This window comes from Pseudorasbora parva, chromosome 12, assembly GCF_024679245.1.
Source record: "Pseudorasbora parva isolate DD20220531a chromosome 12, ASM2467924v1, whole genome shotgun sequence".
Lineage (NCBI taxonomy): Eukaryota > Metazoa > Chordata > Actinopteri > Cypriniformes > Gobionidae > Pseudorasbora > Pseudorasbora parva.
In genome coordinates this window covers 8,010,792-8,082,880 of record NC_090183.1, presented here as the reverse complement: position 1 = coordinate 8,082,880, position 72,089 = coordinate 8,010,792, and the positions used below count along the sequence as shown (strand labels likewise).

Below are 72,089 nucleotides of genomic sequence, written 5' to 3'. Positions count from 1 at the left end.
AATGAACAAAAAGTCCAAACAAAGGGAAATTGTGGGAGTATGCCCCCTCCTGGAGTGCACTGCCTCACGCCATAATAGAAAGGATGAGGGGAAAGTTGGCACTCTTGGGCGGATGAGAAGACAGCAATGGGCTGGATAAGGTGGGTGAAGGGATATTGAGAACAGGCTAGCTGGAGAAAGCTTTGGTGGAAGGTGAAGATCTGGGAGTAGGTATAAGATAACGAAAAGTTCTAGGCTGTCGTGACAGAGCTGCACCGATGACCCCCTGAGGTGGAAGCGGGTATCTGGCGAGCAGAATTGGAGTTGAGTACTCAGTGCAGTGAGTCAAGTTGGAGTGGAGTGCTCAGAGGCTGGAGGTGGAGCCACAGGCTTCTCTCATACAGGAGTTGATGCCTCTCAGTGGGTCTGAGGGGTAGTTGTGCCTCTGAAGGGAGGCCGAGAATCCGCTTATGTCACACACGTGCTATAAAAGGAGACCCACAACGAAGAAGATGAAGATCCAGACATGCTTCAATAGTATTGTATCCACAGGTAAATCCTAACATAAGCAGGCAAGCAAACATAACTATAATATTGACGAAACCCAACATTACTGATCTGAAAAAGAGAACTTAAATAAACACACACACACACACAATTTTCTTTAACAGGGTTGGAACTTGAAATATGGTCGTTTTCTACCTCATCCAAGCTGGTCATGAGCTCTAGACCATTTTAGACTTAATGAGATAAAACTGGATTTTGGAACACGGTTCAACTGATTAACGGGCTAATAGCAAGATTGAAAACCAGGTACCGTGTTTCAAAACAGTGGGATTTTCCTGCTTAGAGGTAGAGGACAGCTGCAATGTATATAATAAAACTACATTTGCATGTAAATTACTATATTTTTCAGTGTCTAATATAAGCAACGAGGATGATGAATGGCTTTTTGTGTATGAATATGCGTGTGTGTAAAATACTGTATATGTAGGATGGTAACCACCATAGATAGTTACAAGGACATGTCTCACTCAATTTTTAGACTAGTGGTCTATCAACATCGGATGTGAAATAAATAAATTGCAAATTCTTAATTTACCACGCTTTCAAAAATGTATTTGGTTACACCTTTGAACATATGTGGATTGGAGAACCAATAAGGATTACGAGGGTCCCTTCAAGTGTTCTGAAGGGCCAAAACAATCAAATTCCTCACAAAGAGACAGAGCCCACAAAGGAAAAATCAAAAGGGAATTATCACAAGGTTAATAATCAGCAGGCACAGAGAGACATTTTAATTCATTCAAAACACTACGGCAGAAAATGGTGACTAGAATCACAATATCAGTTCCTGTTCTGTTCTGACAAAATAAATAAGTAAATAAGCTCTAGCAAGCTAAATAAATAAAAGTCGATTTCCTCCCTCCTTCACTGTGTGGATGAGCAGAAGTGAATGTGGTGCCAAGCAGACCATGAAAGGAGATTATCGGAGAGAGAGTGAGAGAAACGCTTCGCCTAGTGGAGAACACTTCCTCAAACAATGACGGTGAAGACTTAACCAAACAAACAGCGGAAGAACAATAGGAAATATGAAGTGAGGACACTCTTGAGACAGGGAAAGGTTTCCTCTGCACAGCATTATTTGCTGCTCGGCTGAGTCTGTGGCTCGCCTTTACACCAGTCAGGAGGTACCGTGCAATAGGCTTGTCTGTGATTATTCTGCTTCATAACTGAGATTTTTTTGAACCTCATACCACTCACTGGAATCTCACAAGCTCCCGTTTTGCTTGCTTCATCAGGTTCAGTCGGCTTCTATTACGTTAAAATCGATTTCTGTCGATCAGAGGTTTTTTGAGGATAACAATCAGAATAATCTTATCTATTTTAATATTTATAATTTTTTAATCTTATTTAATCTTAAGATTTGCATTTTGTTTATTACTGTTAGAACTTTCTGTTGTAGCTGGTGGTCCTTAACTTTTTCAACTAGATGTGTTAGGCTATACCTAAACTAGACCAAGGGCTAGATTTACTAACAGCTTTCAACCATTGTCATTAAAAAAATACCGTCAGGATTTACTAAAGACATGCAGTGAAAAAAGTTGTGTTGAAAAGGCATGGACACAGTCATTTTTGCAGTTGTGCTTATTGAAAATGCATTTGTAGGGGTTTCCTTTTCAGAAGCAACATTTCTGGGAGGAGAGTACACCAATCAGGCATTACATTTTATAGTACACTGTCCTAATATAGTGTTGGTCCCCCTTTTGCTGCCAAAACAGCCCTGGCATGTTGAGGCATGGACTCCACTAGACCCCTAAAGTTGTGGTGTGGTATCTGGCACAAATATGTTAGCAGCAGATCCTTTAAGTCCTGTAAGTTGCAAGGTGGGTCCTCCATGGATTGGACTCGTTTGTTCAGCACATCCCACAGATCCTTGAATGGATTGAGATCTGGGGAATTTGGAGACCAAGTCAACACCTCAAACTCGATGTTCTGTGCTGCTTAAACCATTCCTGAACCATTTTTGCTTTGTGGCTGGAGGCCACAGCCACAAGTGAATACTGTTTCCATGAAAAGGTGTACATGGTCTTTAACAATGTTTAGCTGGGTGGTATGTGTCAGAGTAACATCGACATGGATGGCAGAACCCAAGGTTTACCAGCAGAACATTGCCCAAAGCATCACACTGCCTCCACCGGCTGGACTTGTTCCCATAGTGCATCCTGGTGCCATGGGTTCCCCAGGTAAGTGACAACTAGCACCCGGCCATTCACGTGATATAAAAGAAAACACGATTCATCAGAACAGGATCCCACCTTCCTTTTCTCCATGGTCCAGTTCCAATGCTCACATACTCACTGTTGCCCCTTTTGGCAGTGGACAGGGGTCGGCATTTCCTGCTTCTAACACAGTAACTTTGATGACAAAATGTTCACTCATATATCCCATCCATTAGCACATACCCTGATGAAGAGGTAATCAATGTTATTCACTTCACCTGTCGTTATGCCTGATCTTTATTTAAAATAATTATGCAAGGGGATTAACTAATGTTTGCACTCATCAATTTACTGGTGTTTGCATCAATTATTGGTCTTAAACCAGACTAACTGGTGGATTGCGTTGGTCATTGTGTTAATGATAATGCAGTATTTGTGTTCTTTAATGTGTGTGTCATCAGTAGATCACATGCGGAACTTTACACTCCCATCAACTCTCATGCTAATTTGCCCTGTTTACGAAATTTGGCTCTAGACATGTGACGATTTTCAGCAACAAGATATATCACGGTAATGAATATGCATGATGTTGTTATCATGGACACTTCAAAATACTGTAAATAATGTATTAAATTACTACATTTTTTATAATGCACTTAATACTTTGCCCATCAACCATATAAAATGCTCAACACCGCTGTATTCTGCGTCCAAAGGACACTGACTCAGATGTAAACAAGCCCAAGGGACATTTGCACTTAATAGGCTATTTATTTTCAAACTTAATTTTTCATTTTTTAGACCACAACATGCCCTAATGATTAGAAATTCTGATTATTTGTTATTGTTCAGTAAAACTTTGAGACATGCAGCTTCAGTAGTTGTTAACATGCTAATTCATTACCAAACTGACAATGAAAAGTTCTTAAAGCTTTTATACTGTCAACCCTTTGTTTGCAACTTATTTCAATATCATGATAATACCGTATACTGTGATAAAAGCTTTAGCAATAAATCACGACATGAAAAATTGATATTGGCACATGCCTATTTGGTTCTAAATTTTTAAACTTGTTTTTATGTAAAAAAAAAATAAATAAATAAAAAACTCTAAAAGTATCACACAATCCTTAAAACAGGATCAATTTACTTCAGAAGCAACAAAGATGTTAAGGCTTGTTTTCATTCACTTCATTTTATTTTGTGATACTTCACTGGCAGATTTTTTTTAAACTGTGAAAAGATTCAGATGTGTTAGCTATGGCAAGCATCACTAATTGGTACAGCTCTGAACAAAGTTCTTTTCAAATTATTGTCATTGCTGTACTATTTCAAAAGGGACATTGACAGAACAGCCAACTCGTTGTTGTCCTGAGACCAATGTGCTTCAGTGATGACCCTGGGACAACAACTGCCTCAGCCAATCAGCGTTTGTGACATCATCACCATGAGTCCCACTCTGCCTGCAGAGTCCGCCAAATAAAAATAAATAAAAAAAACGCCTATGCAGTGCACTCTAATTTACGTATATCCCATCTGTCAAAAGCACACCAGTTACAAGGTAAATCCATTCATTAAAAAAAAAAAAAAAAAAAAAAATATATATATATATATATATATATATATATAATATTAGTGTACAGCAGTATGCTACTACGACATTAGTTTGCATTTGCGAGCTAACTGGAAGATTACCAGCCAAGATTAATCACCATTGCTACATTGAACAGGGCTAACATTACAGACTGCGTAAGTGATAACGCTACATATATGGGTGCCAGTGTCACAGCAAAGGTTCTGAAAAAGCGCACAAATCTGTTGCGTTAAGTTGCATCCTAACAGCACTACTTTGCGCGCAGCTCGGTCCAACAGACAGTGACATTACAGCGCGATGCGATTCACTCGCTTTGAGTGCCAGGTAGAAGTGTTTAAATTAGCTAATTTATCAGTATTAGCTTATATCACCGATTGATTCTGTTACATGATGTTGTCTTCAGACCATCACATGCATATGTTGACCTCAGGTCATCACTTAATTGGTTCTGTTACATGATGTTGTCGGATTGATTCATCATTCTGAACTGCTGAAATCACATGACATTAGTGATCCGAATCATGAATCAATCCGCTGATTCATTACCATTGGAATCTTTATTTGAGGTTTGAAAACAACAAACCTTGAGAAGACAATGCTGAATAAAGTTCAGGTTGTAGGACAGTAAAGTGTGCATACACTTGGATACGCACTCGGACTAAATATAAAATTTATATTAAACTGTGTTCCGAAGATGAACGGAGGTCTTAAGGGTGTGGAACAACATTAGGGTGATGACATAAACTTCATTTTTGGGTGAACTAACCTTTTAAACGACGTAAGCAATTTTGCCGTGAAGTGTAGATATGTACTTCTTTTGATTTGTAGTTTGCGATTTAAAATGTAAACCCAACACAGCCAACTATTGCAGTCAGATGTGTTGACACTATTTATTATAAGCCCTTTTGATGTTTAATGAGCCCTGACTGGCATATACAGTTTGGCTTTCAGCTCATGTCATTCTTTTCTCATTCTGTTGATATGGTTCTAAATATTCCAAAATGGTGCTAATATTCAACTTTGTCAAGCAAGGTAGTATGAATTTACATGAGGGTCATTATTTTATTGTAATTATATGACCCGGTCACTTTTGCTGCATAACCCTTCGGTCTGTTTTAATGAGACTTTAATTATGGTTATGCATGTGTTTAAATACCAATGTTCTATATTGTTGTTTCTCAGTTGAATAGTAAAAGGGTGATACATGTTGCTCAGTCATGTTTATATCGTACATTATTGCTTTTTTTTATCGTGGGTTATATTGCACTTTTTTCCCCCCTTGAGGAATATGTCTCATAATTACAGTGCATTATAGTGTAATTTGAGCTGTACAGATGTGCTTAACTGATGTTGTTAAAATGGCTGCTTTACCACAACACCACAATAAATAAAGCAGGCTGCATCTCTGTTACTGCACATATTGTTTTGTGGTTTGTGGAAACTAATCAAGGTTTGTTTCAGGACATATATTGATGCCTCAGAGTTTGGTCTTCAACAAAAGCGAAAAGATCAATCTTTCTAAATCGCCTTCTCGCTGCACATTGAGTGGAACAAATAGTACACATTACTGGTGATAAAATAGACAATGCCATGGCGGCCCACTTCTAAACGCTCCCAAGCCAGCTGTTTTTGCTTCCTGCCTTCAAATGCAACCTTGAACTTGATCTTTTTTTCTCCTGTTCATAGCTACTTATTTATTTCAATGCAGAAACCGTGCGCCTTTATACATGATTTAGGGTCACAGTGTCAATCCCATACATTTACTACAAATATTACGCCATTGTATCACCGTGTATGGGCCGTGACCTTTGCCTCTCTGTTTTTCTGAACACCAGCCAGTTCCTCGTCCAGAGTTGCAGCCTGGAGCCCGAGAGACAATCCTGCAAGACGCCAGATCGCCTGGAACTGCTTTAGTCCAACGCTTCCAATGAACCGCTAGAGGAACAAAGGCAAGCATCCCGCCTTCGTGTTTGCCTCAGAGAATGCAGCACATGTGGCACATTGATAACTGCTTGCTTGAGTGTTCGTTTTATTCCAGCGTGTCCTCATGTGCATTTAGCGGCATGCAAGTGCTGGCGGAAGAGGTTGAAAAGGTTTCAATTTAATTAAGGTATGCTGATTTGTAATTGTACACTGCACAAATAACATTATTGTTTAATCCAAATAAGATGGATCCTGTTCAGGAAACTCAGTTAGGGTAATTGAGTGCTGCAGGGATGATCAATTTTATGTAGGCCAAAAGTTAGCAATTTAGTACTTCCAATTCCATCGTCTTTTCCAAATGTGCTTTTGGTTAAAAGTATGAAATAATGTCTGTGGTTAAACAAGATCAAAATATGTCCATGTTTTATTCTACGACATAAAAAGATCAGTAATGGTTGTGATTGTTTTAAAGCTTTCAGTTGTCTTGCAAAAACAAGTTGCTAACAAGTTGCTAAATGGGACTTTAGAGACTGTTGGACATTATACATCATCACGCAAAAAAGATAAACTCATTTAATTGCTAGTCAACTTTCACAACCTCACCGTGTTTACACTTCAGCTCTCGCAAACTATTCTTACACAGACTTCAAAGGAAAATGTAAAACGGAAAAAAATGTCCGTTTTGGTCTAATGGATGATACATGGAGAAGATGGAAACAAAAACACGTAGAGCTGCAGCTTTCGCTTTTGCTCTGACAGCCGCCAGCCTGCGGCAAACGCTATGAGCGTGAGTTAGAAATCAGCCGAAATAGTGTAAAGGTGTCATGATATGACTTTTTTTTTTTTTTTTTTTTATACTGTTGTCTGAGGTCAAATAATGACGTTTGTGTATTTTTTACATGACAAAACATCATAACTAATAAGTAATATGATATTTTCTACACTGGTTTTGAGGCTCTCTCTTGAACACTGGGTTTTGATGGGTGTCCCGCACTGGAGACTTGGAAGTAAACGCCCACAGCTCCCCTGTCAGCTCCCCTGTCAGTTCAGTTCACATGAGGGAGGGATTGTTTTAAAACGCGGCAACTGGAATGATTCTCTCAATCACAGATACAGGTGAAGGTATTTATCAAACAAACACAATTATTTATTTCTCATCCACTCGTGATTAATTGGAATATTATTTTTGTATTACTTGGCCCGCCCCATAGGTGGATATAAGCGCGAACCGCCCAGATCAAGAAAGCAATATTATTTAACTATTTGAGATTCACCCGCCTGACGACAGGCGTAAGTTTAGGAAGCCCATCTGGAAAACACACAGCCCCAGGACTACTATTACATAGAAATTTACTCACATAAGTGTGTTGCACCATTCCTGTCGAATTACCCTGTCCTAATTATTATGATCCGAAGGAAGCTTATGCAGCAACTATGTTCTTTCACAACCAGGAAAAGCGCAATATCTTGCTATCTTCTTTAACATCTTCGTTTATTTCAGCTGGCTAGCGTGATCCGAACAGCTCCATGAGTCTGTAGGCGGGGCTAATTAATTCGACGTGCTTATTATACTGTAGAGGCGGTGTTTCACAACATGATTACGTAAAGTTGTGCACACGATAGTTTTGAGGGCCTGGTGTCTATAAAAGCTTTTCTTTGACTGAAAATGAAGTTTTCAGCTCTAAAACTTACAGGATATTTTTATATTACCATGATGTTTTATATATCAAAAGCTCAATTGAAAGTTGATTTCTCAATTCCTCACCCCTTTAAATTGTGTTCTACTAGTGAGCTTCTCATACTGTGTATACATTAAGTCAATAGGCCGACAGTAGGCGTCTTTTGTGCTGTTTGAACACATTCGACTACATTTTCGAGTGTTTAAACTACAAAAGCAATCCAATCTAATGTGTTTTCAACTACCTCTAGACATGGCCAAAAGTGGGCAAGCTCAAAACGTTTTAGACCCTGTTTACACTTGTGTTTATCGTCGTCCACTTGTGATACGATCGACCAAAGCACAACTTAAAAACCGGTGTAAACAGGGCCAAAGATTTGTCAAAAGCTTAGTGATGCTGATGTAGAAGTCATGCAATCGTGGTGTAGTCAGTTTATAGCCTACATTTAGCTTATCACTCCTGATTGTATTTCGGCTGAAAAATTCATAAAGTTGTTCTATTCTGAAGATTTTCATGAAAAACATGATATAAAGTGTCTCAAACTTCTCTCGGTCCATATTGTATGCGATAATCCATAGATAAAGGAAAATTGACCCAAGGTAAATGGCCTACCAAAATGTGTAATCCGATTCAATTAGCTTATACCAGATAAATGTGTGCCATCTTTTCCCTTCTCTTTTTTTCAGACAGGCCACAATAATGCATGCAACAACTTCCAAACACCTTCCCATCAAATTATCAAACGCAGGCAACTTTCATGTCGCAGCAAACGACATTTATCAGAACTCATGTTTTGTGTTTTAGCGCAGTCTCAGGAATGCAAATGAGACTCGTCCCCAGATAACTGCGTCTAGTGCGGGCACACCTTCTCTCCCACACATCACAAGAAGTGCTGCAAAGCACGACGCTTTCATTTATTAATTATGCAAGGTGGGCTCCGCATTTGTCAACGCCACCATCAATTACTCCCTGCAAATGATGCCTACGGATGAGGCGACGGCAAAATCAAGGTGCCTGAGTCCTCTGCTGAGGATCATGGGAGGCGACAGGCAGTTCTGCTTTACACTCGTGCAACTTGAAACAGTTGCCAAAGGCGATATGTTCCTCATCACTCCAGTCTTGTCCACATTGGTGGAGGTGTCGGGCGAGCGTGTTGAATCGGGCATGTTGTGCCGGCTGAGCTGTGATTGAGACGATGAAATTTGGCTTTCAGTGTTACAATCACTTTACGTAGCCTTAAGTGCATTTTTGCGTTGTTTGCGACCTGTTGAAAATCTTGATTAATGGAGACTTGAGTTGGATTTAGCATTGCTTTCTGCGCTTCGTCTGCCCTGGTTTGTTCCTGGGCATAATGTAATAACAACTAAACATAAACCAAATCATGATGAGGTAAACATCTTTGTCATTACACAGTGCTTTTTAAAAGTTACATGGTTTGCTTTTGCTGATGAATATTAAAAAAAAAAAAATGTCCTGAAAGTAAATGCTGTTCACAACCTCTTTTAGTTCCGAATCATTGTGTGTCTGAGTGAAACGGGATGTGTGGAAGGGTTTTATAAATCTGAACTTGAAAAGTGACCATGTGACCATGAAATGGCTGTTCACATCCCATTTGGCTTTTGTTGTCATCACTGAAACTGGATGTTATATTACAATCTTAAAAATGCGGGACAGGGATTTATTTTACACATTGCAATTTTATTGGATCGACATTGCCAACAGTGTCATGAGATTTGTTTGCGATTTGGGGAACTTTTTAACATTTTGGCTCACTGGTGGCAAATTTCTGCACAGTGATGGTTTGGTTTAATGGCAGACCTTCATGCTTGCATTTTTCTAAAATAAACCAAACAAACAAAAAAAATAGTTATGGATTTTACTCTGACCCATTTTACTTACACAAAAAGTATTGCAAAGGGTGTGACTTTGTTGTTGTTGTTTTTTTCCCATTGGGGAATCGATTTGACTTCATTTGAAGAGAGTAGTAGATGTCAGCCTGAGAAGAAAAATCAAGCCATTTTGATGAAAGTCTACAAAGACAAACTAAGATATGAGTAAAGGAAGACCAGGGATATGTTTTTAAGAAAGGAAATAAAGCCAATTAATGTAATGATAGGAAGATCTATCTTGCTAGAGAAGCAGTTAATATATACAGAGAAAATGATTTTACACATTTGCGTCTTTCCTGAATAATTAAGTGTGCCTTGACGGGAAGGGGAATTAGACGGCATCGCTTAGGGAGAAACAATGATGGAGGCTAACAAGGTCAAGACCTAATCATGCTAATAAGACATGAAAGAATCTGTTTAACACACAGCACAGACAGGCTCTAATTTCTGGCTTCTTTCCTTAAAGACGCCGCAAATGTCTTAAAAATGTCATCCTTGCCACCTCATTAGTGCTTTGGCCATGCAGGCTGAATTCCTACATTACGTCCAAATGCTCCGGGTGCGATGGAGCTTTTGGTGATTATTTATGCGTGACAAGTTGAAATGTGAAGGCGTGTGGACACGCTCGCACAGAAAGAGGGAGAAAGAGAAGGACAGGAAAAGAAGCTGCAAGGAGAACACACTGTGTCTTTAGATGGGCATGTCAGCATCGGGCTGTGGAACTATAACTCAAACTTACTGATTATTCAGAGGATGTTGCTCAGCAGTGTCCAAGGACGGAGTCCTGCCGGGTGCCTCAGGAAGAGCGGGAGGAGTGAGGCGGTGACTTAATGAAGGAATCAAAGGCCTCTATTACTTTAGGCCTCTCCAAAGAGTGAATACTGGGGGAAACTGGGCCACTCTGATCACAATAAGCACTTTCTGCTTTCAGTCTGCCTCTGCGTAACGTATTCTCATCACTTCTCTCGGTTTGAAAAGCAGGCATGTAACAGACAGAAAAGTGTGTGAGGAAACTAAATATGAGATTAAAGATGCTTTCATACTAGTGCTTTTTGGTGCGGACCAGAATCTTTTTGCAGAACTCTGCAAAACATATAAAAATGTATAAAATGCCCTTAGAAAAAGAAATTAATTAAAAAAAACTAAATAGAATTTTCTGAGAATATATCTTGTTGATCTTATTCCATAAGTTTGCAGAAACCTAACACTTGCAACACAATGCAGGTGGAAGCAAATATGGAAGCAACAACTTACATTGTTCTTTCTCTTTGCAAACTTTCTGTCACATTTGTAGTATAATGCAGTATCTATTTCTGCAGTGGTGGACACAGATATTAGAACACCTGACAGATCTAAAAATATTGACAATTTGTTTGCCTCAAAATCATGATTTCATTCATAATGTTCATGAAACAGGCAGATGGTTTCTCTGACCATATCAGATGAAGTGAGTCATACTGTGTTTATTCATTCTTAATGTCAATATTTGATATGTCCACGTTTTGCAGCAATTACAACAGCACATCTCTCTGCCATAATGTCATTATATTTCCTCTAAACACTTTAACACATCATCCCATGCCTTCTGCATCTGAAGCCAAAGGCTTTCTTTTGAATGGACTCAAAAATATATAATACAACAGAATATTTGTACAACATATCTGTCCTGTTCATTTTCCAACTCGAGAAACTGCTCGATGGAGTTGAGGTCCGGACTTTGAGGGTGCCAGTCCATCAATGCTCCAGCAGATTTTTTCTGTCACAGGTAGTTCCGGCAATAGTTGGAAGAATGTTTTGGGTCATTGTCCTCTTGGAAAATAAAGATGAAAATACCCAATAAGATGAACCCAGATGCCAGATCTTTTTAGATGTGTTCTAATCATTTTGCCCACCACTGTACTTATAATGTAACAATGCATTTGTGACTCGAGTGTAATTCTGTGTATTTATAACATTTTGATAGTTAATCCAAAAGGTCAAATAGATTCAGTTATACATGGAATGTCTCGGTTGCGTATGTAACCCTCGTTCCCTGAGTAGGGAACAGAGATGTAACGTCAGTGACTGATGAATGGGGGTTTCGCTTAGAAGCCTATCATCTTCGAGATCTAGAAAACGCCCAATGGCAGTGCCAATGCCATTGGGCATGCGAGATTTGCATGCATTACTCCGCCTACCCATATGGGTATGTAAAGAAGTAGCTGGCATGATCCCATTATCTTTTACCAGCTGAGGAGCCAAGCTGAATTCCCGTTCCAGCGGTACAGCGGATGTGGCAGAGGGACGTTACATCTCCGATCCCTCCTCAGGAAACGAGGCTTACATACGTAACCGAGATGTTCCCTTTCATTCAGTCACTCCGAGTAACGTCAGTGACTGACGAATGGGGGTCCCAATATAATCACGCCACTCGGCTGTCTTCCAGTGCCCTGAAGTAAGACTAGTAAGGTCGAAGGCCTCCATTTAACACAAGAGATACCAAGGTACACTGGGAGGCATATCCCAGGTGGAGATATGCGCCATAGTGCCTACCCATGGGGAGGACTTAAAGGGATCCCCTGGTGTTGAGACTTGTATGGCTTAATATAACATAAATGATGTCTCTTACTGAATTATGTAGTAGAAAACCCATGAAAGATCTACGTTATTTTAAAAAATCGATTTTATATTTGGACCATGGGCGGCGCCATTTTGTTTGCGTTCTAGGTTGATGACGTAGAATGGTTGAACTCCTCAATCAGCTGGCGTTACCCGTAGCTATTTTTACCACAACGCAACTCGAAAATTGTTTCAGAGTTAAACAAAACCAATGAATTGCTTTGTAATTGTACTTAAAACACACTCAAACATACATGTGCAAACAAACTCACCTACACAATTCACAAACAGATCGGCGGGCGGGCACACACACTGACAGACTGCGCTGTCTCAATCGAGATGTTGGGCTGCTCAGTCTCCACGACAGGGGCTGAATCCGAAATCGACCCCCTATACCCTGAAATAGGGCATTATTTGAAGGGACGGCCATTTGTAGTGTTGTCCGACACCATAGTGGACATGTTCAAGTGCAGTCATTCAGTCTCACGTTCACGTGCTTAATAATGCTTAATTTATTTGATCAAAATACTGTAAAAAATTGTAAATCTAATTTATTCTTTTAATGCAAATTGCCATTTTCAGCATCATTTCTCCTGTCTTCAGTGTAACGTGATCCTTCAGAAACAATCTGTATTGTTATCAATGTTGTAAACAGTTGTGCTGCTTAATATTAGCATTTTTTAATAAAACAACATTTATCAAAAAGCTTTGTATCATACAACATAATTAAAGACGGAATTTTGTACAATGTTCGTAGAAAACAATGGGCATGCTCCTGCAGCGGATGTGTGTCGTGCTCCAATGGCACTAGTCATGTGAAAGTTTTCAGATCTCACACTTAAAAAAGAAGCTAAAGAGAAAAAATCTACACTGACACCTCTTCACTTTAAACTATAGTTGAAAAAAAAAAAAAAATCATGATCCAGAAGAAAATTCACATGGACTCATTCACCTGTTTTAGGAAACAAAATGTCACCATGAAGGTTATCTATTGAGAAATCAGCTCCTTTGAAGATATTTAAAGGTTGTTGAGGTCAGAACTTATGCGGGGGGTGGGAGTGGGGTGGGGGGTGAAAATAAAATAAAAGACACTGAAAAACTGTTCTTGTAGAGCTTTTCCTTTGCATTGCATACGTTTCTTCATATTGGTTCAAGGATTGTACACTGTTTATTTGCACAAGTCTGCTGTCAGGGCATTTAAACGGTAAAGTAGCCTGTCTTGGATATAATAACCTCTTATTAGAAGCTACACTGTCAATGTTCAATAGCTGGTCAGCGTGGGCACAGCATACTGTGTAATAAACTGCTGAGGACAAGCTCATTAAAGAAAGTTATACAAGTTATAGCCTTGGTGTCCCAACTTTTTTTTTCTGTTTTTGATATACTGTAACTCTTTAACTCTTCTGCTATGCTATTTTTATATGTTGTAAATTATCATTATTTAATTCTTTATTTATACAAAAATCTAAACGTGTGCACTTAAACTTTTTTTGCATGGCTTTTCATGCATATATTTTAAATAAATTGTATTAAAATATACAGTAGGTACACTCTAAAAAATACACTGAAAAATAAATAAATAATACTATCTCCAATTGAAAATGTTCTAGTGACTAATCATATATAAATTTTACAGTTGGAATTTCTGTGAATTGCATAAAAAAAAAATTAAAAAAAAATGGGTTGGCAATGGACAAACTCAGCGATTGGGTTGTTTTATATCCTGATTGGTTTCATCACTTTGTTCCCTCTCCACCAATCAGCTGGTGTGTGGTGGGCATTCTGGTGCAATGTGGCTTCCATCGCATCATCCATGTGGATGCTGCACATTGGTGGTGGTTGAGGAGATTCCCGCTGCATGTAAAGCGCTTTGAGTGCCTTGAAAAGCGCTACATAAATGTAACAATTTATTATTATTAATATATTATAATTATAATAATAATATTATTATTAATAACTGTTACTCAAAAAATGACTCAATGAGTTCTATGCATTTTGTTTACTCTAATTATGTAGTTTTACACAATAGTATGACTTAAATGTTATATATGCAATATAAAAGCTGTATAGAGTTACATTAGGGCTAACTGTGTTCCTAAAAGTTAAATTAAACTAATTTTGATAAAAGTAAACAAAAAATAGCACATTTCATTTCATATGTGATATTGCAACTGCTGAGACATACAGACACAAAAATCAAAGACTGTGCGGCTAATGGTGTTCACACTTTGGGTCAGTCTTCACAAGAACCAACCAACACTACAAGTTGCAATACAAATATTTATGTATTTTTCCCCACTCGTTCCAATCGTTCAACCATCAAGCTCTTATTTGGGCGGAATGTTGGTTGAAAAAATGTTGACGTAATATGTGAATTAAGTGAACATTGAGGAGTTCGTGAGAAGCTTTATTTACTGTGAACTGAGTCGCTCTGAAAACATGCTATTATAAGATCCACGCGTGTAAATGAACACAGCGCCGTTCTTCACTTGCAGCACAACAGACTACTTCAAGGGGGAGCATTTGTTTTGATCATCACAATTTGGCAATGTTTCACTTTTTCAGGATTTTATTTTGATGAATTGTTCAGCCCCATTTGTTTATTTTAATGTTACTTTAGATTTAATTAGCCATTAGGGTTTCACTTTATTTCAATGGTCCATTTAACACATTCGGTAATGTTGCACCTACATGTTTATTAACTCTCATTAAAGTGTAGAGTAGTAGACTGGTAGGGTTTGGGTTAGAATAAGTTGACATGTAGTTGCAAAGTTATTTATAGTCAGCAAAATGTCTTGAAGGACCATCACAGTAAAGAGCTAGCAGATATCAAGGAGACAGTCTACTAATACTCTAATGATATTTAGTTGCAAAGTTACTTTTAGTCAACAGAATGTTCAAAAGGGACCATCAAAATAAACCAACTCACAAACCTACGTTTGGGAAACCCTTCACTAACCAATCAGAAGCTAGGTCAGTGCAAATTAAATGAAAGCTCATGTTCTCTGTCTTACTGTGGCTTCTGAATTCAACGTGTGTGTAAATAACACCATGCTAATAATGCATTGACTTCTTAAGAAGAGATAAAATGTGTCCTGTATATTTGTCCTCGTCCCTATCTCTGGCTTGAGGTTTGTAATAGCGTGGATGTCTAATAATATTCTGCCTATTAAGCCTGACTGTGCTTTTGAAAGGCCTGTTTAATTAATGTGTCTCACTTAAATGCCTTGTTTCTTGTCCTGGCAATGACACCGATTTCAATGTGGCGAGATTGCATCATTTGCTGACCGTTCAAGGGGAAGAAACCTAAAGTTTGTCTTTTCCCGCAGTCACATGAGCACAAGTCCCACCCTTCATCATGGGAGGAATACAGCAGGCCAGGGTGACAAATGAAGAGAACCTGCTATGCTAAATGGGTTCAAGAGACTGCCACTGTCACCCATTACAAGGTCACAAATGCATTTAAATGCTCCGGAGACGAGAGGGAGGGAGAGAAAGAAAGAGAGTGAGAGTGAGAGAGGGAGGCAAAATTGATTGAACAGTTCCAATGTCCCGCTCTCCTCATTAGATTCATTTCTCAGCCGCCCGAGGTTAATCACCACACACACTCACCTCACGCTGTTGTTCCAGTTACATCATAATTAGTGCGGTGGGGAAAGCAATCTACGGCTTATGAAGCGATAGCCCCCTCCATTCCTCCCTCGACGCCATCAGCGTGCACATGCACGCATCCCCAATCGCTATCGTGCAACCTCTCCCCTGAGCTTGCTGCATTTTGGGGATTGATTTCATTTCTTAATGACAGCTCTGGTAATGACCCTACGTGCCAGAGCTTCTGGTGTCAGCCTCCAGACGGTGTCTCCGGAATTGAAGAGGAGGACACGAGAGGAGTGAGGGAGGGGTGCGCGGGAAAGATGAGAACGGGATGTGGAAAAGACCTCCACAGCCTTTGCCTTTCCCTACCAGCAAGGACGACCGGGTGGAAATTAATAACCTACCGTAGTGGACTAATTACGCAGTTCAAAGTTCGAACGTAAATGATCATATTTAATATTATTACTTCTTTTTTCAGTATGAATGGCATGTCTGCCCTGTGGATCGTTCCCGTCCCTCAAAGTATTGAGTTTTTTTGAACATTTCTTGCAAATGCATCTTAAACTTGATTTGCTGGTCTTAGTTTAGTAAAGGTCGATAAGATTATTTTTAAAATTTAAATAAAATGATATAAAAAAAATTTATTATTACAGTTTAATATAAAATATAAATGATTCCTGTGTTGGCAAATCTCGATTTTATTTACTCTCACTTTTGATCAATTTAATGCACCCTTGCTAAATTAAAGTATTAATTTCAGTATTAATAAGCATTTATACACTCTATAAAGTCAACATTTTTAAAATATATTTTAATTATCAACTTTGACTCCAGTACTATAACAGCTAAATATTTAAATTCATATAAATAGGTATTTCTTTATACGAATGCAAAATATGTGTGTATAATCTATATATATGTGTGTGTGTGTGTGTGTGTGTGTGTGTGTGTGTGTGTGTGTGTGTGTGTGTGTGTGTGTGTGTGTGTGTGTGTGTGTGTGTGTGTGTGTGTGTGTGTTTGTTTGTTTTCAGCATGAAGTGCATTATAAGACCTTGTAGAATTAGCATGTCTAGCATGCAGTATCATCTCATAATAATGTCCCTGTACCTTGTGCATAGATGTTATACTGAAATCCAGTTGGCTTAATCTTATAATGGCTCCTGAATACAACACAATAATTTCATTAATAATAAATGCAATGCAAGGTTTCTGCTTGGGTAACCTTACATGTTTAGTCAGTGGAAATACTTAATCGGAATGTAATCAGCCCAATGAACGCTTGCATAATCACTGGAGGTATATGAGTCCACCTGTAGCCCTTCGCTCTCAGGCCTTCTTCACCCTTGAAGGGATGAAGATTTATTTTTGCATTTTACCTGCACTTGAAAAGGAATCTCAATGCCGTAAAGTCAATTATTGTACATTTTCAGAAGCAGAATATCAAAAGAGGAGATCTCATTTGTTATGGATAGCTTGAAATTCAACATCATTTTTTGCTTTTATCTTTGTTATAACTGGTTTAGCCTTGAGTCGTGCCTGCGGCAGAAAGCACTTCACTACGCTGGTTTCATCAATAAATCAAAAAGCCTCTCATTTATAATTTCTGAGTTAAGACAGGGTATATACAGCAATCCTTAAGTTAAATTTACTACTTTTTAATACCTTTTTTACTACCTTCAGATTTTTTTTTAAAACCATCACGACACTGAATTGCAAGTGTTAATCAACGACCTTTCTATTATTCACAGATTTTGACATATATAACATACAAAAAAGAATAGATTTAGAATCGACACCAGGAGGAAATCTGTATTAAGTTATCATTCAGACACAGTAAAATAGATCTCAACATTCACAAAGGTTGGTTAAGGAGAAGCATTACTGCATACACATTTGATTTCAATTAATAATTGGTAATTCAGCAATTAAATTATTTAGTGTTTTTTTCCCAACAACAAAACCTGAGCCAAATATTACATTTCTATAACTGTGATAAGTTGTTGAATTAAACAAAATACTAAAAACTAGTCAATCGATTAAAAACTTTAACTAGATTAATCACACATTTTTTCTGTGATTAATCGCAATAAAAAAAAAGTTTTTGTACGTTTTTAATATAATAATTTCACAGTTAATCAAATTAATGTAGAAACAACATAAAGACAGTATATTTTAAATACTTGTTTAAATGGCATCTTTTTATGAATGAAGGCCAGTATTACTGATATCAATACAGTTACTGATTATTTTTTTTTACATTCATTATTAGGCTTCAAAAATATAAACTTAAAACAATGCTAACATAAATCCAGAATAAATGTCATGTTTATTCCTGCCCTTCCTGTCTGAACAGTTAGGAAATATACAGAAATTTAATACAGTTATCAAAGTTATATGTAATCTGCACTGCATAAACTATAAATTAAATAGTTAATCCTTATTAAAGCTACAAAAGTTATTTAGTCAAGCGCAGCGAGTCATTTTCTCTGTTCCCTTTGTTCTTTAACTTTACTGACAGGAAGCTTTATTGGCTGCTGTCCCTTTCAGACAGACACGCGGATCTCACTGTTTATACGGTCTATGTATCGCGCCACATTCTCTCACAACTCTTTGTTCATTTTAGACTATATATATACATCGTTTAAGATTGCTCTTATGAGGATAGTCGTTGAAGATATGCCTTGAAGCAAGTCTAAAATAAAACGTAAGCCAGCCACTTCTGTTGAGCGCGCTGTGCTCTGAGAGGATGCCGAACGACCACTGAATATGACGTCAGCATCAAACACACGCCGAGACGGAGACTTAAGATCTTTGATTATGTGCCCAGATATGCTAAAGCCCATATTTAAACGAACTAACGCGAACGCAGATAGAATTTCAATATAATAGGACACCTGATAGTCTGAAAAAATAATACCTAATTTGGAAAGAAATAATACCTCTGAGGCCAAATTTAACACTTTTAATGGCCTTAAATTTGACAATTTTGATTTATCACTTTTTAATACTTTTTAAAACCCCGCGGACACCCTGTAAGAGTTGCAGGGAGTAATGACAATACATGCATATTCTTTGTTCCTCGGTGGTGTACGCTGAGGTCTGATTAGTCTGGGAATCATCGCAATACATTAAGCATTATGTGTCCTTGTAATGCTATACAAGTATTGCTCTTGCTGCATTGTCTGAGTTCCACTTCCCCAAGATCCATGTATGCAGGCTTATGAAATAATGGTAAACAAGAGGAAAAAAATACATATAGTTGGATTAGGAAGTAAAAATTGCTCATTTTCTTAATGGAAATGGATTGATCAGCACTGCAGGGCCTTATCTTCGAGACTCTGGCATAGGGTCAATACTACACGTATTGAATTTGCATTGAGTTTGTAAGTGGAGTTGGCTCAAAGAGTGAATTACGCTGGATTGATGTGTGTCTCCGTTGGTTGGGTTTCTCATATTATGTTGCTGTTACTTCAGGAGGTGAAATGGTCAGTTAAACCCCCCACCTAAAACCTTAATGCACTTCCTCTCACTTTGCTGAAGTGGTGACCAGAGGTCAACACACTGCGGTTAACAGTGAGAGCTGTTTAAGAGAGCAACCCAGCCAGTCAAAGTTCAGTCTAAACAAGTTTGTGAGAAAAGTCATGTGGCGTGTGTTGAATTCATTTATTCCCAGGAACTCTGAATTCATGCTTTGAATTGTACTTACACCAGGGGTCAAGGTTTGACTTGTTAGCATTGGCAGCTAAATTATCTGCCCAATCAACCTAAATCAGGCCTGAATATAGGGTACAATGGGGCTAACGGCGCTCTAGGGTAAAATGGCCGTTTCATTTTATAATTTATTTTTAAACTATTAGAATAGCACAAAAAAAAAAAAAAAAGCTCAGCACTTTTCTTAGCAACCACTTTTAATGATGCACATGGAAATTTGGCCAATCCTTGACATGATTGCGAACAGCAAAGCAAAGTTGGTTATGTGCTTATTATAGTTTTTCAATAAAATAATAATATGAAAAAATTATGGTATATAGTGTAAACCAAATTTTTTTTTTTTATTATTATTTTTTTTTAAAGCACCTCTGCTCATGGGGCAAAAGAAGAAGATATAATAAATATAGCCGACCGGCTGACTTTTATGTTTGTTGACATGACATGGTTAGATTCAGATGATAGTATATATAGTATATATCAAATTGGGTGTCAAAGGATATAATCATAATCAATATAAAATGAAACCATCATATTTATAAAAAAATATATTAATCATATCATATAATTCAATATATGTATTGTTACTGTAATGCCTTATTAAATGATTTTGGAATCTTATTCATTAAAGGTGCACTATGTAGTATTTTTGCAGTAAAATATCCAAAAACTACTAAGCCAGTGTTGTATATTTTGTTCAGCTGAGTTCTTATAATATCCCAAATGTTTCCAGCTATTGATTCTGGAGAAAATTACTGCCCGAGTCCTATCCTGATTAATTTCCACCGGCTGTGAGGTGAAGACCACACGTCCCAAGATTCTGAGCTCAAACTTGGCATCATCAAATTACACCTTTGTTTTAAATAGGTGGCCTCTAGCGGATGAAAAAAAAAAAACCACATAGTGCAGATTTAAAAAATTAATTATCAAAATAAACCCAAAATAATACAAACTTTATTAAAGTGATTGTTTTGAACATTAGCATAGACATTATTAAAAGCATAGTATTTAAACAAAAAGTTTTTGTATCAATACCTTTAACCCATGCTGGTGAGCCTTTTACCCCATGCGTGGTGTAAAAGTCCCACCTTGCCACCATTTATTTGTCTGGCTATCACCAGACCAAGCTCAATCTTTGTCTGGGGAGTCTGCTCTGTATTTTCTACTGCACAAGAGGCGTGATCAATGAGCATAATTCAAATTACTCTGTACGCAATTGGATAATCCTTCAACCAATCAGATCACAAGAAGTGTGATCTTCTCCACATGTCATTGTGTTAAACCCGCCAATAACACTCCAGGTGGATAAGCCAGTCTGTGATTGGTGCCCGCAAATATGTCAAAGATGCAGGATAAATTAATGTGCAGGTTTCCAGACTGAGCTGCAGGGCAAAATCAAATCGTGGGCAGATCAAGCTGGGTTTTCCCATTTATCTTTACCATGTGTGTGATTTTTAAACAAACAGACTACTTTTAGTTGCCCCATCAATGTTCAATAAAAGCACATTTTTCTTTGTGTGACTTTAGCCCCATTGTACTCTACATAGTCACATCTATGGTCCTCGACAGTTTTCTGCATCCCTCTTCCACCCTGACTTCTCAATATTGGCTGGTTCCTAATCCAGCTAGGGATACGAGGAGGAAACCCTGTACACACCGGGCAAAATTTCAGAGCTTGGAATCCATCCATCAATCCATCCCATAGGCAGAATCAATGCTGCAAGGGGCGTGTCGTAATAATGATGGTGAAGCTGAGATCGTTCTCCCATTTGTGGACTGGTACGCCATGAGTTTATGATTGAATCAGAAAACACAAATGCACAAGCGTGGTTTCTCGTGAGAGAAATCACAGATCATAAGCAAACAGAAAGGTGTTATGAACCGGATTTTTTTATTATTTGTTTATGCTGTTGTCTGAGGTCAACTAATGACATTTGTGTGGTTTTTACATTCAAAAACATCATAACTAATAAGTAATAGGCTATTCTCTACACTGGTTTTGAGGCTCACTCCTGAACAATGGGTTTTGATGGGTGTGCCACACTGAAGACTTGGAAGTAAACGCCTAATCTCAATCTGACTGCAAATCCAGCATCAACCTAAGACTTGTTAACAAACGATTCCGCGAATTCATTTCAAACCAAACCGTGAAATGAAGTGAACACATGTATAATTTCTTCCTCATGTCAGCTTGGAACTTCATTTAAAATTTAAGTTCAACCACACATTCCTAATATTAGGATCCGAAGGAAATTTATGCAGCGACTGTGTTCTTCCATAACCAGGAATAGCGTAATATCTTGCTATCTTCTTCGGCATGTTTATTGCCGCTGACTAGCATGATCCGGACAGCTCCATGAGTCAGTGGGCAGGGCTACTGAATTACACATGCTTATTATTCTGTTTCGCAACAGATGACGTAAAGATGCACACACAATCGTTTTCTGGGCCTGGTGTCTATAAAAGCTAAAAAGCTGACTAAAAAGGAAGTTTTTAGCTCTGAAACTTACCATGACCTTTTATATATCAAAAGTTGATTTCTCAATGAATCACCCCTTTAAGATGCTGCGGAGAGGCATTACACATCACATCGATATAACATGTCTGTGTGAATATACGCACAGATTACACAATTGTTTCTCACTTCATTTGCATACATTGTGCAGTTTTCATCTTTATCTTTTTTGTTCTTCGCACAGTATAAATGGTATAATCATAACAGTATACATGTTGATACATTTAAATACATAGCTGATGTCACAATATATCTGTATGTCACAAAGTTGAATTTTTTGTACACTGTAAAAAAAAAAAAAAAAAAAAAAGGCTCCAATTGAACATTTTCTAGTGACTGATCACATCTAAATTTTTCAGTTTGCCGAATTGAAATTCTGTGAATTGATAATTTTTTTCAGTTGGCCGAATTAATATTCTGTGAATTGATGCAATTTAATTCAAAGAAATTCAATTCAGCCAACTGAAATATTTAGATGTGATCAGTCACTTTTTTTTTTACAGTGTTCATATTGAAGTTTGTCGATTAGCAGACATCCAACCAGTGTGGTTACATCTGTTTTGGATTCTCTGCAGCTGACATTAGGCTAATCATCTAGGACAAACCAGTCGTCGATAGTGTCGGGGTCATGTTTCCCTGAGCACAAGCAGTTAATGCCAAATCCAGTCAGGAAGCCCTAGAGCCTTTGATCCTAGATTGCTTTGAAAGAAAGTGCTGACATTTCTGACCACAGGGCCCTAATCAGATTCAATATTGTAGCACCCGGTCTGTTTACTTATTAAAGCTTGTTTACATAATTGGGGATATCAAAGACTTCGATGGGATACATTAACTAGTCAGAATCTCATTCCAGCAAAGATTTTACACATGAAAGCCTGCCCTTGTATTAGAGGAGAGGGATAATAACGGAACCCAATATTTTTGGAAATACTTTGACTGGCTTGAAATGAGTAGGGGTGTGTGTTGGGGGAAATGTAACATATTGACACAGGTGTTTTAATTAATCAGAGCCTGGAGGAACATAGTTTTTGCAAAGAAAATTTCCCAAGTTTTATTCCATAAATGGAAGTTTGACCTCAAACAGATGGAATGCTTTTAACTGGAGAGGTGCATGAGGAGGAAAGCATATGCATTGCCAAGCACACAGTTATGAGCTACGAGATCAAGTAAAAAAAAAAAAAAAATACACTAGATAAACTTTTTTTAAAGTTTTGTGGACTAAATAATAAAAGATGCATAGCAGCAGGACATCCCAAGTGCTTTGAAGAAACAAGCTTTCATGTTCATTTCTTTTGCACAAGCGTCTATGAAAATGATTAGGCCCAGAGAGCATGTCCAGTGCCACGGATGAGAATTATTTTTGAAATATTAAACATTTGGTAAGAAGGTCTTAATGTCTTGTTTGCAAGTATGACTCGAAAAAGCTAATAATAATAATTCAAATGTGCATGGAGCTGGTGTGTGTGAATGCCATCAGATTGGGTGTGATAACTGAAGCTGAGCTGGCATTTCATAAATATTGCATAGTACATCCCCCCCCCCCCCCTCATTGCGAGTAAGAAATGCAAAGGAAGTTCTTGAAACATACTGTGAGATGAATATGTACACATCGCCCAATTAAAAGAAGACAATTTACAACTAGGAGGGGAAAAATATGTAACCCTTGAGAAATGATCTGTTTTTCTGTACATATCACTCCTAAATGTGGTTTGACCTTAAAGGAACACGCTTTAAGGACTTTAGCTTATTCACCATATCCCCCAGAGTTAGATAAGTCCATACATACCATTTTTATCTCCGTGCGTTCCATAACTCTGTCTGACACACACACACCACTAACCAGCGTTAGTTAACCACCACTAAGCACAAAGACTGAGGTAAACTGCTACATCTTGCCTACTGCTCAATAAGTGACAAAATAATGCTAACATTTTCCTATTTACATGTTGAGATGTGTATAGTTACAATGTGTACTATGACCTACGGAAAATTAAAAGTTGCGAAACTAGCGATGCGGCTAGGAACTATACTCTCATTCCTGTGTAATAATCCATGAACTTTGCTGCCGTACCATGGGGGTGCAGCGGCACAATGATAAAAATGCCTGAAAGTAGTCCCCAGCACACTCTCTGTGCAAGCAGTTTGTCTCGTTGGTTATGTTGAAATTAGACGCTGCGTATATCATTGTGCCACTGCTCCCATGGCAGCAAAGTTCCCTGATTATTATGCAGGAATACGAGTATAGTATTATATATATATATATATATTATATATATATATATATATATATATATATATATATATATATAGTATACTATATAGTATAGTAATAGCCATTTTCCATCTTTCTTAAGCCCCTTTCACGCTGCGATTCCGGCAAATACACGGATAATGTGACCCGGCATTTGTTCCCGGGCCGCTAGATTTGGCCCATTCACACTGCCAGTGAAATACCGTAATATGTGCGCTTTCAGAAACGGTCCCGGGTCGAGTTGACACGTGACATCCTGATGTGACGTATAATGGCGAGCGATCTCAGCTTCAGCGCAGATAGTAAGGAGCTCCGTGGTCTCGACTTGTGTCCAGTTTGCGCACGTTTCTGCTTGTTTAATTTTATTTTCTTTTGTATGCGAACACTCTCTGCGTTTAAAACACCGACGAGCTCTTCTGACACTGCAGGGTTGTGTTATTGAAAAATCAAGCTCTAGGAGTCGCACGATAACTACGTACACGTTGCGGCATTAGTTTCGGCTTTTGTCCACACAGCGCTCGTCCCGGATCAAACCCCGCAATGTTACTAGGTCCCCGACCCGGGTCGAATTCGGTAATCAATTCTGGGACGTGGTTGCTTTCACACAGAAGGCGACCCGGCAATGTTCCGGGTCCGACGTGCAGTGTGAAAGGGGCTTTAGTATACAATATAATACACCTCACAATATGTAAATAGGAAAATGTTGGTGTTATTTTGTCACTTATTGAGCAGTAAGCTAGATGGCCGTTTACATCAGTCTTTGTGCTAAGCTCGGGTTAAGCTTTGTTTGGCAGACAGAGTTATGGGATGGGCATGGAGATAAAAATAGTACGTACTTCTCTAACTCTTACAGGATTGTCCAGGCCAAGATGAGTTTGTATATACAAATATACAACAGTAAAATACTAAATCCCACATACAACCTACAACCAATTAAAAATATTTACACACCATTGATTGACTTTAACCTGATAACCGTCACGAGGACGAGGACGCACTGAAGGTCTCTTTGTTTAAATTAGCTCAAAATTACTATCAGATGTAAGTAATTACCTTGACAAACTATACATCATTAAAAAGATCTAAGACTAAAGTTTAATTTTTTTACCTCTGTTTTATTCTCAAAGTCTTATAGTGACCGTAATGTGTTAATATGTTCCAGGAGTTATGAATATGATCTTGGGCGTCGCTACCTTTTGATTGTAATATGCGCGTCATTTGCTCCCATTCATAAAAAAATCCTCCTTGGTCGTCATGAAGACACTCGACAAAACAACTTCCCTCAGGGCTTTTACTTCAAAAGTGTGCAGATGTGGAGAAATATTGATAGATTCTCACACGTTTGAGTCAAATTTCTATACAGAGAAGTATTATTTATCTTTATCCAAAATCCGCGGATGAATGATTATGAGAGCAGTAGGCTGTGATATGCTGTGTTTTCAATTCATTCTGGCAGCCGGAGGGCGCTGGAAAGCTGTACTACTGAAAATTCACCCCATGGGGAACACATGAAGAACAGACACACCATGTGACATTCAGGAAGTATCTGACATATGGACATATCCACACAGCTCCCTGGGATCGTCAGATCGCTATTTTATGCAGATAAACACGTTTTAAGACAATAAACACACAATCGCGGCAATATATGGTTGGTCTGTGTTCTTTATGCCATGTTGGGTGGTTTCATAATAGATGATATTTATAATGCAATGCTATTCCACATAGCTTTTAGCATTGTATATTTTCTGTCAGATTTTTTGACCCGAAGCTATATGAGATCACATATTGTTATATAAAACACTCTACATATAAAATATAAAGTGATATGAAGCAAGTTTTGAATAAAACATAATTTTAATCGTATAAATTGTTGTTTTGCTGGTGTGCTAAGCTAACATGCTAGCTTGCCCTAGATGCACCTGCCACTGAGTAAATACTTTATTTTTATGAACATTTTCTAAATGTAAAACTACTGAAATGCTTATTTGGACGAAATGCATTCAATAGAGTCTCAGTGAGGGTAAAGTGAGAGGTTTGATTTAGAAATGAGGTTTGAATAGAACAGTTTGAATAGAGAATCGTTAGTAATTATAATGCAGACAAAAGAATAATAATTGGAGCCATAACCAGTCCGCAGAAGTGTGAATGCCGGGGAGACAAACTGAATGGGGCAGTTTGCACCTCTAAACAATAGAGGCAATACAGCGACTGAAAGCTGAGAAGATGTGGCAATAAACATCAGTTGATATTTCAGCGATATCTCAAAATAAAATCACATGAAACGATCTTGTAAAACGTTTAATAAAATGCAGAGTTTTAGACTGATCATCTTGAGATCTGAAATATAACATGGTCAGACTTGTGGCTTTAGCTGTAGTGCATTTCTAGATTTCTCCAAGGCCCACTTCAATTTTATTTTCATAAAGATATATCATACAAATAAATTTCTAATAACTTTACAAAACTTTGAAGCTTATTATAGCTTTTTTTTATTATAAAAAATATTATCATTTTGACTTTACAGTAAACTGCCAGGTGTCTGCTTTCAAATGAGACCATAATTATGCTTTTAGTGCAAAGGATTCACAAACTGTATTTGTTTTAGTCTGAGTATACATTTCTTAGGATTTTTTCAAAATTTAGAAATCAGCTTAACAGGTTAAAATGACTATAAGACACTACATTTTTAGCTTCATCTCCATCTGGAGACATGGCCACATCCTTGTACAACATCACTACTGGTATTTATAAACAATATCAATCTCTATGACATTATTTATGTTATTTAAAAGTACATTATGGTAAATACTGTTTATTACCTGTATAGTGATGTATGTTTATGCTGAAATATAATTAAATAATGGCTTGTATTAAAACAAACAAACAAACAAAAAAAAAAAAGGGGAAAAAACAACATATATGAAGTGTTATAACATGTATTGAGTTGGCTTGTGATTTATGTTTCACGCTTCAGAACATCCATTAAGGGAACATCAATGCTTCCTGGTTTTCACGGTGCATTGTGGGTTTTTTAGTGGGTGAAGGTTTCAGTGCACTGGAAGGATTTTGTGATTGAGACAGCCCCTAAAATGACCAACTCCCTGATCGGTGCCCTCATTACTAAACTAGGGAGTTGATTGAGACGCACCCTTAGGAATTGTGTACATGACAACAATGCTAAAAGTGGAAATGTTTTTCCTTTTTTCTTTGCACAGATAATAACATTGTCTAACCTATCCCCATTCTTGTGGATTTGTGAAACATGCCTGGCCAATAGTTGGCGATGTCTCTTTGTAAAGAAAGACTGCGTGCATACCATAGACTGTAAAAAAATATGGACATTGAACTGTAAAGTCAGCCATTGTCATCCTGGCAGCACGTCATCACGCTTCACTCCCAAATAACTGTGCAAAGAGGCGGGATGTGGGTGGAGTTGAGGTGACGTAATGACTAAAAGACAGCAGACATGAGGCAATCAACCTGTCACTCAAGTGGCCACACCCTTAATTATGCAAAACGTTAAGGCTTAATATAACTTAAACACATTAGTTTAAAATTGGTTTAAAAAAAGCACCACAGTAGCCATGAAGGGCAAAATGGACACACATGTTTCTTATGTTGATCCGTAGCTCTGTATATATAGCACTCAGTTTGTTCTGTTTTTTGTCATTGTTTGTGTCATGTGCACACCACTGTTTGCCTTCATCAGATTATCTCCTTGTTGTAGTCTATCTTTGTTTTAATTTAAAAGTTAAAAGACTTGCATTTAGATAAATTTACCTCATCTCCTTTGCATGGCTTGATTATTTCTGTGTGTGTGCATGTGAACTTAATTTAAAGAAATTGCCTTGGTTAAAGAGTATTTAGAATGTATTTGAGTTTGGCCTAGAGTTTACTTTGGTTACCTTTTGTTAAGTCTGAGAGATGTAGGGCTGCTGAGGATATTTACCCCAGTGAATAGACGATTTGCATGGAGATATAGTTGAACAGTTGGATATAATTAAAACTCTCATCAGTATGGAGATGATTAACACTGCATCAACCTCCAACATCACACATCAATTTACATATTAAGTTCACATATGCTCACACAAATGTATACCTCAATAAAATGTGTGCACACAGATCTATCTATCTATCTATCTATCTATCTATCTATCTATCTATCTATCTATCTATCTATCTATCTATCTATCTATCTATCTATCTATCTATCTATCTATCTATCTATCTATCTATCTATCTATCTATCTATCTATCTATCTATCTATCTATCTATCTGTTTGTATGTCCGTCCGTCCGTCCGTCCGTCCGTCCGTCCATCCATCCATCCATCCATCCATCCATCCATCCATCCATCCATCCATCTATCTATTTACACATTTACACAGCATTATATATACATAACATTATGACAGGTGACGTGAACAACACTGATTATTTCTTCATTACGGCACCTGTGAATGGGTGGGATATATTAGGCCATAAGTAAATATATATATTTTTTTACTTGGTCTCCAAATTCCCCAGATCCCAATCCAATTGAGCATCTTTGGTATGTGCTGAACAAACTCTGTTCCATGGAGTCCCCCCCTCACAACTTACAAGACTTAAAGGATTTGCTGCTAACATATTGGTGCCTGAAACCAAAGCACACCTTCAGGGGTCATTTACTAAGCATTAGTAAATAGTTAGTTCATAATTTATAAATCATTAATAGACATTAATAGGCAGTTTATAAATACAACTATAAATGCTTTATTCTTGATTTATAATTTGTTTATATATATATGTGTGTGTGTGTGTGTGTGTGTGTGTGTGTGTGTGTGTGCGTGTGTGTGCGTGTGTGTGTGTGTGTGTGTGTGTGTGTGTGTGTGTGTGTGTGTGTGTGTGTGTGTGTGTGTGTGTGTGTGTGTGTGTGTGTGTGTGTGTGTGTTTAATAATTGTTCATACTTTATAAATTATCAATTTATAATTTCCAAATGAAGTATTACATTATTTACAGAGCAGTTATTTAGTTGTCGTCAGTGGTTAATATGAACATTTAGAAAGTGTAAGTAAAGGGTTAATAAACAATTTAAATGTACATTTATACATCATATTATTTAGACATATAGTAATAGTTCCTCTGTGTGTTAGTAAACACTTTATTATCATGTATTCCTAATGTAGTTCATGATTAATTCAGGAAGTAATAAAACATTTAGTAGTTGTCAGTTAACTATTTCTGTGAGCTCATCTAAACTGAGGACTAGTAATGCCTCTTGAAGCTTTTACAAAGGCTCAGGTCTCTTATGCACTGCTGTTCTCTAATGTTTTAAAGTCAGTACTGTTTTTACACTGCAAAATATTTGATTATTTTATTATAATAATTGTATTAGTTGTATTTGCCACTCCTGTAATCCAGTGTAATACCCTGGTACATTTTTTATTCAGCAATCTTTACACTTTACATGTATTTTTATATCAGAGGCTTAGTTTCATTTGACTGCAGTTATGGTTTCTGATGATCTACAGCAATAATATTTTCTATGACATTGAAGAGGTTTAATTAAAATTTGATATTAAGTTACTAGTGATATTAAGTTACAGTCCACATTTTTGCATTTTGAAATAAATATTTCTGTGCTATTTTCCTCTGTTGTGTTTGTTTCCTTTTTCTGTTCAGACGAGTAACTATTAATATATGTCTAAATAATACGATGTATAAATGTACATTTCAATAGTTTATTAACCCTTTACTTACACTTTCTAAATGATAATATGAACCGACGACAACTAAATAACTGCTCTGTAAATAATGTAATACTTAATTTAGGAATGATAAATTGATCATTTATAAAGTAGGAAATCACAATTATTAAACACATTATAGATATGCTTATGAATTAAGAACAAAGCATTTATATCTGTATTTTTAAACTGCCTATTAATGTCTATTAATGTTTTATAAATGATTAATTAACTATTTACTAAAGCTTAACTATTGCTTCAAAGTCTGTAATTATTATGAAGTGTTACCTTTATGTTTTAAAGAGTGCTACAGTGTTACAGTAGCCTGACAAGCAAGACCCACATCAAGATGTTTGGTCTGGAAACTCACCCTTGACAGCTCAATCCGAGGGGCGGGATAAACGGTTGTCTTTCAAACTCCCTCTGCATGCGATAGGATAGCGCTACACCAACCGGAGCAACGACGGTGAAGGGGAGCTCGCTGACAGATTAAACATTCGCCGTATCCGGTCGGCTAAACTCCGAACACATCTTCCCTTTTTAAGAATGACTTCACTGCCGTTCTTTGTTCTTTTCTCAGAGGAAAGCTTAACTCCAAGTCTTCCGGAGGCGCAGGCAGAGCTGATTCGAAAGACCGCCGCCGTTCACCAGTTTCTGTGTTTACTAGAAGCACACAAACGCAACTCGGCCGTTGTCATTATGGCCCCGCCCACCGACTCTATAGCCTACCTACACGATGTGATTGGGCCGTCCAGATTCTGAGGAATACAGCTCAGATAGGAATTGAGAGTTGCTAGACCACACTTGCGGGCAAATTAAATTTGCTGCCGCTAGGGTGCGTCTAGATTTCTAGGCTAGTGTTACAGTAAAGTTTTTTTCAATTTAAATATTAATTATTTTGTGTTGTGTATTTTTTATATTGTTATGTTTAAATAGTTTTAATTTATTTTTATTTCAGTTTTAGTTTTTTTTGTTAATACGTTTAGTTCTTCAAATAATTTCAATGTCGAATTTCCAGTTTTTTTTAAACTAAAAGATTTATGTTTTAGTTTATTTTATTTCAGCTTTATTTCAATTAACATGCATATTTTAATACATTTTAGTTAATAATAATACTTTTATATAGTTGCTAAGGTGGTCGGAGTGGTTTTTAGGACATTGCTTTGTGGTTATTGGATTTTCTAGATTACTGCTTGGTATTTTCTAAGTCAAAATAAATGATAAAATAGCATTTATATATCCCCAGCAAACATGCTGCTCCTTTCAGCACCCTCATGTTCCTATAGACTTGAAAGCCTGATCACAGGAGATTTCAGTGGACCTCAGAGGAAGATATTCTGAAACTCTGAAGACCAAACGGGTTACAGTAGGATTTATGAAGAATCAGGCTTCTGTCCAAACTGTCAGAAATTCAGCAATACTGCTATTGTTACTGGGCATCCTGCTCAAAGACTCTATGGAATCCTCTAACAAGCAGACCTTCCCTCCAATGACAGCTGAAGATCTGCAGGCTTCTTTTGCACTTCATAACGTCCATATCGACTCCCAGAAGAAAAAAAGAAAAACACCAAACAGTTGAGCCCATGCCATGGGACTCTGGTCTTGTCAGGTTTGCTAAAATCCTCGAGATCTCCACTGGGGATTTGTATTTTTCTTTTTTTCTATAAAAGTACGTCTAGACATCTGTCTGATATCAACCTTAAAATGTTATATGTCAAGTTAAACTTTCTTTATTAATTATGAAGATCATATGTGAGGAGTCATCCATGCAGAAATACAGACCCTAAAGGGTTTGCAACTGTTTTAACACAATAATGGCCTTACAATTTGATTTGCCCCAAACTCGTTTTTTTTTTTTTTCTTCTTCACCTCAATTAAAATTTCTCCATGTACCCCCTCTGTCAGCACATTTGTGCAAATTGCAAAGTATTGATTTAATTATTCAGTAATTCATAAATGCATACAATTTATGTCTCCTAAAGCGGACAGCTTTAGGAAAACCACCACTTATACTGCAGGTTTGACAACACTTGTCCCTGACATGCACGATTGAATTTCATGAGCTCGCTTTAACACCCCCAGAGTAACGAGGAATATTTCATTTTTAATATTTCATTTGAAGCTGAACTGTTTAAGATAGATAGATAGTACATATCTGGGACAAAATCCAAAATAAGAAAAAGTCCAGTGCTTAAATGCTTTTCACTGATTGATAGAGAGTGAGATACTGTAGATCCATCTTATTGTGCTCCATCTAATGATGGAATTAGATAAAATGTGTCATGTTTAGACTTGATGCAAGTAAATCCAATGTAAATGGCCTAAAATGGATTTTATTTTAGATAAAATTGATGAGAAAAGGAGGAGCAGACGAAAAATCAATTATGCCAGCCGACTAAACCCTGATATGAGCCAACCCCATTTGACTACCATTGTAGGTCATTAGATCTTTAATGAAGCTTAAATGCAGAAAAAAACTGTTCATTCTAAACCATAGAAACAATATAGCCGTAAATCTTCTTTAAAGGATTCACCTAAAAATAAAAGATTTTTTCATGATTTATGCATCCCATGTTGTTCTAACTCCCTGTGGTTTTCATTGTGAAAAATAAATAAATAAATAAATAATAATAATAATACAAAATCCTGCCTAACATCTATTTTTGGATTTCAGTAAGGAAGAAGATATTGGATCAGAGCCACATGAGGGTGAGTAAATGGTGGCAGAGGACCATCTTTTTAAGTGTCTTTAACTTATATGTACTTAACATTTAAATGAATCATTTGGACTGTACATAGGTGTTTTTACATTGTACTTAAAGGAGTCATGAACTGGCTTTTACATTTTTTATAGTGTTGTCTGAGGTCAACTAATGACGTTCAGATGTTTTTTACATTAAAAAACCCTTATAATGAATAGGTAATAGGCTATTTTCTACCCTGGTTTTAAGCCTCTCTCATGGAATGCTCGGTTTTTATGGGCATGTGTCACATGCCTGTCCTGTCTTGTGTGCACATGTGGAAGTAAACGGCCATAGCTATGATTGGATAAGCTTTGCATATTATAATGAGCTCCATCTCCCCGGTGAGTACATATTATTTTGGAATTAAAAAAAGTAAATATTTTAAATATTTTCTTCATGTATAAAACTATTTTATGAGTGTAATATAACGACTTATACCTACAACTAAACTGAAGACACGAGTGTGGTCATGCTTTATTTAAAATCTGAGGCTATGTCCAAAACTATGAATTTATGAAACATTTTCTAAGACCATGTCTGGATTTTTGTTAGATTTTTTTTTTTAAAACCACCCCAAACATAAACCTAGGGGACATTTACACAAAGCATGCTTGTTATGTATAAACTAGTCTGACGTGCAAAACCGTTCCGCTTGCTACTGCTAAGGTTTAGTCGCACACAATAGTCCATAAATTCAATTATGTCCTCATAAACCACGAATAAACACACACACATGTTGACAAGACACTAAATACAGTACATACCACAGAGACGGACGTCCTGCTGTTGCTGCTGCTCCTGTACAATTTATTTCAGCCTCCGGATCTGATTCTGGATCCAGGCTATTCTCACAAAAATGCGTATTAATAGTACGAGTGTGCAATGTCGTGGAATTTATACGGCAAAACTCATTTTGGCGTGTCTATGGCACGCTGTTTTTCGCGTGCATATGACACGTATTTTATGGCGTATTATACATACGAACCCCCCACCCCACCACCCTAAACCTACCCAAGAGTGTGTCATATATACGCCCCACCACCCTAAACCTACCCAAGAGTGTGTCATATATACGCCATAAAGTGCATATCATATGCAGGCGAAAAACAGCGTATCATATGCACGCCAAAATGGAAAAAAATAAAAAATTCCGGAAAGACTCAGTACAGCCTATCTTTCTTTTATAAATATAATAAAACTAAAAACTTTTTGGAGATATGAAGGATGCAATACTACTCTATAGGTACTCAAGATTGACATGAGATTGACTGAAACTGAGTGTTTCACCCCCCACCCTAGAAATGAATAGAAATGTTATTCTGTATGACAAAATATTTTGCAAACATGATAATATGTCAATATTTCTCCAAATATGAGCACTTTTGAACTAAGAGTTAAACTGAAAGCTTTTCTTTGCCATCTGTGTGAACACAAATGAGCTGCTGCAGGTGAGAGAGAATTATCGTGCGTTTGATATTCCATTCAAAATATCATTCATAACGGATCGATTATAATGCACTCCTGACATAAATTAAGAAATGAATGTCAATGCAACCCAGTTTTATCATAAACAGTGTTTAAATATCGAAGCTGGAGTCTTTAATCTGTCTGATGATACTGAGTTTGTCCAGATAAAGTAAGTGTGTGATGTTTTGACGAGCAGTGAATGTTGAACAATAGTAATCTGAGGCCACCTACGATCTTTGAAAGGCATGGGGTTAAGATTCACCGGTCTGTTTATTGTTCGGTAGCGCAATCTGTTTAGCTCTACGAAGGCCCATGTTATTTATGATACATTTCTCGCAAAGGTCGGTTGGTGAGGCTACAGAATCAGGCGTTGTTCTTCTTCTGTTGAGGCAGTGTTTCACCATACTCTGACGTCACAGCTTGGCACATTCTGAGATTGAGCGTTTTTGAAAGTTACAGGATATTCTTATACCAAAATTAACTTTTATATATCAAAGGCTGAATGAAAAGTTGAAAAGTTGATTTCTTAATTTATGACCCTTTTTTTGTTAAATACCTGCATGCAATTGCAGCTGTTATTTTTTTCTGTAACTTGTGGCGCTTGCAAGCTTCTTCGTCTTCCATACAAATTCCAGCATCTCCCAACATTTGTCTTAACATTGGACAGAACTTTGTGACAACATCCTCACATCAGAATGTTGTAGAGAGGGATCAGATTATTTCACTTGGCTTAGCAAGCAGCCAATAAATGGTGACATTTCAACTTCATAGTCATGTCAAACATTTGCAGCACTCTGGCAACCATCCCATATTCTTCCAATGAAAAAAGGTGAAATGGATATCTGTGGATCAGAAAATCAGAGAGAAGTGGGTGGCTTCTTTTGACTCAGACTGGCAAGTACTCTTTGAAAAACTGTATTGCCATGCTCTAACAACATCAATAGCACTTTAGCAGTATGGTAGTGTTGTCACAATATTGGTTCAGTTGTGTTTATTTGGGGTTGGAGCTAAACGCAGGACGGTGGCCCTCCAGGACCGAGTTTGGAGACCCCCATTTTAAGCACAATACACCACAAAAAAAGAAGTACGTTTGATATTCGCGATCAGTTTGAGGCGGCTTTATGAGAGCGCAACTTGCATAGGTCAATGGTGAATGCACTTTTGGTGTGAGCATGAAACCTGCAGGAATCACTAAGATTATGCACAATACAAGCACTAGTCAACTGGAGAGAATGAGATGTAGCGACTCAGGCGAATCAAACACACAATCGCCAGTTACATTTAACAAATATGTTTTGAAAGTGTGCTCACTAGCAGACCTTCCCCCAACACAGCAGAGGGAGATTCTTCAGTCACCCTGGAAACCATCTGATAAGGTGTTTTTATGGCCCCGAAAGGAATTTGGCCACATGAAGTTTCAGACACAAAGACACAGAGCTTTTGCCTCAAATTATAGACAAACCATCTATAAATGAACATGCACCCCAGGACATTATATGTAAACACATAACTGTCTTGTAAAATGTTTATTCTGTATGGTATTTTGCACCTTTTTTCTTTGTCTTAACAAATTACTAGTTCAGATAACCTCATATATGTCATGTCTCCTATCAAATTAATGCTCACTTCACGACTTACACTTCCATGTATATCACTTATTCAGAAAATGCAGTGTGTGTTTGTTGCATTAATTATAGTATGAAGACTCAGAGACCCACTGAGTCGAACTTTCAAACAAAGGGCAATAAAGTCTGCTGAGGAATTTCCCGCCGGGAAATCCCAACACTCTCATTGGTTAAGTCTAACCCTGGAGGGTGGGACTATTTCCAGACCTTAAAAGACCAGTGAAGACAGCCTTTTTTCTCTTCTTGTTCTCTTACTCCGCTCTGTTCACTTCTCCTCTCTCTCCTGTGGGAGCCAACACCCACGGGGGGGGCTGGCACTCAAGCCATGCCACCAATGCAGGCCCTCCAAGCAGGCCTCATCTCTTCCAAAAATCTTCTCTTCTACAATCCGATCTTCAAGAACACGAAGCATCGCTAAAGCAAACAGCCGCTTCCCTCCCAACCTCGGAAAGGACCGCCGGACACGCAGAGACACGCAGAGACACGCAGAGACACATACGCACACAAGCGAGAAGCCAAAACGAAACCAAAAAGAATGCAAGTATTCTTATTCCTACTGCTGTAAAGAGGATGTGTTATTCTCCCGTTGGGATAAATTAACTCCGTGAAGGTCGTATTTGGTTGAACTGAAGGAAAGCTGTTTCTTACCCTCCCCCACTCTCTTTGTCTCTCTCTCTCCCTCTCTCTTTGTCTCTCTCTCTCTCTTTTATCTCTCTCTAACTTCAGTCTATTCATTATTCTCTTTTATGTATTCTTTCGTTAATATCTATACTTCTACTCTCTTGATGCATATTTAGTATGTACTTTCTGTGTGAATTGTAATGTTATTTTTAGTCTGTGTTTATTAAACCTTCAAAAGACATTTAATGAGTTGAATCTGTTATTCTGCCACATACACAAAGTCAATGAAACTTGCGATCTAAACGTTACCTAACTGCTTATGCTACTATGTTAGTAAAGTAAACTGTATGACCATTTGAAATATTGAACTTATCCTGATCAGTAAAGTTAATGTTTCTTATGCGTTCGTAAAGCAGTAATCCCTTTATTGAGAATTGATTTGAAAAGTCTATAACTAATTTGCAGGACAAACTTAGTAGGATAATTTCAAGCAATGCCGTAAAGGGTTACTTGTATTTAATTAAACAATTTTCCCTATCGGAAAATTTTAATACGTAATGAACAACTGGCAAATCATATTCATAAATTCATGAATATTGAATATTAAATCCCTTTTGAGTTAATTATTCCCCGAGACATTAAACTCATAAGCTCGTTGTTGTTACAGAGACGAGCGAGAGAGAAGAGGCAGGTGTGTGTCAATTTTCCGGAGAGAAAAAAAAAAGTGCAAGAATGCACAGCTGGATCTGTGTATGTATACTGCAGAAAATGAGTATTGGAACCGTTTCAGAGGTTTCAGTATCGGTACATTTCAAAATATCAATATTTTAGACAAGACTACAATAAAGTACATTAATAATAACACCAATGATTGGGACATACTTTTTTTTTATTTTATGAACTTTTAACTTCATTTTTAAATAAATAATTTTATTTTAATTACTTCTCTTATTGAAATATATCTGTTGGTACTTTTACACATTTGGCATTGGCACCGAGCTTGACAGATTGGTGTAATCAATCAGCATATGGCACAAGGGCACAGCGAGGACGCAAGATTCTCAAAAACTTTACGCAGTCCAGACGGTAATCAAATCTGACCACTGTTGTGATTAAAATCAACAAGTGTTCTCTGGAGATAGCATTCTGTCTGCAATTAAATTCCCACCCTTCAATACTTTCTGCAGTTTGGCATTTGTATGTGTGTGCGTGTGTGCGTGCGTGCGTGTGAGAGTTTCTCCCGTAAGCAGGTTAAGTAAAGCACAGTGTAATCTGTCAGTCTGTATGTTTGACACATGCCAAGCCATGACAGCCAGGCCGTGTGCTGGTGAAAAAAATAAGCCGCGTTGAAGCCGAATACGTTTAAAGAGACTGAATTCCATTTCCCATCTATCCTTCATCTTAACATTTTCTATCACATTTTTTTGCTTCATCAGCATGAACAAATTGAGACTGAAAAGAAGGCCGTGTTTCCACAGAGCACTCGCTTCTGTCCTTTCTCACATATTCCCCCATTCCCCAAAATCCCAGCGTAGTTAATGGGGTCAGAGCATATATATGTAAATACAACTCCTCTTCCATCATGTTCTAAAGATGGCTTCTGTCCCCCCTCCTCCTTTTCCAAAGCTCAGTCAAGAATGACAGTCTCATTAAACAGTCATTTGGCTCCTGTAGGCCGGAATTTCGTCCTCAATTCGTCCCTTAAAAGTCCTTAATTGAAATGCCCAGTCTCTGTGACCTTGGGATGTTAATCCACAGCTGTAACATTTATCTCTTTCTCGGCAGCTCTCTACCTTCTGTCTCCTAATCAAACACTTTGGGGAAAGCCGGGCATCAATCACGTCGCTTCTGTCATGCAAATTCGATTTATGAGGGGGTATCAGGGGAGCGATGTTGTTTTAAATGTTTACAGCCTGTGCGTGTGCGTATGTGTGCACATATGTGAATGTGGCTCACACAATAATTATTATCCTCTGATATTTCCGTGAGAGAAGGAACATCTGGGGTTGGCCAGAGAGAGCGATCCAGCTGTCTCTGTGTTTTGTTCTGCCCAGGAAATTTGTCCATGAATAGATTAGAAACTAAAAAATCAACATCTGAAGGTTTCCAACATAGCCGTAGATTTGCGTATTGGTGTTAGGGATTTGTCTAGTTAAGAGACTAGTAAAATATTCCTAACAATATTTCAAGCGATTACATTTGTGAAGATGATTTCAACCGAGGGGGACCCACAACAACAATCTACACCGGGACCCCGAACACCGTTATTACGGTCCTGACAAAAAGTAGTATACAGAATTCATTTTTTTTTCTTTCTAAAACTAAAACCTATTTATATACTTTGGTTGGTTGGTAGGCAGGTAGGTAGGTACAGTAGGTCATAGGCAAAGTCCTCACAGTTTTTGTATATACACTAGATAATGTTATATTTATATTATATCTAATTTTCAGCTTTTCTTTTCAACTTATTTTCAGCAGTCATCAAACTTTCACACACTGGTCACAGAACATTGAACTGAACAACTGATCAGACATTGTGCACAACTGTCAACAAATGTGTACAAATGCACTGTACAAATGTATGATGAACAGAAGAAAGGGATGGAGATGTCATAGGTGATGTCACTGTTATGGTTCGATCAGAGGTGACAGACAGTATCTGATAAGTTTTTGTTCACCAAAGATTTTGTTATCGATAATCCCAATCCACATAATCACTTACAATAGAAAATCAATTGTATTAAACATAATGCCTAATTCACTCATTATTGCCTGGTGTCTGTGCCACTATCTCTTCCTACATGTCTGTACATTTATTTTCTACCATTGATGCAATGACATGAAAAGACACTTCTGCCAGCATGGCTATTTGATAGTTGTCTGTGTGTTGTACAGATATGATACAGCTCACATTGTGAGCATGGCAATAAAGCAATACTATCATAATGGCAGAGCAAATATTCCTATATGAGGCTTTTGTAAAAAGCCAAGTTAGAGCAAAACAGTTTTTAATTTTTTAATGTTTTATTAAATGATTTGAGGGTTGCTGTCTAATAACAGCTGTGATGAATGAAATGCATGGCACTTTCTTCAGCTACAGGCATTTTCATGTTCCATGTGTCAATTTTGATTAAAACTTACCCCCCCCCCCCCACACACACACACACACACACACAAACGTATGTTTGAAGTATAAGAATTATATGGGAACATTTCACTTTTTCACATTAGAAACTTGCCTTGGTTTCAGTGCTTTTTATATATAAATGTTATTGTCTATATTATCTCAGACCAAGCTCAAATAATATATACATACACCAATTAGGCATAACAATATGTCCACTGACAGGTGAAGTGAATAACACTGATTATCTCTTCATCAGGGAACCTGTTATTGGATGAGATTTATTAGGCAGCAAGTGAACATTTTGTCCTCAAAGTTTGTGTGCTAGAAGCAGGAAACATAGGCAAACATAAGGATTTGAGCGAGTTTGACAAGGGCCAAATTGTGATTTTTTTTTTTTTTTTTTTTTGATGACTGGGTCAAAGCATCTCCAAAACTGCAACTCTTATGGGGTCTTTCTGGTCTGCAGTGGTCATTAGCTATCAAACGTGGCCCAAGGAAGGAACAGTGGTAAACCAGCGACAGGGTAATGTGGGTATTGAAGGCTGGCCCATGTGATCTGATCAAACAGATGTTAATGAAGTCAAGAAGTTAATGCTGGTTCTGATAGAAAGGTGTCAGAATACACAGTGCATTGCAGTTTGTTGCGTATGGGGCTGCATTCAGGGTGCCCATGCTGACTCCGAAAGTGCCAACAGTGAGCATCAAAACTAAACCACTGAGCAATGGAAGAAGGTGGCCTGGTCTGATGAATCATGTTTTCTTTTACATCACGTGGATTGCCGGGTGTGTGTACTTCACTTACCTGGGGGACACATGGCAGCAGGTTGCACTATGGGAAGAAGCCAAGCTGATGAAGGCAGTGTGATGCTTTGGGCAATGTTCTGCTTGGAAACCTTGGGTCCTGCCATCCATGTGGATGTTACTTTGACACGTACCACCTACCTAAGCATTGTTGCAGACCATGTAAACTCTTTCATGGAAACAGCATTCCCTGGTGGCTGTGGCTCTTTCAGCAGGATAATGTGCCCTACCACAAAGCAAAAATGGTTCAGGAATTATTTGAGGAGCACAACAATGAGTTTGAGGTGTTGACTTTGCCTCACATCGAACTCTCACTTCAACCTCAAAATGAGGTGTTGAATTCCCCAGATCTCAATCCAATCGAGTATCTGTGGGATGTGCTGAACAAACAAATCTGATCCATTGAGGCCCCACCCCGCAACTTACAGGACTTAAAGGATCTGCTGCTAACATTTTGGTGCCAGATACCACAGCACACCTCAGGGGTCAAGTGAATCCATATCTTGATCGGTCAAAGCGTTTTGTTTTTGTTTTTGCAGCCAAAGGTGGACCAACACAATATTAGGATATTCATGCCATTATGATTCTTAATGATACATGCCATAATGAAACATGCCTGATTGGTGTGTGTGTGTGTGTGTGTGTGTGTGTGTGTGTGTGTGTGTGTGTGTGTGTGTGTGTGTGTGTGTGTGTGTGTGTGTGTGTGTGTGTGTGTGTGTGTGTGTGTGTGTGTGTGTGTGTGAATGTGTTTGTTTTTATCACCTTGTGGGGACCGCGACCTGACAGCACACTCACTTTGTGGGGTCCCAAAAAACATGTGGGGCCATCTTGCTGGACCCCACAAGTATTATCATTGAAATGAATAAAAAATGCTTTGCTGATGTGTCTAGTGCAGAAACTGAGTTTGGCCCACAAGTGATGAAATTTTTTTATGTGTGTTTAAGTGTGCTAAGATTTTGCTCAGTACTGCCCCCTAAACTAGCTTAATGGTATTGCACCCTCACACACTTACACACACTATGAGCAAATGAAAGGCGTGCTTGTTTGTCACGTGGGTCAGTACCAAGACAACGGCTTACGGTACATCGTTTGAAGTGACGTGAAGTGTCGTGATGACAACGATGGATGACGCTCACAGGATAGGAGAGTTTGGAACGTTCCACGAGGGAAAAATGTCTTCGCGGGATTTTTGAATATAAGGTAATTTACCGAATGACATGTCTTTACACCTATGCTATAAATTAATTAGAGAGCAATAACCTAGATTACTTAAAAAACATTTGTAGTAACTTCCGTATTTTGTTATAGAAAGTATATAGAACTAGCTGCTAGTCAACGACACATTATCTAGCAGTCAGCCTGACATAATGGCCTTGCTAGTTCAGCAACTGTTATTATCTTAGTAAGTTAGCCACCATAGATATGGTAACGTTAGCCACTAACTGTTAGCTAAAATACAGGGATGCAAACAGCATTTCGGCGCATCCCGCTTTTTTGTTTACGTCAGATTCGGTGACTAGTGTGTATGGAGCTAGAAATATGATTTATTTTATTTTTCTGTTTACCTCAATGCTTTTGTATGTTATGTATGGCTAATCACATGTGATTTATACCCTTTTTGCATAAGTAAAAATTAAAAAAAAGCTAGAAATATGACAAAATGATCTGAATTTGAATTGTATAAATCTGAATTATTGGCAAGTGTAATCTAACAAAATTGAATACCGGTATTATATTGCATTTTACATAATCCTGAATTTGAATTTTTTTTAAATGTTGAATATAGAACATTTGAAATTGAACACATCTGAAATGTTTTTATGTCGAAATTGTATAGACATGTATTTTCAAACAGCAGATATTTTGTTCTGAATTAATAGACTGCAAATATTCAGTTTTTGAAAATACAGATTCAAGATTTCAGATGAAGAAATTCAGATCATCAAATTTAATGTTCTAAAATTCAAACCTCAGAAAATCAGATGTATTTACACATTCAAATCTACCCATCAAAATTAAATAGCATTTACAAAAATTCAGAACAATTATTTCAATTTAATTAGTAAAAATACCTGATTTGTATAAGTGATTAGCCCCTTAGAGTATTTTAAAATTGGTGCAATGAGTCACTTTCTAGATCAAACGCCATTCTAATTGTTTATTTATTTTTTTAAAGCTTGTTCCAGACAAGTGGACAAGCATTAATGTCAATCCCTTATTATTCTGATTATTGCAGAGGTCTTTTAAACAGTGGTACAGAGAAAAAAAGATGTTTTTAGAAAAACATTTGGGTGATTTGAGGATGATCATTCTATGAGTCCTATCAGATTAAATGCTTTATTTGCGCAAAACTCATATTTAACGAGTTCTTTGTCAACAGGTTTGAAGTAATTGCCCTGACAATGCATATGCACAAGGTAAGTAAAGTTCAAGTAGCCATATTGAGTATACTATCTTTTTGCATTCTTTTGAGTAACTTAACTTTGCTAAAAAAAAAAAATTTTATTCTTGTAAAATGATAACTCGTAGTGAGAATCAATCTTAAACTTACACAGTGGAGTTGCGTAAAGTTCCTGGAATATCTAATTTGGTCTGACAGAGTTATGTTGGACATGTGTTCCTGATATAATAAAAGTTTTTTGGTGTATCACATGTAATTGTGTTAACAATTCATTATAGCCTAATTAGTGCAATTAAATTATATTCGGCACAGGGGGATGTCACGATGAGGAGGTTGCGACTAAAGCCGGAAGGTGTAGCACTGCAACATGTGCGCAGTGCCACAGACAATGCATGTTTTTTGGAGGCACAACACATAAATCCAATAAAAGGCAAGTTTAACATGGAATGTTTTACAAAATATGTTCAATTTACCACAATTCTGGATTATTTATGTATATTTTTGTTCAATGAATTTAGATTGTCTTTACTGTCAATAACAGTGATTACACAGTGCTCTTGCATTCTTGCCACATCAAATGTGATATCTTTATGTATTTTATGTTGCTAGGTCGTGGTGTGTTTGCCGTGTCCCCATTTCAAAGAGGGGATTTTGTTGTCGAATACAGAGGAGAAATCATTGACTCTACTGAATCTCAAGCTAGGAGGAAGAAGTATCATCCATCACAGGCAGTTTTTATGTTTGACTTCTACTGGCAGGGCAAACAATGGTGGTAAGAATTTAGTCAGCATTCAAACAGGTTACTTTTTTAATAGCATACATGCAACCTTCAATAACAATCCACTATATAACTATGAATATATAAGGGATGTCAATTTACACAAATTCCCATGATCGATCGTCATTTAAATTTACGATCAATTACTCGATTAATCGTTAACATTAATACTGAAATATGCGTCTACAGCAGTGGCTTATAACTGACAGCATGACAGGATGTGCAAATGCTGCTCAAAACGCCATGTTCTTCACCAAATGAATGAGAAGGATTTTTTTTTATCTAAACAAAGTGCTATGGGATTGTAAAATTAGTCGATGTGATTTTATAATTTAATGAAATGACTTATTTAATAACCAAATATAACCTGTAATACAACACGAACGCCGCCTCAGATCTGTTATTCAGAATTTGTGGACGCACTTGCAAGAGCAATGTGCTGAAGCGTCACCTCAACCCAATTAATTCAAACGATTTATTAAAATATTGTTTTCATTAATGTTATGTAATGTGACAGTCCCAATCATAGTTATTATTAGTCGCGCGTTGCTGTTTGAACGTGAGCTGAAGCCGATGTGCTGAATCAACACCGGTAAGTTACACTGAAACTTTGCTAGCACGTTATTTAACTCAACAAAAAGCTTCCTATATGAGATTAATCAGATTTATATAAAGTTAACAAAATATTACAAATTATATCTGCACAAAATGATGCGAATGCACAAGTGAACTTGAATTGAGTTGCTGATATTCATATTCTGAATGGGAGACGCGTTGTGTTCACGCGCTCTGAACACGGCACCTAAACCCAATGACTTTACAACCCTTTATTAAAACAGTGTTCTCATTTCTGTTAAATAATAGAACAGTCCCAATCATCGTTATTATGCATTGCTCTGTATGCGCTAAAGCAGAAGCACTGAATGAAAAGCGGTAGCCATACGTTACACTGAGGCCATTTGCTAGTGCATTTTATTTCGCGAAAAGAAACGCATCCTTTATGATTGATCACATATAACGTTACAAAATAAATGTAATATTACAAATTAGTTCAGCACAATCTGATGCGAATGCACAAGTGCACTTGAACTAAGTTACATGAGTCAGAATGCGTGACTCATGTTGTGCATGTGCTCTTCCTGGATCAACGCAATGAAACACACGGCAAATAAACCCAAATACTTAACAATCACAATGTTTTATTACAATAGTGTTCTCATTAATGTTGTGTAATATGACAGTCCCAATCATAGTCATTATTAGCTGTGCATTGCTGTTGGAGCTGAAGCTGATCACGCAACGCTTTTACTGCCGCTCACCTCTAATGTTAATTAATAACCAAATGCATCCTTATGAGATAAATCAGCTAAAGATAGGCCTGCACAAAAGAAACAATATTACTACTTACATTTGCACAAAACAAAAGGCTGCGAATGCACATGCAAACTTGCAGTCATGATGGAGGTGTAACTCCAGCTGTAAAATGGTCCCAAACAGAACTCGGGCACGCTCGCATCATTTTTCCTCCCGTTTCGCGGTTGAACCCTGCTTAAAGGGTTAGTTTACCCAAAAATGAAAATAATCTCATAATTTACTCACCCTCATGTCGTTAGACACCCGTAAGACCTTCGTTCATCTTCGGAACACAAAAGAAGGTTTTAGTTGAAAGCTGATGGCTGAGAAAGGCTTCAGATAGGCTTTCATTGACATTCAGTACATTTTTTACTCACTCGACCCATAGAGGCACTAAAAACATTGTTACAAAGTTCATCTCACTGCAGTGGCTGTACAGTTATGTTACAGCGACAAAAATAGTTTTTGTGCGGAAAAAAAAAATCGAAATAACTACTTTATCCACTAAGTTATTGTCTTCCGCGTATGTCTCGGACGTGAACTCACGAAGGACCACGACGCATGCGCGAGAATATGACGCAGTCCGCCGTACGGACACCTGACCCAGAAGCGGACATTTGTTTACAAGCTTTAGTTCTTGGCTTAGCGGTCAAAATGGGGCGGCTAAAGTGTGCATTTTCTGGATGCCCAAACCGTGAGACTCGACCAGTAAACGTAAAAGTGCTTTATCAAATCCACGAAATGAAAGGCTCACATTTCACTATTTCCCATGGAATGATACTGAACGCATGAAGCTGCTGGCTGTCCAGCGGTTGAGTTACCGCTTTGATACGTCAAGCAGTTGAAATTGTGCGGTGCACATTTTTCACCAGACAACAGCTGTGCCCAGCCTGTTTTTACAAAACAAAGAGGTATGAGTGGAATCGTAATGGGGAGATCGTCAAGGGATAAAGCAACGATATAGCAGTGTAGTATATGATTTCATTTTTTTTAAATGTTATAATGCTTTGGATGAATATGTAAAGTACTTACTATATTACTGAGTTACTATATAAACATTAGACTATGAATGATTAGTTATATGCAAGTTAACTCATAAATCCGTCACTGTGAAATAAAGTGGACTTTTACAGCTGAAATGATGAGTGAATTAAGCATGCTTGGAACAATTACAGAAGAATATTGTAATGCATCACAATCAGGCACAAGGAAGGGAGACAATTACAGCTATATCGTTAGGTCGGCTGAGAAGTTATTTTTCGCAGCTTGTTTATTAACTTGTAAACATCAGTTTATTGTGTAATATGAGACAGTTGGGTCTGTGTCTTTCCGCCGGGTTCGATTCCAGCGATCAAATAATAGAAGGGTCCATGTCGGTTCTGGGTACTATATTTTTTGGCATTTCTCGGATCTGCACGGGTCCGGGGCCAGTTTTTGAAATAATAGACGGGTCTGGGTTGGTTCTGTGTAGAACGTTGCTGGTCTCTTCGGGTTCGGGTATGAATTTTTGGACCCGTGAAGACCTCTCTGTTTTACAGTAATGTTAGCTTGTGGCTGTGTTTGTGTTGCAGCCGCTTCCATCTCTTCTAGTTCATTATTTGTATACTCCGGTTCAAATAATTACGGATGAACAAAAAAATGCAAATCCTCCTCTTTGTAGAAATCATCTGACATATTTACGAATGATGTAAAGCACAATCAGTGTATAATTCAACAGCTTAGATACGGCGCGTCTTCCCTTTCTCTGCTTGTAAACAAACGTCCTCGCTTCTGGGTCACGTGTCCGAATGGCGGACTGCGTCATATTCTCGCGCATGCATCGTGGTCCTTCGTGAGTTCACGTCCGAGGCATACGCGGAAGACAATAACTTATTGGATAAAGTAGATATTTCAAAAAAAATTGCACACAAAAACTATTTTTGTCGCTGTAACATAACTGTACAGCCACTGCAGTGAGATGAACTTTGTAACAATGTTTTTAGTGCCTCTATGGGTCGAGTGAGTAAAAAATGTACTGAATGTCAATGAAAGCCTATCTGAAGCCTTTCTCAGCCATCAGCTTTCAAATAAAATCTTCTTTTGTGTTCCGAAGATGAACGAAGGTCTTACGGGTGTCTAACGACATTAGGGTGAGTAAATAATGAGATCATTTTCATTTTTGGGTAAACTAACCCTTTAATTGATGATCGATAAGTCTTATCGATTAAATGTCTTTTGCCAATTAATCAATCATCGATTAATCGTTGACATCCCTTATATATATATATATATATATATATATATATATATATATATATATATATATATAATAACAACAACGCAATAAGAATGCACTTAGCACATGCATTGATACTAGAAACTACGATCACAATTCCGCAATTGGCTGGTGGCAAGGCAACGTAATGACATACAATTAAAAAAGCCACCTGGCAAAAAAACTTGACAAATTACACAAACCCATTTCCCTTCAGTCGGTTGCCTTTGAACTTAACAGATCCTTCTCCCTTTCACTGGTCTGTGTGTTCCGGGGCCTTTGAATTTACAAAATAAGCACTGATATCAATCCCACAAGAAATCCAGGATTTGATTCAACCACACAAAGTCATGTGACCTTGATCTCAAGCTTATGTTGAGCTATAGAAAGGCCTTTATATTATTTTAGGTCCTGAAAATTATTTTTATTTATCATTTGTTTTTGGCTTCTTTTAGCATGGATGCTTCTGTGGAAAATTGATCATTGGGGAGGCTGGTCAATGATGACCATGTTAAGCCTAACTGCCGGATGAAAAAAATTGTTGCAGATGGAAAGCCACATCTAGTCCTGTTTGCTTTAAAAAACATAGAGAGGGGAGATGAACTCACATGATTATGGAGGAAGTGATTGGCCTTGGAGGGTAAGGTATACTATATTACGTGTGGGTTAAAAAAAATGTTCCTTACAATTTTGTCATTTTTTCCATTGTAATATAAAAACAGGCACTAACTTTCCTAGCAGAGTTGGATAACAATTGGTTGCTTGAGCAATGATTAAAGAATTGACTGTAATCTATGTTTTAGGTTGATAAAAAACGCAAAAAGAAACAGGTGGGAAGTTCTGACAAAACGGAGGTACAAGACACCAATGTGGTTTCCCCTTTAATTCTGAAGGTGAGCCTCTTTAAAATGTTACGTTCCTATTCATTTTGTTTTCTGGTCTACCCTGGTGTACACTTGTGGGGTCCAGGTATCAATTCTAGAAATCCTCAATCTCTATTCATTTTGTCAATGTAACAAAAAACATTCCTTTTAATTGGAGTCTCTTTTGGTAGCGACAGATTTCTTCCACCACTTGGTCATATGTTGGTGTATAAGCACATGTTCATACACACGTAAACTGGTCTACCCTTGTGGGGTCCAGGTATCATATGTTGGTGTATAAGCACATGTTCATACACACGTAAACTGGTCTACCCTTGTGGGGTCCAGATATCAATTCTAGAAATCCTCAATCTCTATTCATTTTGTCAATGTAACAAAAAACATTCCTTTTAATTGGAGTCTCTTTTGGTAGCGACAGATTTCTTCCACCACTTGGTCATATGTTGGTGTATAAGCACATGTTCATACACACGTAAACTGGTCTACCCTTGTGGGGTCCAGATATCATATGTTGGTGTATAAGCACATGTTCATACACACGTAAACTGGTCTACCCTTGTGGGGTCCAGGTATCAATTCTAGAAATCCTCAATCTCTTTTCATTTTGTCAATGTAACAAAAAACATTCCTTTTAATTGGAGTCTCTTTTGGTAATGACAGATTTCTTCCACCTCTTGGTCATATGTTGGTGTATAAGCACATGTTCATACACACGTAAACTGGTGTACCCTTGTGGGGTCCAGGTATCATATGTTGGTGTATAAGCACATGTTCATACACACGTAAACTGGTCTACCCTTGTGGGGTCCAGGTATCAATTTGGCTGAGAAGTCTTGAATTTAGACTGTTCAAAATCAATGCATTGAATTGAATTCTTTTGATGATTAAACATGGGATTTTGCACATGAATTTGGTCATGTGTGTTTTAATGAGTACAAACGTTGTTGTTCATGAGTTTATTGCTGTAGGGTTTGTATTCACAATTATTAAATGTATTTATGTTACAGGTTGATGGTGGACATTCTACTAATGACGCCTTTATAAAACGCAACAAGTAACGGGTGGAAAGTTCTGACAGAACGGAGGGACAAGACACTGCTGTGGTTTCCCCTTTAATTCTGAAGGTGAGCCTCTTAAAAATGTTACGTTCCTATTCATTTTGTTCTCATAATTTGAGAAAAAGTATTTGAATTGTCTCTTTTAGTATTGCCCAAAACAGATTTCTTCCACCACTTGGTCATATGTTGGTGTATAAGCACATGTTCATACACACGTAAACTGGTCTACCCTTGTGGGGTCCAGGTATCATATGTTGGTGTATAAGCACATGTTCATACACACGTAAACTGGTCTACCCTTGTGGGGTCCAGGTATCAATTCTAGAAATCCTCAATCTCTTTTCATTTTGTCAATGTAACAAAAAACATTCCTTTTAATTGGAGTCTCTTTTGGTAGCGACAGATTTCTTCCACCACTTGGTCATATGTTGGTGTATAAGCACATGTTCATACACACGTAAACTGGTCTACCCTTGTGGGGTCCAGGTATCATATGTTGGTGTATAAGCACATGTTCATACACACGTAAACTGGTCTACCCTTGTGGGGTCCAGGTATCAATTCTAGAAATCCTCAATCTCTATTCATTTTGTCAATGTAACAAAAAACATTCCTTTTAATTGGAGTCTCTTTTGGTAATGACAGATTTCTTCCACCTCTTGGTCATATGTTGGTGTATAAGCACATGTTCATACACACGTAAACTGGTCTACCCTTGTGGGGTCCAGGTATCAATTCTAGAAATCCTCAATCTCTTTTCATTTTGTCAATGTAACAAAAAACATTCCTTTTAATTGGAGTCTCTTTTGGTAGCGACAGATTTCTTCCACCACTTGGTCATATGTTGGTGTATAAGCACATGTTCATACACACGTAAACTGGTCTACCCTTGTGGGGTCCAGGTATCAATTTGGCTGAGAAGTCTTGAATTTAGACTGTTCAAAATCAATGCATTGAATTGAATTCTTTTGATGATTAAACATGGGATTTTGCACATGAATTCGGTCGTGTGTTTTAATGAGTACAAACAGTGTTGTTCATGAGTTTATTGCTGTAGGGTTTGTATTCACAATTATTAAATGTATTTATGTTACAGGTTGATGGTGGACATTCTACTAATGACGCCTTTATAAAACGCAACAAGTAACGGGTGGAAAGTTCTGACAGAACGGAGGGACAAGACACTGCTGTGGTTTCCCCTTTAATTCTGAAGGTGAGCCTCTTAAAAATGTTACGTTCCTATTCATTTTGTTCTCATAATTTGAGAAAAAGTATTTGAATTGTCTCTTTTAGTATTGCCCAAAACAGATTTCTTCCACCACTTGGTCATATGTTGGTGTATAAGCACATGTTCATACACACGTAAACTGGTCTACCCTTGTGGGGTCCAGGTATCAATTCTAGAAATCCTCAATCTCTTTTCATTTTGTCAATGTAACAAAAAACATTCCTTTTAATTGGAGTCTCTTTTGGTAGCGACAGATTTCTTCCACCACTTGGTCATATGTTGGTGTATAAGCACATGTTCATACACACGTAAACTGGTGTACCCTTGTGGGGTCCAGGTATCAATTCTAGAAATCCTCAATCTCTTTTCATTTTGTCAATGTAACAAAAAACATTCCTTTTAATTGGAGTCTCTTTTGGTAGCGACAGATTTCTTCCACCACTTGGTCATATGTTGGTGTATAAGCACATGTTCATACACACGTAAACTGGTCTACCCTTGTGGGGTCCAGATATCAATTTGGCTGAGAAGTCTTGAATTTAGACTGTTCAAAATCAATGCATTGAATTGAATTCTTTTGATGATTAAACATGGGATTTTGCACATGAATTTGGTCATGTGTGTTTTAATGAGTACAAACAGTGTTGTTCATGAGTTTATTGATGTAGGGTTTGTATTCACAATTATTAAATGTATTTATGTTACAGGTTGATGGTGGACATTCTACTAATGACGCCTTTATAAAACGCAACAAGTAACGGGTGGAAAGTTCTGACAGAACGGAGGGACAAGACACTGCTGAGGTTTCCCCTTTAATTCTGAAGGTGAGCCTCTTAAAAATGTTACGTTCCTATTCATTTTGTTCTCATAATTTGAGAAAAAGTATTTGAATTGTCTCTTTTAGTATTGCCCAAAACAGATTTCTTCCACCACTTGGTCATATGTTGGTGTATAAGCACATGTTCATACACACGTAAACTGGTCTACCCTTGTGGGGTCCAGGTATCAATTCTAGAAATCCTCAATCTCTTTTCATTTTGTCAATGTAACAAAAAACATTCCTTTTAATTGGAGTCTCTTTTGGTAATGACAGATTTCTTCCACCTCTTGGTCATATGTTGGTGTATAAGCACATGTTCATACACACGTAAACTGGTCTACCCTTGTGGGGTCCAGGTATCATATGTTGGTGTATAAGCACATGTTCATACACACGTAAACTGGTCTACCCTTGTGGGGTCCAGGTATCAATTCTAGAAATCCTCAATCTCTATTAATTTTGTCAATGTAACAAAAAACATTCCTTTTAATTGGAGTCTCTTTTGGTAATGACAGATTTCTTCCACCTCTTGGTCATATGTTGGTGTATAAGCACATGTTCATACACACGTAAACTGGTCTACCCTTGTGGGGTCCAGGTATCAATTCTAGAAATCCTCAATCTCTTTTCATTTTGTCAATGTAACAAAAAACATTCCTTTTAATTGGAGTCTCTTGGTAGCGACAGATTTCTTCCACCACTTGGTCATATGTTGGTGTATAAGCACATGTTCATACACACGTAAACTGGTCTACCCTTGTGGGGTCCAGATATCAATTTGGCTGAGAAGTCTTGAATTTAGACTGTTCAAAATCAATGCATTGAATTGAATTCTTTTGATGATTAAACATGGGATTTTGCACATGAATTTGGTCATGTGTGTTTTAATGAGTACAAACAGTGTTGTTCATGAGTTTATTGATGTAGGGTTTGTATTCACAATTATTAAATGTATTTATGTTACAGGTTGATGGTGGACATTCTACTAATGACGCCTTTATAAAACGCAACAAGTAACGGGTGGAAAGTTCTGACAGAACGGAGGGACAAGACACTGCTGTGGTTTCCCCTTTAATTCTGAAGGTGAGTCTCAGGGCTCTACACTAACTTTTTCTACTGGTCTTACTTGAGTTACTAACTCTTTTAATTACTGGCTCTAGAACATTTTTTGGTGTCACATGTTTTCGCTTTGCACTAATGACTTTTTGAATGTCATTGCTGGTTGTTACTGACAGCATAGGGGATTTTCTATTAAGACAGTCATGGTGATTTTATAGTATTTTTGTTAATTCTTTTTTTTTTATCTACAAGTCAGTTTTCAATCATAATCACATCTTTATTTTTGAGCTTTAGAGTAATCATCAATGTATAGATTTACAACCATTTTAGAAGTTCTCCCTTTCGTAAAACATTTGTTATTGCAATTCTATATTCATACAGGTAAAAAAATTCCCAGTGAATTCCTTAGTTGAGTACACAGATTCTGAAGTCAGCTCTGGACCAGATCTTTCTTCTCCACAACCTGATACTGTTTCAGATTCACCATCTAGCAGCATACAGGTTGGTTCTTTCTGATTTGCATTAACTGTTTCATTTATTACAAAACTGCACTTTCAGTAGATGTCATACTGTTTATTATTTGTTTCTCCTTTATAGCATCTCAATAGTAAAAGTGTTGTGGAAGGAGAACATGTGCAAAAGCTTAGAAGGAATAAAAGTATTCTGGTAAAGCAAGCAGCATTTTTAAAGATAGTTGTTCTATTTATAGGCAACTATTACATGTTTGCTCCCTATTTAAAATTATTCTCCATTAGTCAAGTTTTTATGCAGTGAAACTGAACATGCCATTTTTACAAAACACCTGCCTCTTTGACGGCTTTGCTCTGTTATAGTGCTGGGCGGTATACCGGTTCATACCGAATACCAGTATTTATTTTTGTTAAGATATGAATTTTGATGATACCGTAATACCAGTATATGTCACTAAAACAAAGTTCTGGGCGCGGCACAACACGGGTCCCTTTTCACTGTGTTGAGAGCACAGCCCAGATGGCAAGGCTGAATCCGAAATCGCCAACTGAAGCATCAATCAATTTTCCCTTCGTTATCCGCTTATATTATTCACTTGAAGGAGTGAATGAAAACAAGAGCGTGAAGTCGGACGGCCATTGTGTGTACATCATCTGTACACTCGTTATTGTTTTGGAGACCACTGCAAATGGCTGTCCCCACAAATAAAGGCTGTAGGGGGCGATCTTGGAGAATTCGAACTTCATGGGGCGCACATATGAGAGCAGTTTCTGGGTAGAGAGCCGTGATGAGATAAACAACGCTCACCATATAGAACAGATTCAGAGCGGAGCGAGTGCGTTAATTTTCATGGACTTATTTCAAATACTCTAAGTTAGTAGCCTGACAACCCAGAGCCACATCAAGATGTTTGGTCTGGAAACTCTCCATTGATGGCTCAATCTGAGGGGCGGGATAAACGGTTGTCTTTCAAACTCCCTCTGCACGTGATAGGATAGCGCTACACCAACTGGAGCAATGAAGGTGAAGCAGAGGATGTTGATAGATTAAACATTCGCTGTATCCGGTCGGCTAAACTCCGAACACATCTTCCCTTCTTAAGAATGACTTCAGTGCCGTTCTTTGTTCTTTTCTCAGAGAAAAGCTTAACTTCCAGAGTCGCGGTCAAAGCTGATTCGAAAGACCGCCGTTCGCCAGCTTCTGTGTTTACTAGAAGCACGCAAGCGCAACTCGGCCGTTGTCATTATGGCCCCGCCCGCCGACTCTATACACGACTGTGGTGTTCTTAAATGTATTGAAAATATCCTTAGACCGTCTAATGTTCTTCACATTTCTCCTTCGTTTTGGCAGGATGGTTTTATATAGGGTTATATTTTTTGAGGTGCCCTCAACTTTTATTTTTTTCTCTCTGTATTTTAATATTCATGTGTCTGAAAAGAGTGTGTTGCATGTCTGTGTTTTATTGGCTATTTCCCTACATTATCATTTTGTGGGGTTTTGCAAACATTGTATTAACTAGTGTGGAATTTTTTCTACAATATTCACAGTAAACTAGGGCATTCTAGTCAATCTACTGCAGTATTTCCTCTCTCAATCAGTAGAAAATGTGGTTAACACCTGGTCATGCATAGGGGAAAAAATACTGTCATATACTGCGAAACCGATATTTTAGAAAAAATACTGTGCTATAAATTTTTGGTCATAACCCCCAGCACTAGCCTGTCATGTACATTTTAAACATGTACATTCTCTAGCTCTATTTTTTTATTATTCATGATTTCACCATACTTGATTTTATATATCAGCCACTGACACTGTGATGTGACAAAAGATAAGGATTTCAGCAAAGTATGGTATGATTTTCTATAGGCACTGTAAACTTATGAAGACTACACTAATCAAAAAAGGCTCACATGCAGTATTTGTTCTTTTTTAATTAAGTAGATTGTGTGGTGAGGCCACCCTTGCCAACACAGGACTGCGTTGAGGACACAGCTGAGTCATGTGCTTCAGGCAGTAAGATATAAAATGACACAAAGCAAAAATTATCTCCAAAAAATGGTGAGTGACTTTTTTTCAATCTGATTAACTGAAAGTGATACTGTTCTCTAACATTATTTGTGGTGAAGAACTCAGTTTAATTTAAAGGAACTGTTTTGGTAGGTGATTTGCTCATGGGTTTGGAGAATGCTAGCAAAACTTAATACATTTGTCCTGCTTTCAAGTTTCATTAATTTCATTCTCATTAAGGTCGCAAACCAGCCAAGAAAAGAAATTGGCAATTGGAAATTGGAGGTAGACGCAGTCGAGAAACGCATGATGTCGTTCGTTAAATCTCATCTCGAAAGGCTGCCTGTGGTTTGTGCCTCAAATCTGAGCCGGAAGCCTTAAAAGAGAGGGACTGGCTGGCTATAAAATTTTACATAAAAATATGTACGGATATATGCATGCCCTGCAAAGAAAAATTTGAGTGTTTTCTGTCCATTTATTGTATGTTGTCATTAGCTTATGAGTGATAGTGTTACATCGTAATGAGTTCCTGATTGGTTGTTTAGTAGGGATGGGTATCGTTAAGATTTTAACGGTATTACTACTCTTATCGATACTGCTTATCGGTCCGGTACTTTAACTGTATTCTTATCGGTACTTTTTGAGATTTTTATATATATATATATATATATATATATATATATATATATATATATATATATATATATACGGTCTTGTTCAAAATAATAGCAGTACAATGTGACTAACCAGAATAATCAAGGTTTTTAGTATATTTTTTATTGCTACGTGGCAAACAAGTTACCAGTAGGTTCAGTAGATTGTCAGAAAACAAACAAGACCCAGCATTCATGATATGCACGCTCTTAAGGCTGTGCAATTGGGCAATTAGTTGAAAGGGGTGTGTTCAAAAAAATAGCAGTGTCTACCTTTGACTGTACAAACTCAAAACTATTTTGTACAAACATTTTTTTTTCTGGGATTTAGCAATCCTGTGAATCACTAAACTAATATTTAGTTGTATGACCACAGTTTTTTAAAACTGCTTGACATCTGTGTGGCATGGAGTCAACCAACTTGTGGCACCTCTCAGCTGTTATTCCACTCCATGATTCTTTAACAACATTCCACAATTCATTCACATTTCTTGGTTTTGCTTCAGAAACAGCATTTTTGATATCACCCCACAAGTTCTCAATTGGATTAAGGTCTGGAGATTGGGCTGGCCACTCCATAACATTAATTTTGTTGGTTTGGAACCAAGACTTTGCCCGTTTACTAGTGTGTTTTGGGTCATTGTCTTGTTGAAACAACCGTTTCAAGGGCATGTCCTCTTCAGCATAGGGCAACATGACCTCTTCAAGTATTTTAACATATGCAAACTGATCCATGATCCCTGGTATGCGATAAATAGGCCCAACACCATAGTAGGAGAAACATGCCCATATCATGATGCTTGCACCTCCATGCTTCACTGTCTTCACTGTGTACTGTGGCTTGAATTCAGAGTTTGGGGGTCGTCTCACAAACTGCCTGTGGCCCTTGGACCCAAAAAGAACAATTTTACTCTCATCAGTCCACAAAATGTTCCTCCATTTCTCTTTAGGCCAGTTGATGTGTTCTTTGGCAAATTGTAACCTCTTCTGCACATGCCTTTTTTTTAACAGAGGGACTTTGCGGGGGATTCTTGAAAATAGATTAGCTTCACACAGACGTCTTCTAACTGTCACAGTACTTACAGGTAACTCCAGACTGTCTTTGATCATCCTGGAGGTGATCATTGGCTGAGCCTTTGCCATTCTGGTTATTCTTCTATCCATTTTGATGGTTGTCTTCCGTTTTCTTCCACGTCTCTCTGGTTTTGCTCTCCATTTTAAGGCATTGGAGATCATTTTAGCTGAGCAGCCTATCATTTTTTGCACCTCTTTATAGGTTTTCCCCTCTCTAATCAACTTTTTAATCAAAGTACGCTGTTCTTCTGAACAATGTCTTGAACGACCCATTTTCCTCAGCTTTCAAATGCATGTTCAACAAGTGTTGGCTTCATCCTTAAATAGGGGCCACCTGATTCACACCTGTTTCTTCACAAAATTGATGACCTCAGTGATTGAATGCCACACTGCTATTTTTTTGAACACACCCCTTTCAACTAATTCAACTAATTGCCCAATTGCACAGCCTTAAGAGCGTGCATATCATGAATGCTGGGTCTCATTTGTTTTCTGAGAATCTACTGAACCTACTGGTAACTTGTTTGCCACGTAGCAATAAAAAATATACTAAAAACCTTGATTATTCTGGTTAGTCACATTGTACTGCTATTATTTTGAACAATACTGTATATATTCTAGTAATCAAATGTAAAATAACACTGCATAGTTTATCATAAATAGCCTAAATTAATGCTTATTAAAGCTTTTTTTTCTCTCTCTCTCTTTCTCTTTTCTCTTTGCATTTGGTTGTTTAATTCGCAGTAATTCCTCATCATGTTTATTTACACCGCTGCCTCTTTAAGACAGATGTGCAGCTCTATAGGCGACTGATAATAGGCAGATGCACTACACTTTCTCCCGACTATATCCATAATAACAACGTCCATTTTAGACACAAACTGTGTTTAAGAGACTCTCCAAGCCGGTCATTTTGACATAAACGTTTGTGTACATTTGATCGTTTAGACGCGAGTGTGAAACCGGATTTGCTCGTCTCGTTGCGGGCTGTTTCAGAGCGCGCGCCGACTTGGGAACAATCTCTTGAAGCATCATTCATCACTCTTTTTAATCGCTCTTTTTATTATTAAACGCGTCCCACAATTTACCAACAGTAGCTAGACTGTATTTTACAACAATCACTGATCGTTGCTGCAAAGTTTGTTCTAGACATAAATATTATTATTATAATCTTTGTAAGCCAAATCTAAAATAAAATCAGACTATCACAAATCTAAAGTGTAACCAGGATATGTTTGAATGTTTATCTCTCTCTCTCTCTCTCTCTCTCTCTCTCTCTCTCTCTCTCTCTCTCTCTCTCTCTCTCTCTCTCTCTCTCTCTCTCTCTCTCTCTCTCTCTCCTCTCTCTCTCTCTCTCTCTCTCTCTCTCTCTCTCTCTCTCTCTCTCTCTCTCTCTCTCTCTCTCTCTCTCTCTCTCTCTCTCTCTCTCTCTCTCTCTCTCTCTCTCTCTCTCTCTCTCTCTCTCTCTCTCTCTCTCTCTCTCTCTCTCTCTCTCTCTCTCTCTCTCTCTCTCTCTCTCTCTCTCTCTCTCTCTCTCTCTCTCTCTCTCTCTCCAAAAGTACCGACAGCAGAACCGATAACGTCCGAGCTTATCGATACAACAGTACCCATCCCTATTGTTTAGTCTATGAGAGGTCAGTGAGCTCTTGGGAGTGGTCACAAGGACATCCAAATGCAGATAGGTCAATGACATTACATGTTTTTTTTTTTTTTTTTTTTTTTTGGAATTCATGAATTTTAATAAATACATTTCATTAATCAAATTGATCTGCAATATTTTTTACTTTATTAGAAACCCTTTTAATTTTTTAAAAATTCAATTGACTTTGAGTTGTGGTGTTTGAAAGACCAAAAATGTCAGGTGGTGCGACTGTCCGAGCGTAAAAGCAGAAAACAAAACTGCAATAAAAAGGTTCATTTTCTCAGTAAATTCCTAATCAAATAGTTTGCATGATTATATGTTAAATTCCTTCTAAATAAGGGAAAATAGTGTATCAGTCCTATTTCAAAACTATTCTTACTTTAAACATGTGCAAAGGACCCCACAACTACTGAATAGTAAAGGTATGGCCTCACAAAGTATGTAAAACTTGTGTGTGTGTGTAGGGGGACCCACAAGGGAGAAAAACCAGTTTGGACCCCACATGTGACCACCCTGTCAGGTCTTGTTCAAAAGTTCTCAAATTTGAGATTATCAAGTGAGATTTGTGTTTATGTATGTGTTCTGATCTTGTCTGATTTTTTTAAGAAGTGTGCCTCCTCTAGAAAGGGTGGATCCCACAAGTGATGTCCCAGTCATGGGGCCTCACAAAGTAACAAAAACAAGGATGTGTGTGTGTGTTTGTGTAGGCTGAAAATAAATAATCAAAGCAAGATCATAGAATGTGAGGTAGAAGCATGCCTTTGCAGTGTGTATCTGGCTGCGGTCACAATTCTACGTCAGCCGGTCCTTTGCATTTATTCATGAGTATGAATAGCAGTTTCTGTGCGGAATGCCATGATGAGTTTAATAATACTCCGCACGTGGATCCTAAAGATCAAATACAGACCAGAGCAAACATGCTTCAAGTTTTTATGGACATATTTCATACACTCTAGTGCTCTAAACCTAAAGCAGCACAGTGTATGTGCACATATTTAATCATGGCTTCTTCAAAAGACATATATGTGCAAACAAAGACAATTGATACAGCCGTAAATTTGATCGTGAGCGTGATGACACAATTGATAATTCTGATACACAGAAGACAACGATGTAGACCGAAAATTAAAAGAAGAATAGGCAAAAAAAGTAACTATGCCATTATTAGGGGCCAAGCACCGAAGGTGCGGAGGCACCTATTGAAACCGTTGTCGCACTTTCTTCTTCCGCCATGGAGGTCTATGGCAGCCCATTGAACCGTTTGCGGGAAAGTTGTAACGATTTGACATTCTGATAGAGGGCAGTCCCAACATTAAATACACCAATTTTGGTGTCTCCAACTCAATCCCTCTAGCGCCACCACCTGTCCAAAGTTGCACTCATGTTTATGCTAATAACTTTTGAACCTTAAGGGCTAGAAACAAAATTCTTGTTTCCTCAGATTTCTGAGCTCCTGCCAATCCGAAAGCACCCTATGACGTCATTTCCGACATTATATGTTTCCCGCCATTTTGAATTTCCCCAAAATCCTACTTTTGCGAACTCGTCCTAGACTGTTCGTCCGATTTGCACGAAAATTGAACCAGATCATCTTCAGCCAGTGTCGACAAAAAGTTATGGAATTCAAGTTGATTCGTCAAATCTTTTCCGTTAAACGCGCAAACAAATTTTACGTAGCGCTTGCGAAAACAGACGTATGGCTGTATCTCCGCAACGCTTTATCGTATTCAGACCAAACTTGGTACATGTCGGCACAAGCATGTCTTGAGGCAACCTGCTGCGTTTCGGCGCAGCGCCACCTACTGGCCCGGAGATAGGAAAAATGGCTATTTTTGCTTTTTTTTTGCTGAACCGTTTGCCCAAAAATCACAAAAGTGGTCTCGTCAGATTCGAGACGTCATGCCGAGTCGACTGATGTCCAATTTTACCATGTCGGCCATTTTGGCTGTCGGCCATCTTGAATTATGTGCCAAAATGCTGTATTTTATGAACGCATGAACGGATTGTTACGAAACTCGGCATGAGTCATCACCACGATGCCCTGAAGTAGCCTGAGAAGTTTCGAAACAGCGCCACCTAGTTGAGATTTTTTTTAAAAAGTGCTTATAACTTTGGGTGTGGTTGACATATTTCCACGGGACTCATCTCCTTAGACTCCTGAATCGTTGCCGAGTCCAACGATACCACACTTGCCAGGTTTCGGCGTATGGTTTGTGCACCGTTGTAATTTAGCGCTTTAAGAAAATTAGCCGATATCTTCGAAACCACTGGTCCGATCGAGACGAAACCAGCGTCAGAAGTTCGGAAACATAGGTCGCTAGGCACAGTCGTGAGGCCAAATCTCAAAATTTTGATAGTAAGGGGTAGTAAAATCCAATCAAAGTCAGGCGTCAGGCTGAAACCCTATTGGAACTGTTCATTTCCCCATGATGGATCATTTTCCAGCTAAAACTGCTCGGGCAGACCAAACCGTAAGTTGTAGAGACTTGAAACTTTCAGGGCTGGCAGTACTCACAACCACTGCAGACGTCACCGAAGCCCGCCCCGATCGGCCTGACGGGGGCGCTACAGCGATCAAAAGTACGAAACGGCGACCAAAAGTACGAAACGGCTCATAACTCCTCAACCGTAAGGCTTAGCCTCGAGTGTCTTATATTGCTGGAATCCTTGGCTCGAGACGGACAAAATGCAGGCCCCGGATTGGCTCGCCCTTCAGGCGCCAATTTCGAGATATTTTAGGTTTTTTGTAAAACCTACTTTTGCAAATTACTCCCAGCTTATTTGACTGATCGGAACCAAACCACTGCAGAAATGTTCTCTGGAGAGAGACTATCAATAATTATCAAAAAAAAAAAACATTTTGATTTATGGTTGCTAAGGGGAGCCAAAATGTTTGATGTGACCGGGACCTTATTTAATAAAATGGCTATAACTTGTGAACAGAACGAGTTATTTCCACCAAATTAAGGTCACGTGTGAGTGAGATCAGTCTGAGATCACATGAAAAAAATCGTAACGATTGATCACTTGGTGGTGCTATAACAGGGGAAAAAGTCATGAAACTGGCAATATACGCACCCAAACATTAGTCAGATGAAAATGGGCATTCATTGTCTTTATCATTGGTGCCATGATAGTCTATGAGGACAATGGCGTATCACAAACAAAGCATACTTCATTGGCGCAATGCCCTGAAGGAGCCTGAGAATTTTCAAGCCAGTGTTTTTCACAGTATTCACCTCATTAGACTCCTGAATCCTTGCCGAGTCCAATAATACCAAACATTCCTGGTTTCACCTTATGGTTTGTAAAAAGATGTACTTTAGCACCTAAAAAACCTTTGCGAATGTAGGAAACAGTTAGTCCAATTAAAACAAAACCACAATAGGAAATTCTGAATACTTACATAGGTCAATAGCTAAACAATAATGACCAAAACAAAGCCAAAATTTTGGAAGAAAAAAAAAATCCAATCAATGCAGCCCATGCTCTCAAATATATTTTGCTATAACTTTAAAAGAAAATTTGACAAAAAAAAAACAAATTTGACATATATTTATGGACCCCTTTGAGGACACCTAAAAAAGCGATGATATTATATTTTTCCTTAGTTAATTTACCCATGAATGCTCTTTCCCATCTATGATCTAAGTTTATTTGTTTATTTGGATCCCCATTAGCCAATACCTAGGCAGTGACTACTCTTCCTGAGGTCCCAAAAAGTAAAAAATACAAAACTACATTGAAGCTGCAAGAGGAATAAAAGGGTCCTCGCAACTGTGCCACCACTACCTTGTGGTTTTAGGAACACAGAGCACGGTGGGCAATATGCATTTAAGTATATAAAAATAGGAGGACTATATCAATCATTTGTATTTGCCACACTTCCTGCTACTGGGCTGTACTCTGATCAGAGGGTGGACCTGTGCCAGGACATGACCAATGCATCCCTGAAATGTCTGAAGAGAGTGTGTCAATTAAACTCTGCCCTGTAAATGCAGACTCGAAAAGACATCCTTATAAACCTGTCTCCGGCACGACAACTCTAATCTATCAAATGATCTTACAAATATCTCTTTATCTAATATGACTTCTAAACTGTAATGTTGCCAGTTTAAAAGGTAAAAAATAATCCTACACTGTTATACGCAAAATAATAATCATACACTGTTTGTTCGTCGGCCAGAGGAGAACTGGCACCCCGACTTAGCCTGGTTTCTCCCAAGATTTTTTTATCTCCATCCTGGCCCTGAAGGAATTTTGGTTCCTTGCCACCGTTGCCTTTGGCTTGGCTTGCTCAGTTGGGGACACCTAAATTTCAACTATATTACTGATCTGCCCGCATTGACACTACATGATAATTGAAATTAGCTGGATAACATCACCATTTTCAACAGACCAGTTGTACAAAATCTGTTGCATTATTTTCTTGTTAAAACTGTGAAGCTGCTTTGAAACTGGACTTGTTAAAAGTGCTATATAAATAAAGGCAACTTAACCAGCTAGTGGCACTATGAATAACTAAAATTTTGCCGAAACATCAGACTTTGTCAGGATACCACGGACATGTTCAACAAAACTCAAGATCTTTGAAATTTAACATCATTAAGTCTATTAACTATTAGGCTGACCAAATATGATGTTGTTTTGGTTCAATCTTAATTAGTAGTTAATCACAATTTACTCTTGCCCACAGGTGACAATATAACTGACTAAATATTGACATGTAGACCACCATCAGTGCTCGGGCCCTAATTAAATCCACAACAATAAAATGAAACATACAAATCCCATTAAATGTCCCTTCCTTTTAAAACTCATTTTACTTCTTAAAATATGTAATATCTAATAGTAGTTCATTCTATATTTTCATTCCGATCGAGACGAAACCAGCGCCGGAAGTTCGGAAACATAGGTCGATAGCTATACACTAATGCCCAAATGTCAAAATATTGATAGTAAGGGGTAGTAAAATCCAATCAAAGTCAGGTGTCAGTCATTTTTTACGTGTTTTTTTTCATACAACTGTTTATAACTCCAAAACAAAATGAGATATTTTCACCAAACTCGACACACATATGTAGGGGCTCACTCTGAGGACATATAAAAAATGGTGGGATTCTGCCTCTTGGTGGCGCTATAATAGAACAAAACATGAAATTCCCATTGACTTGAATGCAGTATTAGGGTATAAAATGCATATGCTATACTTTACGAATGCATTAGTGTATAATTACAAAACTCAGTATGTGTCTTCCGCTCTATGTCCTGAAGGTACTCAAAAAGTTTTCGGGCAACGCCACCTTGTGGTCAAAAGTTGTAATAAAGTGTACAAAAATGCTAATAACTTTTGATTAAATTAGCCTATTGCAATGAGACTGGTTATAAATCATTCTATGGCTCATGCCGAGAACATAGATACCAATTTTTCCCATATTTGGAAAACCTCTCTCCCCTCTATCTTGTTATTGGTTAAAAACCTACTTTTTCAAACTCGTCCTAGACCGTTTGTCCAATTTTCACCAAAATTAAATCGTATCGTCTTCAGACCATGTGAACAAATAATTATGGATTTCGTGTTGATAGGCAAAACAGTTGTCATATACTACAGCAACGCAGTTGAGCTCTGATGCAAAAATTACTCTTGAGGCTGTATCTCTGCAATGCTTTGACATATTGACACCAAACTTTGCATGTGTCATTGTCTCCTCAATCTGACTACACCACATCAGTTTAGTAACAGTGCCACCTATTGGTCGAAAATGATAAACCATTAAATCATTATTATTGACTGTATTTAAAATTGTACTGCTTTTTTGCCTAAAATCAACTTAATAATTATTTAATGGCTCATTGTTGCAGTTGGTTTGACACTTCCAGCCATGCTGGCATGTCTTGTCTTATTCTTTGCGCTTGGCCCCGACAATTGCTGCTTGCAGCTATATTTCTTTCTGTGTTAAACTGCCGCGTGTCGTTTGTTCAGACATTGTACTGCTCTTAAAGGGGACATATTATGCAAAATTCACTTTTATAAGGGGTTTTATCACTGTGTGTCCACAGTGTGTGTAAACAACCAGTCTATAATGGTAAAAATCCACCCCATTTTTTTTATTTTTTATTATCCCCATCAATCATTATCAATCTTTCAGAACAGGCTGTTCTAGTTTCCCCCCTACTTGTTGGAAAACCCTGCCCATGACTGTTGATTATCTGCCCTTTTACCTTAAACACAGAGACTAGAGCTATGTCTTTAGTTTTATCTTGAAAACACTCACCGTCTGCATAATTCATAATGCACATGTATTATGCATTGTATAGTAAGGTGACTGACTTTTTTATCTTCCCACATGAGCACCTATAGAACAATTTATAGATTGACTAGATGGTACATGCTAATCGATGAGCTGAATCAATGTAACTCCACAACAGCTAACGTTACATAAAAGTATTCACTAACCATTAAGAAACAGGTTAGAAAATTTCAGAAAGTCTCAGTGTCTGACTCCGGTTCAAACATGTAAGGCTGCACTCCACAACTGGTTATTTCTGACATTTTGGCTCGTGTAAAGGAGCCGCTGGAAAGGGGCTGGGGAGCATTAGTCATTTGCATTTTTGCTCATACCCAAATAGGGGCAAATTTGACAAGTTATAATAAATGATCTGGAGGTATTTTGAGCTGAACCTTCACAAACACATTGTGTGGACACCAGAGATTTATATTACATCTTGTGAAAAGGGGCATACAATTTTCCCTTTAAAGATGCACTGTGTAAATTTTGCAGCATCTAGCGTGAGGTTGAGAATTGACAGCCCAAAGCTACGGGGACATAGCCTGACAAGCCAGACCCACATCAAGATGTTTGGTCTGGAAACTCACCATTGGCAGGGCTCAATCTGAGGGGCGGGATAAACGGTTGTCTTTCAAAATCCCTCTGCATGCAATTGGATAGCGCTACAACCAACCAGAGCAACGTGAAGTGGAGCTAGTTGATAGATTAAACTTCCGCCGTATCCGGTCGGCAAAACTCAGAACACATCTTCCATTCTTAAGAATGATTTCAGTGCCGTTCTTTGTTCTTTTCTCAAAGAAAAGCTTCACTCCAAGTCTTCCAGAGTCGCGGCCAAAGCCGATTCGAAAGACCACGGCTCGCCAGCTTCTGTGTTTAGAAGTAGCACACACAACTCTGCCATCATTGTGTTAAGCCCGCCTAACGACTCTATACATAAAGTGATTGGCCTGACCAAAGTTTGGTTTTTCCAGCTAGGAAATCTATTGAGAGATGCTAGACGACACTCGCGCAAATTAGATTTGCTACCGCTGGGGTGCATCGAGATTTCACACAGGACAAAAATGTTGTTGTCAGAAAGAGAGCAGAGAGTTACTACCGCTCTGTAGAGAAGTTTGTCCATTTAGGGCTATAGAAACATGACGGCACAAAATGTCGATTTCACTGTCAGGGGAACCGCGATGCATGGAGATGGCTCATTCTAAGGTAATAAAAACATAGGTACATTATGTAAGGTCTTTATACACCACAGACAAGATAATTTTGTATATTGCATTTCTGTCAATATCCTGTAAATATCACCCTGTAGCCCAAGACTGGTTTCCCACTGAAGCTAAGCAGGGCTGAGCCTGGTCAGTACCTGGATGGGAGACCAACTGGGAAAACCAGGTAGCTGCTGGTAGAGGTGGTAGTGAGGCCAGCAGGGGGCACTCACCCTGTGGTCTGTGTGGGTCCTAACACCCAGTATAGTGATGGGGACACTGTACTGTCAAAAGAGCACCGTCTTTCGGATGAGATGTTAAACCGAGGTCCTGGCTCTCTGTGGTCGTTAAAAATCCCAGGATGTCCTTCGATAAAGAGTAGGGGTTTAACCCCAGCATCCTGGCCAAATTTGGCCATTGGCCCCTTTCCATCATGGCCTCCCAATAATCCCCATATAATGATTGGCTTGATCACTCTTTCTCCTCTCCACCAATCAGCTGGTGTGTGGTGAGCTTCTGGCGCAATTTGGCTGCCGTCGCATCATCCAGGTGGATGCTGCACATTGCTGGTGGTTGAGGACATTCCCCCTTCTATGTAAAGCGCTAGAAAAGCGCTATATAAATGTAAAAAAATATTATTAATTATTGATATGCCTACTGAAATTCCAGATGTTCTACCACGTTTTTCCCTAATTTTGGCATTTTTTTTAAAAAAAATATAGGATTATACTTTTAAAATGCATCAAGGGACCTTCAACTCTGTTTTATAAATCCATGGTCATATATTAATATTCATGTGTGTGTATAAGGTGTGTGTTGTAGGTAAGTGTTTCATTGGCTGTTGTCTCCCCTCTACACCCCCACTACTTTTCCACAGCCTTACACACCCATTTTTAGAGACTTTCTGCAACTCTGAGGTGTGAACATGCAGTCTAAAACTATATATTACATAATAAGTTATGACTGCGAATACTCTTATTTTCTTATTCTGCTCGTTGAATGGGACTGTCATGGAATCTCTTTTCCCCATTATTTTAAATGAGAAACTATTTTGGATAAACCCGCACTTAAATGGCATATATGAACAAAACTAACTGTGACTGGTTGCTTGTCAAATCAAGCTTAAATATCGTTCCTGTTTAAGTGGCAGTTCTTGTCTAGAATAAACTGCAAAGTGAACAAGACTTTGTGGCAGTTGTCAAAAGTCTGGCTCTGACTAAGTTCTGCCCAACAGTAGAGCTGCAGGAAATTTTGCATGAAAAAGAACTCGCCAACAAAGCCACCCACATGTCTCCATCGTGGAAGGGTCTGGGCGTAGGTGCAAGAAAAAGATTAATGTGTCATATATTGAATTAATTAAGCAGGTAATATGTCTCAGGCTCCATAATACAGATTAATCATCAACAGGTCTCAAAACACAAAGGAAAAAATAAATATAGAAGCTTCCTTAAATGCTATTTGTTGAGAGATATTAATGATGGTGCGGCCACCACAAAAGCACGGAATGAATGAGATGAGTCGCTTCTCTGTGGTGAAATTACATTATGCAATGACCCTAATCTGTAGCTTTTCATTTCATCATTTCTTAGGAATTACTCATTCTGTCTGAATGTAAAGCACACCGTTTAGAGAAAAGGACTAGTTGACTAAGGAGCAGAGGATAGCGGGTACAAGTGGCAATGACATTAAATACAGCACAAAAACAAAATGTATCAGATTTACTTGATGTACACTTTCAGTCGTGAATACGTGTGTTGTATGGACAATTAATCAGTGCAAGGTAATCTAAAGAAAAATAATTTTAACAATATTAACAAAATTTATTTCTGCACATCCATAACCAATGATGTGATTATTTCATTATTAAATCTCACCATTGAAGGTTCAGTGTGTAGTAGGCTATTTATGAGGATCTATTTACAGGAATGTAATGTAATATCAATCAATCAATCAACTTTATTTATATAGCGCTTTTACAATCACGATTGTTTCAAAGCAGCTTCACAGTGTCAAACAGGATAAAATTGCGACAAAATTAGATTTGGCTGTACAGTCGTACTGGAGAAATTAGTGATGTTATCAGCTTATTTTAATTTATCATATAGCGACAATGTTGGCAGATCAGTATTATAGTTTATAGAATAAGACCTAATTCATACATTTTATTTGTATAATAAGTTGAATAACTTTAATCATATTTTTAGTGTCCCCAACTGAGCAAGCCAAGCCAAAGGCGACAGTGGCAAGGAACCAAAACTCCATCGGGGCATGATGGAGAAAAATAAACCTTGGGAGAAACCAGACTCAGTCGGGGTGCCAGTTCTCCTCTGGCCTATTAACACACCGTGTAAGATTATTATTCTGGCAACCTTAGAGGTCGGAAATCATATTAGATCGGATTATTCAAAATTTTCAGGGTATCACGGAAGAGACAGATTTATTTAGGATGGGGCGTCGATTACACAAGAGTATGAATACATGAAAGATCGGAATTATTGCGCCGAAGACGGGTTTTGAGCATGTCGTGCCAGTGAGGCAAATTCGGAGGAGACACCATTTGACACGGCTCAGCAGACACTCCAGGATGCGTTGGTCATGTCCAGGCAGGTCCACCATCCGATCCGGACAGGGCCCAGATCCGGGATAAACCTCGGGATAAACAGAGAGACTAACATTAGCGTAGATGTCACTCTTTTTATGATGTAACGAGTACATCAGGTGTTATGGGAAGTGTTCCCGGTTCCGGCTGACCTAGTTAATGCAGCCTAACAATCAGTCAATTGAATTGAATAATGAAAGTTAAAAATGTTCTATGTGTATGCCATAGTAAAGAGATGTGTTTTTAGTCTAGATTTAAACTGACAGAGTGTGTCTGCTTCCCGAACAATGCTAGGAAGACTATTCCACAATTTAGGAGCTAAATAGAAAAATGATCGACCGCCTGCAGTTGATTTAGATATTCTAGGTAATACACATAACTACATTATCAGTTGTGTATAAAGACCTTACATAATGAACAGTTATGTTTTTATTACCTTAGAATGAGCCATTTCTATCTACACACACCGCGGGTCCCTTTACCCGAAATGGCCATTTTGCGCCATCATGTTTCTACAGTAGTCCGTAATTGACAAACTTCTCTACAGAGCGCAAAACACTCTCTCTTCTCGCCAGCAACTTTTTTGTCCTGTGTCGGCCCCCATAGCTTCTCTATGTGGGGGGATTGTGATTGCTATTCCCAACCTCACTGCTAGATGCAACTAAAATTCATACTCTGCACCTTTGATTCCTGAACTGAACTTCATTGAAATCCTAGTTCCCTTTCAGTCGGTCACGTTCGACGTACGTCAGAACTGAACCGACGAATGGGATCCCATTCGTCGGTTCAGTTCTGACGTACGTCTCCGTTCCCTCCTTCAGGGAACGAGGGTTACATACGTAACCGAGACGTTAATTTCCACCACTAAACTTACATAGCACTTACAATTATTTTTATTATTATTATTTGGTTTGTTTTTGTTTTTTTTGTGGTAATTAGATATTTATGAACTGAGAAATATTAACAGCATGTACTTTCTATAGGGTTAGGGTAGGATAAGGGTTTGGTTGTGGATCAGTTGCATGTAATTATTGTCGTGTTGGGTTCTTGATAAAAGGAATAAAGACGCAGCAGCACGTTTACATGGCTTAACACTCATTTATTCACTCACAAACTGCCCCGCTATCTTGTTAGGAAGGCTCTCTATGGCCCCCTAGCGCCCAGGCATGTAACATTATTTACAATTATGCACAATTTACTGTTAGTACTAAAGTCTATGGTAAATACAAAAAAAAAATAATAATAATATATATATATATATATATATATATATATATATATATATATATATATATATATATATATATATATATATATATATATATATATATATATATATAATACAAAAAATATCAGGTCTCCAATTAAAAATGTTCTAGTGACTGATCACATCTAATTTTTTTCCAGTTGGCCAAATTGAATTTTCTGCAAATTGCATAAATTCACAGAAAATCAATTTGGCCAACTGAAAAATTTAGATGTGATTAATCACTAGAAAATTTCAATTGGATACTTTTTTTTTTTTTTTTTTTTTTTTTTTTTTACAGTGTAACAAGGCCACTGTAAAATAAAGTGTTGTGTTTTTTATTTGATTTGTTTATTTTGTGTTAACTTAGTACCTAACACATACTGTATGTCAAGGCAACTTGGCACTAGAAACTAAGATGCTAGCACAGGCATATATTTTACAATTTTTATGATTGGGACATTTATTGTGAGCCCACATTTTCCCTCAATATATTCTCAGGGCTATAATAGGAACAACATATATGGAGATATTGTTATACCATGTGTTAGTATGCAGATTAAATCTGCTGGCAGAACTAGCAAGTGCACCTTGCAATGTATTGCATGATATTGCACAGATCTCCAAAATGCTTATAAGCCACAATTATAGTGTTTAGGATTTTCTACATGTGCATCAGAAACCTGCAATATTTGCAACCCAGAACATCACCCACAAAGTCTGTGCTAACAGTTTCTGAAAGTGCATATCACAAAAAAGAACACATTCTATTGATATTCCCCTTGCATACAGTCAAGGTGACATTCATAGAAATTAATTAAGCACCATTTTGTAATAGTTTGAACTCCGACCTGAGTCCTTTCCAGCGAAAATATCTGCCGACATATAAACAGCAGTTCTGAGGTCACCGTCACCTGGGTATTCTCATGCATTTAATATTGAGCACTAAATAAACACCTCCAGATGTACATTTATCACGGCTCGCCGTAAACATCTCCATCCTCTCATAACTTATGTGATCTTTCAGTTTTACAAACTGCCTAGCATGCTGCTGTAGTGTACTCAGAATACCCTTGTGGCCCTGAATCAATACACACGCAGACACAGACGAGCCGATAAACACCATTCTGACTCCACATGTTTTGGAGGCTGTATTGTGATAATGAACAAGCCATAGATTGGTTACATTTTCTGAAAACACAGTGAACCTAAACAAATTGAAAATGTCATTGCAATATATAACGAAATACCAAACCAAGGTAAAAAAAAAAAAAGTGAATAAAGCTTTTCTCAGCACACGTTTTCTGTGCCACTTTTTTTAACCATGTATATATTATATATAATTTTAAACACAACAAATATCTTTTGTGAAATATTTGGTTTGGAAAGTGCTAGTGACATATTTATATAAAATGCATGCTACTTGGTTTGGTAGTCTTTAAATAATACAAAACCATGCATTTAGTATGGTTAAGATTTTAAGATGTTTAACAATTTATCAGTTCGTCCGTCCATCCATTCGTCCATCCGTCCATGGTGTGAGGTTTGGCATTGCACAAATTAAATTTGAAAGAGAGGTTTGCAAATGTGCATGTCAAAACAGATTGGATGCAACTCCCTTTTGTATGAAAACAGACAAGCCAACAATAGCAAGCATATACAGGAAAAAAAAAAAAAAGATTGTCAGCAAAAATAAGGTGACTATGAATAATAGAACTACATATGAAGTGAAGGAAACATGAGACTGTGTGCATTTACACTATCATTGCATCCCTTCCTTTTGTCATGCCTGCTTACTTGCAAGTAGACATTGTCGTAAAATATAAACACTTAAACTGACTAGGGTAATATACCGCAATCTAAAGTCACAGCAGAATACCCCATTTTCTCTCCAGAAATCAGTTAAAGTGCCCCTATTATAGTTTTTCGAATATTCCATTTCATGCAGTACATAATACAGCTGTATGTGAATGTAAACATTCTGCAAATATGTAAAATCTAAAGTGCATGATAAATAAAGTAATTGTCTCCCAAAAGAAAGAATTGACTCTGATCCACCTAAATGAATCATCAGGAATTAGAATCCCAATCACTTACGGCTACACGTCAAATACATTTGCATAATGCTATAGCCTAAATTCTATGTTGTCCTCTCGCCCTTCAAAAAGCGCATATCTGGCACTAGATTTTTGTGTGAAGGGTGTTAGTACAGTCAAAAGTGCACAAATTTGCGTTTTGTTAGGGCAGTATTTGCGGCAGTCGAGAAATTGCATCGTGAGATGAGCAGATAGCCTTGCTTGGTGTGTATGTTAGAGATAAAAAAATAACTGCACACTCACTTAAGCATTTCATGATGAAGTGAGTGCATTATATTTTTAATCTATAAAGCTTGTTTCTCTTACTTTCACCTCCAAAGGATTTTTGCGCCAATGCATTGTTAAAATAATCAGTGTGTTTTGTAATTGTCCTATATAAAACTGTAATGGCAAAATGTGC

General features: G+C 37.8%; 1 protein-coding gene and 1 long non-coding RNA gene across 2 annotated transcripts; both read left to right on the top strand.

The window, feature by feature from the left end:
• Nucleotides 1–41,662: 41,662 nt before the first annotated feature.
• LOC137093449 (N-lysine methyltransferase KMT5A-A-like) lies at nt 41,663–48,240 on the top strand. The gene is made up of 6 exons (XM_067458259.1): nt 41,663–41,774; nt 42,955–42,991; nt 43,288–43,405; nt 43,585–43,747; nt 47,816–48,000; nt 48,164–48,240. The coding sequence occupies exons 2-5, from the start codon at nt 42,977–42,979 to the stop codon at nt 47,838–47,840; spliced, it is 321 nt and encodes a 106-aa protein (XP_067314360.1). The 5' UTR covers nt 41,663–41,774; nt 42,955–42,976; the 3' UTR covers nt 47,841–48,000; nt 48,164–48,240.
• Nucleotides 48,241–49,077: 837 nt separating this feature from the next.
• LOC137093448 (uncharacterized) lies at nt 49,078–55,552 on the top strand. Its single transcript, XR_010908461.1, has 6 exons — nt 49,078–49,368; nt 50,399–50,515; nt 51,238–51,354; nt 52,317–52,433; nt 52,791–52,910; nt 54,822–55,552. It is a non-coding gene; the product is annotated as an uncharacterized lncRNA (long non-coding RNA).
• The last annotated feature ends 16,537 nt before the right edge of the window (nt 55,553–72,089 follow it).

Bases quoted from the DNA above. Each gene is read 5' to 3' on its own strand.
- LOC137093449 (XM_067458259.1), top strand. The intron at 43,406-43,584 runs GCAAGTTTAACA...TTATGTTGCTAG, and splicing joins ACACATAAATCCAATAAAAG to GTCGTGGTGTGTTTGCCGTG. The intron at 43,748-47,815 runs GTAAGAATTTAG...GGCTTCTTTTAG, and splicing joins TGGCAGGGCAAACAATGGTG to CATGGATGCTTCTGTGGAAA.